Source organism: Chelonoidis abingdonii, chromosome 9 (genome assembly GCF_003597395.2).
Source record: "Chelonoidis abingdonii isolate Lonesome George chromosome 9, CheloAbing_2.0, whole genome shotgun sequence".
Classification (NCBI taxonomy): Eukaryota; Metazoa; Chordata; order Testudines; family Testudinidae; genus Chelonoidis; species Chelonoidis abingdonii.
The window spans coordinates 13822702-13894790 of record NC_133777.1 but is presented as its reverse complement, the minus strand read 5'-3'; positions in this window follow the sequence as shown (position 1 = coordinate 13894790).

Genomic DNA, 72089 nt, shown 5'->3' with positions numbered 1-72089 from the left:
TCCAGGTACAGAAGTTAAACTGACTCATCTGTAATTCTAGGGTTGTCCTTTCTGAGACCTGCACCTCTCTGTGAATGTAGCAGTACCCTTGGGGTTGGTAGATACTGATAGTACCAACCTTTGTCATTTTGACATAAGTCATGTGACGGGGCCAGGAGATAAGATCCAGATTCTCCAGCATTTTAGACCTTTAGTATGCTAACCAGTATCAATAGCAATATTTTAGGTTTGCAGATATATGCAGGTACCTCACAGATTTGCCCTCTCATCTAGGTGGAGCTGTGTGCTTTTCCTTTGAGTGGATTTTGCTGTTCGTTATCTATGCTGTTCTTAGAAAATGAGGATTTTTGAAGCTATTTGTGGTGAAAGATTTCTGTCACCAACTTCCACATGTCATTTCCCATGAAGGTTATAAAGAAGGCATGTAACCTGACCCAACACAATGTATGTGTCACATTGCCTGAGAAGAATTTGATCTCTGTGTGTCAAGTGTCAAAGGCAGCCATGTGCCAGCCAAGAATAGGCAGGTATTCTTCTCCTTTCCCCCTCATTTGTCACTGACTGAATTAAATTATGTTAATACGTGTTAATGTGCAGTAGGGTCATCCCTACAGCATCTTATAGACATCAACTTTTTCTGTAGGCATTTAACAACAAAATATGCACATGTAGTTATCAAAGGGGTATATGAATGCTACCATTATAAATCGTTGATTTAATATAGGTTAGACGTGACTAGCAAAGTAATAATGGAATTAAAATGCTACGTTATCCACGTCAGTGAATTCCATAAATGTCACTATTATTAATCATTTGTGTATATTAAGAGAGAAATTAATAGTCCCCCAACTGAGATCCAGGATTCGTTGTGTTGGGGCTGTACCAACACAAAGAAAGAGACAGTCCCTTCCCTGAAGAGCTTAACATGTAAATAAACAGGACAGATGAAAGGAGAAACAGTCATAAAAAGGTGAAGTGACTTGTCCAAGGTCAGACAGTGCATTCAATGGTAGAGTCAGGAATAGAACCAGCTTTTCTGGCTCCCAGTCCAGTGCCCTTCCCACTGGGCCAGGTATTATGTACTCAAAGTAGTGTACTGAAATATATCATTCCATTTGTTTGGCAATTCTGGCTACAGAGGTCAAAGGCAAAAAAACCAACCAACCAAACAAAAAAACAACATTGGAAGCACATCCAAGTAGTCTAGTATCAGCACCTTGTAGTTGATAGAGCCTGATCTTGAAGGGTTCTGAACATCTCCTGTGAGGCACTTAGGGTGAAATTTACACAGTACAAAGCCTGTACAAGTACCCAAGTCCTACTTCAATCCACCATATAGAGTTCAAGTGGTGCCTAGGCCATGTGCTGGCTCGCTGTGCCGGGGGGAATTTCACTCAGCGTGCCAAGTCTGGAGAGAAGCTGAACAGCGGTAAGAACCACTATGCTTTGTCTTTGCTACTGCTAGTGGACCTGCCTGGGCAACAATGGAAATTTTTAGGCAAAAAAAAGTTAGTGTAGGGATACTCAAAAGGGACCAAAGATGACTAACATTAGTTCATTTTTAAAGGTAAATGAATACGCATGGACTTTTTCTTTCAGTATCCCCCTGTTCTATTACCAAGGCATTTGCTTGAAATAAGGAACCCAGCTAAGCAAAAAGTATTGTTTGTCCCTAAGGAAGAGTTCACCAAGACTTTGGGATTGTGGCTGGGAAAAGTTTGCTGATCCTGTTACATCATGGAGTAAATCACTTTCTGGCTTTGCAGACAGCACAGGAAATGGGGATCCTGTCTGTGCTTGAAGTGTGCTGTGGCTTGCTTGAGCAGAGCCTTGGCAGTTCATAGCCCTGGCACCTCTGGGTTTGCCATGTCAGTTACGAAAATAAAAAAATAATAATAAAAAAGGTGCTGGGGGTCAAGCAAATTAAGCACTGGATTCTGCCACACATTTAAGAAACTTGATGACAGCTTGTAACTCTGTACCACTGGGAGGTTGTCATACAAAGGAGCTATTTCATTCCACAACGACACAGACTTTTGATGTTCGCAATTAGTTGAGCATGTCGCTTTGCTGATTCCTCCTGTTACCCTGTGTTCTCTTTGGAAACTTCCAGTGGAAGATTCAGGTGAAAGAGATTCTTTAGACTGAATACCCATTTGCTGAGCAGATCCCGGTATTGTACTTCGCCTGGCGGGAAAGAATGTTGTTTTAAAAACAAATCAAAAGTACCCGAAGCAATAACATTTAAAATGGCGTTAGATTAACTTTGAGGCTTGATGCTGGCAAGTGAAAGACCTACATTCTATTGCTATGCAACATGCCTCACTCCTCTGTATCGCAGGCCCGGGGAGCTATGCAGACCCAGAATGCTCAGTTCTTATCCTATCACTCCTCTGAGCTAGTTAGGAGGAAATACCACTTAGCCCTTTCTAGCTGAGGAAAGTGGATGTGAAGAAGTACAGTTTGCAAGGGGAGGGGGAAAGGGAAGTTCCTGCTTTTACATCTCAGGTGTTGGAAGTCTCTACTGAGGACAAAAAGAAGGCCATGTCCACACCACAGGTGCAACATGGAGCACAGATGTTTCCTATAGCAACAGAAGGGTTTTGTCCATCACTGGAGTTAATCCCTCTCTCTTAGCAGCTGTAGTTACGTTGATAGAAGAATCTAGCAGCTGCAGCTGCGCTGAGGGTAAGGTCAACAGAGCTGCAGCTGCTCAGAGCAGCACAATCTCCATCTGAAACCAGACAAAACCACTTCTGGTTTTGACTCACTATTGGACATGGGGAAAACCTTAGAAAAGCAGGACTGTCTGGTTTTAAACCAGACGAATGGCCCGCCTACATAGCTATGTTGACCTAACTTTTAAGTGTGGACTAGGCCTATGTATCAGCAGAACAGCTCCTTTAAGCACTAGCACAGTCCGATGGCTGGAGAGCACTTCATTACTGTATATTCAGTTCCACAACTCACTTGCTCCCAAATGTAAAAAAAAACCCCCAACCAATCAAACCAAACCAAACAAAAACACCCACCCCCAACCCTCAACAACAAACCATCCATGAGCAATGATGGGCTTTAGTAACTATTTTCAGTGCTTCAGTCCTGAGCTTTGCGTCTCACCAGTTCAATGTACTGTGCATGAACTTCAGGAATCACAACTGTCAGGTGATCAGCAGCCTTCCTGCTTTCAACACACCTTGCTGGGGAAGGCTGGGAGAAGGCTGTCTCCCTGGCCTGCTGGCCTTGGGGTGGAAGAATGAAAGAAGGGTGTGGTTGAGGGACTCGTGCCGTGAAGCCAGCATTTCAAGATGGTAGAGACTAGGCAATATTGTAAAGGTTCCCTAGGGAGAAAGACTGTAGTGTTAATGCTGCCTGTGCCCCCCTGCTGTGAGTCATTGTGAGTTCAAGTTCAAAGTAGTCTGTAGGAGAGAAAGTAGAATTGAAATAACGAGCTTGAAAAAAATCAGAGCATGGGGGAGGGAGGAGAAAAGATAACGAATTATACATTGAAAAGAGCGGAACAGTTTCACCCTAAAAGTATTCCTTAAACGAACTCCTGTGCTTTCATGCTATATGTCTTTGTCAGTCTTCCTTACACTCATCATCTTCTCCGTGTGAAAAGGGGAGCACCTGAAGAATAAAAGACAATATTATGCACATTCTAGTCTACACAGAACCAGCCAGTAGCTGGTACACTGCCAATTTACAAGCAGGATCATAAAGCGTACGGAAATCTTTTGAAACCATACATATCTAACTATAAGAGAGAGTGCTCTGTGCTACCCCAGGAGAAATACTGGCTTATAATTTCCTTTCTTTACACATGTAGGGCCTCCAAATTAAATTTTATTTGAATAGATGTAAATGTTTTTATGTTTCTGCCAGAGCCAATTATAGTACTATAGGGTATAGTACTGTTTGTTGCTAAGTTGTAGCCCTTCCTTTACCAGAAACAAAACTACATTGCATTGAAAGGGATGTTTGAAGCTACTGTTGTTCTAATTTCTTTTCCTTTTTAAACTGCTGCGTGAATTCACTGTTTGCGAAAGGCTGCCAGCCCTGAGACCTAAGTCCTTTATTTATCCACATAGAGTGACATTCAGAGGGCACCCAAAAGGCCCTAATCATCAATGACACTCTCTTCAGCCAAAATCCTTTCCCTATTTTCCAACCTATGATGGAGTGATGCAGCACTACATATGGGAAGGGAGTGGAAGAATCCCCCCTACAGAAGTAAAGGAACGTTAACTTCTGGGACCTACCGCGGGGTTGATAGGGGTGAGGGGAAGGAACAGAGGATCCTCTTTTTCTGGCCGGTCCTTACCCTGTGCCTGAATACTCCTTTCATGTCAGTCAGGGAGCTCACAGAAAACTGCATTGTACACGGTGAAGTGGATGAATAACCCTTGTCATGCTAATGGAACCCATCTGCTCATGTAGTTTGCCTGTAGGAGAAAGACTGTAATGGTGACTCGTTTGTGCAGGACAACTGCATGTGGTGCCATTTGCACCAATGCAACAATAATAGTATTTGCCCTTCCATGTGGGGCTCAAGTCGTTGGCAAAGGGAGACATTTTTGGCCAAGCAGTACAGCCTGGGCAGTGGGAATGGAAACTTTCCTCCATCCACTACCTAGTTACCTGCACTGTGACCTGGGGAGGCCACATTTAAGTACAGTCCAGCCTTTCTGCTCGTTCTTTTCCTGATTCTGCCTAGACAGTCCAGGGTGACAAGTGAGATGGATGTTTTTGTGATGTGAATGCCGATCCCTTAGGAGCTGGATGGGGAACATCAACCTGTTTCACATCAGAACAGCTGTGAAATGTTAATGACTTTTGGTCACTTCTGACTTTGGTTAGTTCCAGTCCCGAAATGAGTCACACATTCTACCTTCAAACAGAAGAAAAACTTGGAATTATGATGAGAGGGAGAAAGAGAGCTCTTGCAATGGGTACATGCTTATTTAGTGTGACGTTGGATTTAAATTTGGCTCCAGCTTACAGACAAATTACAGCTCGCTGTATGCCATTTGGCTTCTGTTCCTCCAGGTGGGGCACTGTTCTTGGAAGCTACCAATGGTTTGGCTTACTGGATACCAAAAGGTTATGACACTGAACAGTCAAATGCATGTTTTTTTTTCTCTTTTCCCTGGCATCATCTTTTGTTTGCTGAAAGAAAAGTCATTTTTCTACAAAAAGAAAAAGAAGAAAGTTGCACTTTCTTCCTTGCACTCATTTAAAAACATTGGATCAGATTCTGCCAGCATTATTCATTTTGCGTAATACTTTATAATGGAGTAAACTGTGACTCACCGTGAGTAAAACTGCTAGAATTTGGACCATTGTTTATTCCTGTACACAGTTCTATAGCAAAGTTATAGTGCACATTCTAAATTCCGCTAATGGCTTTAGATCAACAACTCAAATAAATAAATAAATGTAAAGTAGATTTATTTTAATTACATCAATTTATGTCCATTAAAGAGCCTCTTGTTGACTAACTCTGGTATTGAATTATTGTGTATTTCTTCCTAATGCGCTTAGACAATGTTTGTTTGATTTAATTGACGGAAAGGATGGTTTTATAGAAAGGCTGTAATTTAACTTTTAGTGGGGAAAATATACCAGCCCTGAATGTGTTGTTCATTTGTTGCAAAAGCGAAGCTGGAAAATTCATCAGCGCAAACAGGATATTTAATTTTAAGTTTCCCTCGTCAGAGTCTCGTAATTAGGTTTCTTTTGTTATTACTCTAGGGAATTGCAAAACTACAATGAAATGAATCCATATTGTAGATGAAATGTCATAACCTGTTTAATTTCTTCACTCTCCAGTTGCAGTTTTTATTGGCAACACGAATATCAATATCTCCAAACTGATTTTTTAATGGAGAGGTTTGCTTTGAAGCTTGCTTTGTTATTTCAACACGTTATGGTTTCAGAAATAAAAATCAGATCCACTCTCTTTTCCAGAGGGTCCCTTTAGGGACCCACAGTGGAAAGGCACCTCCAATTTAATTTTTTGGCTATTTTTGTCCCCTTTTTCCCCTGAGGCTACGGTAGGTAAAGGCCTTCTCATAACTTGACTACGTATCCTCACCCTGGCTATATGAACTGCATCTATAAGAAGAAAATTCTCCACTTGTATAATGTTGTAAAATAGCCTTTTCTCATTAGAACACACCAATGCCTTGGAAAACAAGGTGAAGTTCAAATGACACAATCAGGGCCAGACTGTACCTTTCATCACAGCCCAGAATTTCAGCACATGACAATACCCTCCGGGTTGGCTAAGGTGAGCTGAGGGGCAAAGCCTTGCCTCTGCTCACTTCCTTCCCCTCACTACCCACCTTCTCCAGTGTGGGGCCAGAAGCAGATGCACAGGATTTCTTTAACCCTGTGTACCTAGACTCAAGGGCAGGTAGCCTATGAATGGCTATAAATGGGAGGGGGTGAGGGAAGGGAAAGGGGTGTTTTCTTCATCTCCCTTCTGCTTCTGTGTGAATGCATAATCCAGGTCACAATCTAACCCTAAAAGAGCGGGGGCTGGGGGTGATGAGACATAGACTGTTTGGGTAAGAAAGAAAAATAACTTTGTTCTTCAACTAGCATCTTCTATGTTCTTTAGTTCCCAAATTGTGGGGTCTCTCGTCTCTCATTTTGGATACTTTTTAAGAATTTGCTCATCCTCACACATAGCAAACTTTTAAATCCAGAAGGAGTTTTGTAGGAACATTTAGGATACTATCACAGCATGAGTCAAGTCACTTGTCTAGCTGATACAAGGTCATATGGATTCATGGAATTTTTTTTTCTTCTTCTGAACAAAGGGAGTATGTAAATGTTAGGAAGCCATTTCCTAAGCAGACGATTTTATTATCCTTCTCAGATGCTTTCATGGGCAGAGATTCCATGTCTATGGCGAGTGTTCCTTGCTTGTTTAGAAAGCCGGCCATGAGTGAGGGACCAAGAGGTAGATCCTCTAAAGCAGGGGGCGGGCAAACTTTTTGGCCTAAGGGCCGCATCGGGTTTTGTAAATTGTATGGAGGGCCGGTTAGGGGCGGGGGTCATGACCTGGCCCCCACCTTCTATCTGTGCCCCCCCCGGACTCCTGCCCCATCCATCCCCCCCTCCTTCCTGACTGCCCCCTTGGACCCTGCCCCCATTCAACCCCCTGTCCGCCCCTGACCGCCTCAACCCCTATCTACACCCCTGCCCCCGACCACCAACCCAAACTCCCTTGCCCTCTATCCAACCCCTCCCGCTCCAGCTCCCTGCCCCTTTACCTCTCTGCCTGGAGCACTGGTGGCTGGCAGCACTACAGCCACACTGCCACCACCACCATGCAGCACAGAGACCGGGTCAGGCCAGGCTCTGCAGCTGCGCTGCCCTAGGAGCTCTCAGTCCTGCTACCCAGAACATTACACTGGTGGTGGTGAGAGCGAGCTGAGGCTGCGGGGGCGGAGGGACAGCTAGGAGGGGCCGGGAGCTAGCATCCCAGGCCAGGAGCTCAGGGGCTGGGCAGGATGGTCCTGTGGGCCGGATGTTGCCTGCAGGCCATATTTTGCCTACCTCTGCTCTAAAGTGTTAAGGCATCTGTCTCCCATGGAATCTCCTAAGTCCTTAGGGGATCTGGGCCCAGTAGAATATTTTGAGAAAGAACAGAATTCTTCCTTATATGCAACATATACGCACAGGAAAGCTGCTTAGAAAGACCAAATGAGTTTTATTTATCTAGACACTCAACCTGCCCCAAAGAAAGCAAATGCAAAGTTTCAGTTTCATAGGGCTTTCATACTATCACACTGTCTGGGAGGCCTGAAATAAGTACTCGTTGTAGTGGAACTGATGAAGCCAATTGCCATTTTTACAGCTCTTCATGTAAAATATGAGCATACATTTTTTTAAGTCTAAGCCTAAGACTTAAAGGGTACAGTTACTCATTTTTCACGTCTTAAATAGTATATCTCAATTCGGCAACATAAGTTCCACATCTGAATATGGCAAAGTCAGCATGTCAGCTCTCCCTACAAATGTCTGTTCACCAGGCAATAAACTTTAACTCACACCAGTAGGTTTGAGGCATCCTTTAAAACTATATAAATAAGAACATTGTTGCACAGGTGTAATACAGCTATACACAGTTATCCATCCATCTGTTACGGCATTGGAATGTGTACAATAGCTATTTATGTATTTGAAATATCTAGCAAAGGCAGGTAATGAGTAGAGAATCTTAAATATGTAAAGTATGTGGGTATTCAGTGTGGTATAGGTAACAGGTGTGTAAAAGGAGTTGGTACAAAGAGGTTAAATGTAGGGGAATTGAGTGCACAGGTATTTGGTGCAGAATTTTTATATCTAGGAAGGTGTGAATGTGTTAATTATTCAGTATTGGACACATCCTGGGGTCCTTACACATTTATACTCAATCCTTTCACAAGTACATTGTCTATTAAGTTTAAATTCCTTGAGCTTATTAGTGTTATGTAGGCTCTTTGTGTTGGGGTGTGTGGGTCCAGTCACAGGACTCAAGGCATTTGGGGACAGACTTTTAAAGGTATTCAGGAATCTATTGGGCCTAACTCTAATTGATTTCAATGGCATTAGATGTGTAGGCACTTTTGAAAATCCTACTAGGCGCCTATCTGAAACCATGGGAATCTAGGGCCAGATTTTTTAAAGCTATTTAGGCACCTAAGTGCAGCAACTCTCGTATCATCATGGCTTCTCTCCTGGATTTGTTTACTGCCTAAGCCAGAGGTTAGACTCATTTCTTGGAGTAGGATGAAGGCCATGAGCCGCCTGCCAAGAAGATCTTGAAAATTTAAATGGAGGCTCTGCAGTCTTCCTCTTAGGCTGCACCGTGCCATTAGAGCCCGCATGCACCCATGTGATGGGGCTGAGCACCAGAGGATCCCCACAGTGGTGGATCTTCTCACCACAACTCACTCTCACCTCGCCTCAACCCATTGGCCTTCTGTACAGCCCCCAAAAATCCCGCCAGAATTCCCAAGTAGTGTGGCTATGTGGCTACTTCAGTGAGGTATTGCACTGCTAGTGAACCTTATGGAGCTGTGGAGGTGAAGGCAGGGTTTGGCCCTGACCGGATAAAGAAAAGCAGTGACAGCTCCACTGTTCCTTTTGTGGAGGAGATGGCAGCAGGCTCCCAGGCGATGCTGATCTTACTAAATGTTAGCTGTGTTTTGAAAGATGCAGCTCCTTGCTACTTTGCCACTCTTCTTCTCATCTAGCATTAGTTTTAAATGCTCAGGAATAAACCTCTGTCTCAGCCACCTGCTCTTCCACAGCATAATATTTGCAAGAGCTAAAAATCCTCTCTATTCCAAAGTTTTGCTGATAATATTTCAGTGACAAGGCAAAACACATCCACTCTCCCTTTCTTTCCCCACAGTCCCTTCATCCTCCTTGTCCCAAGAAAGTAAGTAGCATGGAATGAACCCTTTGGATGCACTGCTACAAAACAGTCTGCGTTTATGTCTACACAGGAAAGGAAAACCCGCAGCAGGCCTGTGCCAGCTGACTTGGGCTCACAGGGCTCAGGCTGTGGGGCTGTTCCATAGTTGTGTAGACTTCTGGGCTTGAGTAAGAGTCTAGGGTCTCAGACCCTCAGGGTGGGACCGTTCCAGAGTTCAAGCTGTAGCTGGAGCCTGGAAGTCTACGCAGCAGTGGAAGTGCCCCACAGTCCAAGCCCCGTTTGAGTCGGCTGGCACGGACCAGCCATGGGTTTTTCTCTGCTGTGTAGTGACTAAGGCATTTTCTATGAGAATCACAGTACGTTCAGAATTTGGAGGTATGTGAGGGAGGGTAAGGCAAGTCTTACTCACTTAAACCCTCCTACACAGCTCCAGACAGACAGCTGTGCAGTCCTGCTGCACAAAACAAGTCCACTGTTCTGCATTGCCTGTGTCAGTTAAGAAGTTGTTTACTGTGGTTACAATTCCACTTCGACCACAAGGATGGTTTGTGTGGGATGCTTTCCTGGTAAAACTGCCTAATGCTGCTGAGAGCATTTCGTTCTACTGTTTTCATGCTGCCTTGATATTTTCAAGTGTGTTCGTACTGCTGCATCTTGATGTGTTGCTCGGCAGTGTTTTGTGACACTGCTTCTGTGCAGCTTTAATTCGACATCATCCTTCTCCTGAGCCAGATGCCGCACTCATTTACATTAACGTAAAGCCAGTGAAACTCATTTGCCGTCAGTGGATTCCTGATTTACCTTGCATAGCTTAGAGTAGAATGCTACATACACAGAAAGACGGCCTAGTGGTTAGGGTGGTAGCTTGGGACTCTGGAGGTCCATATTCAATTTCCTGCTCTCCCACTGACTTCCAGTGTGACCTCAAGTAAGTCACTTAGCTGATCTGTGTTTCACTTCCCAATCTGTCAAATGGCAATAACAGCACTCCTCACGGCTCAGATACTTTGAGCTACTCAGATAGTTAGTAATGAAGGGTGTACCTAACATGGATAGATAAGTTGCCTATAGGAATCCCATGGGAGAGCCCATATTGCTTTATTTTGATGATGTTGACCACTGCACAACTCCCTCCTATCAGCCATGTCGTGTAGTATAAAAAAAAAATCTTAACTACTTCCACTAAGCTAGATCATTAGATATTGAGTGTGTTTAATAAGTCTTGCACTTCATTTGGACAAATGTTAGTAGAGCTATAAATACAAGAGAGGTGGGTGTTTAGTTGTCATTTAGTTAAAATAGAACTTTAAAATGTTTTCCATAACTGTCTTAGTGAGCGTTAAGCATAATAGTAAATTACCTCTTGCTCCAGCAGCCTTAGATACAGAAACTGCAAACCATGCGCCTCCTGTTGGCTTCAGTGGGCTGTGGATCAGTCCGTATGTGCTTGTAACTGCACATGACTAGCATTCCAATACAGCAGTTCTGAATACCAGCTGAAGGGCAATGCCCACTTTGCTGTACGTTTACACAAGATAGGATCACAGCCATTGATCCCATCTGCCTGTCTGTTTTTATACCACACATCTTATTACCATGGTTTTTGAGTGCCTGAATCTAACAGACGGTATTTACAGTAAGGTTGCTATTTACTTACCTCCGAAGAGGAAGGTCAAGATGAGTTTGCTAAAATGGATAGAATACATGTACAGATTACCAGTAAAGTACCGCCACTACCAAAGCCGATGGGAAAATGGGGTTTTCTTCCATGGACCTGTTTGACAAATAAACCAAACCTTTTTGATTTTGAGGGGTTGAGTTTTTCAACAAAAAGTTGAAATATTTTGCAGAAAATTGACCCTTTCTGCCAAAATTCTTGTTTACTTGTAAACACAGTTAGCCGTCAAAAAATATTTTTGATGAAACACTTTTAACCAGATCTAACTCATAACACTCAGCACACCTGTTAAGTATAAAAGTAATATGTATAATCAGTTATGAATTCTTGACTTCATGGCAGAGCATCTCTCTTTTAAACGTTTTCTTTATTCATTTTTCATATTAATTGACTCTTAATGAGAAAGTCGTCTTTGTCAGTAATAATGATAACTGAGAATAGTGAGAAAGATTTTCCAGGAATATTCATTTAAAGTAAGAAATAAATTTCATTGTGACTGTTTTTTGTGATCCTTTCATGTTCATGTCTTCTGGACAGTATTTTTTGCCCTGCTTTGTCTGGATACAGTGAAAACACAAAAATAGCCTTTTTCACAGAGTCACCATGTTTTAACTTCAGGTCTCACACTGAGGTGTGATGGGCAACGATATGAAAAATAACATACAAAGGCTAATTATTTCTGGTGTGTGTGTGTGTGTGTAGATTTGGGATGATGAGGTGGTTCTTATTTTCTGCACATTATTTATCTGTTTATCTAATGGGATTTGTTTCAGAGCTCTAAACAGAGGGGCAGATCCTCAGCTGGCATAACTCCAGAGAACCTGGTGAGGTTTTAGCCCAGACAGCAGTAGAAATAATTGCCTAAAAATCTGTTAGGAAGGTCAACTTAGGAGACAAGGTTACATTTTAATTTACTTACTTGTGTAGCTTGTGGCAGGTTTTGCAACTGGAATTGCTAATGCAGTGAAAACATAGATATATGGAAAAGATACAAAGTTTCCCTAAGCATGGAAATGACTCCTGGTTGGGTTGTCATTAATGTATTTTATTCTCCCAGCTCCCTGGTGAGATGGGGAAGTGCTGTTCTCCCCATTTTACAGATAGGGAACTGAGGCAAAGGGCAGTCTAAGACCCAAATCTTTAAAAAGGTATTTAGACACTTAAAGATGCCAATAGGCACCTAGGGAAATTTTCAAAAGTGTCTAGGTACCTAACTTGATTGATTTCAATACAAAAATAATCTCACACACATTTTTTTGCAGAAATGGAGGTGTGGTCTAAATGGGAAAGGATTTATAGCAATGCCAAAGTACTGTGTATCCGACTTTGGGAAATCCAGGTAAATTAGTACAAACACCCGCCAGCAAGATGTCTCTGATGTGGGAAGCAACATTAACTTGTTTTGAACAAAAATCTACATTTCACTGCTGCAAAAAATAAATGTTCAGTGGCTAACTGAGCACATGGTAATGGGGGCTATTTGCAAATGTTGAGGTGTTTCATTGCCGACTACAAAAGGGTCAGGAATAACTATAATGATAATAACAAATAATATCTAGCTCTTACAGCTGACTTTTCCCTTTGCTCTGGCTGCCATTACAATGCTGCCATATGTGCACTGTTCCAGTGCTCAGTATCTGCCTCAACAGAGCATTGACAAAGTAGCTAAATCCTTTCCCAGAGTGTTTCTGGTAAACAGCAATGGGCAGGGCTAGAAACACCTTTCCCTCATGGCTCACTTTTTGTAGTGAATTTTAGTAGATCCCTTTCTGCACCTTCTTTTTACTCCAAAGGGGAGAAGGATAAGACACTTAGTTTATATGTGGTTGGAGGATTTTATTTTATTTTTTAACTTTTGGTGAAAGGAAAGTTACAATAAAATATTAACATGCTGCATCATATATTACTTATTATTTATACAGGATCAGATTAATTCTCAAAGAAACTGGCTATAGATTCTGCCTGCTGGCTGGGGAGCCATCCTCCTCTAACTACTGGTGACCAAATGTCTAAATACCTATCCTCTTTCTGGCACTTCCCTTGTGTATTTCTTGGGGGAATTTTTATTTATATTTTGGAGCAGCAGAGAGGATGCTTAGACTTTCTTGACCAAAGTTTGATGGTGTGTCTTAATGTTACATTTCAGCAAAGCTAAAGATAACCAGAACAGAAGGCTAAATAATAAACCATTTCTTGTAGAGTTACAGACTTTCATAAATATGCCAGCTAGCTTTGCTTTCATTTTTTTTCTCCAACTAGATAGTCCAGGATGTTGCAGAAATATGAGCATGCAGTAATAAATTGCTAGAGCTGTATATATATATATATCTAAATTTGTGCAGGAAAGGAAAACATTTACTCTACCCCTTTCACTTGTTTAATAATAACATTGAAATACCAGTATGCAACAATATAAATCCTCAAATACGTTGAAGTAAGATAGATTTTTAATGGTGTTAAATGAACCATTTAGCATGAAGGCCTCTAACCTTCAGTGGCATGCACTTAGAATGAAATTCTTCATTTGGATACAATAATAAAAAGAAGAAAAACAATATTACCTGTTTAAAGAGAGTATGAAAACCCAATTAACTTTTGAATTTTAATTTCCTTGAATGCATGGGTTTGTTGCTCTGTGAAAAGAATGAAAATGTAAATGGCATTTCTGTGTGTTATCTTCATAATCCAGAGGCTAGAATATCCTGTCATGCCTTATTTTGTCTAGTGATGATAAAACTAAACAGAGTTTTAACTAGATTTGCTGTAAATGGGCAAATAATCAAAAATGAACATCTTTATATTCTGATCTTTCATTAATTTATGTGTAAATGCTGTTCTAAAGAGATTAGCGTCTACAAAAGGAAATGAATTTTGCTTGGCATCTGACAGCAGTGAAAGACTATAACATGAATTACTCTGGGTGTAAGAAATGTATAGCGGTCACTCGTATGGGAACTATCACTTAAACAAATGAAAAATATTGAATATTTTAAGTCAAGGGGCCACACCATCAGCTAATGTAAATCAGCAGAGTTCCACTGACGTCCACCAAGGATCCGATCCTGTATGTGTCAGCTATGGGATATAGCGGTAGCTTACCAGTTTCTACATACTGGTCAGTTGTGACCAAAAGTCAGTGCCATCTGAAAACTATTTGGTAGCCCACATGAAATGGAGTAAGAGTGTCATTCTTTCTTTCAAAAAGTGTGATGTATATAAAAGGCTAATATAACTAAGGGCAATGGAATATAAGGAGAGCAGATTGGGGGTGGCAGACAGAGCTAGGTAAATTTAAGGTTGCTGAAATGAATTTGCTTTGCTGTGGTAGCCCTGGTACAGCCAGTGCATTGCAATAAATCTCAGTCCCCATTGCAATAGATGGAACTTTAAGGAATAGATTTTTTTTCAAAAGACCTCAGACACGCACAATGGGGCTGAACCTGTTGATTGTTGAGCAGGTTTCAAAAGCTGATGCTTATTTTAGGTGCCAGAGTTCTTTTAGACTGTTCCAGGAAAAAAGTAACAACACTTCATTTGATCTACCCAGCTGCTTGCAAGAAGTCGCAGTATCTGTTTGCCCACTAGTACAATCCAGTGATACTTTTGCTGGCCTTAATCTCACTACAAATTATACCACCTCCAGATTGCTGGAGTGCAACAGAATTGTTTGTGTTATTGGAAGGGTGTGGTGGTTTATGGAAAGGGCCTTGCTTCATCTGTAATTCTTCAGCACAGTAGAAAGTTAGAAATCGTAGATTCCATTTCTCTAAACACAATAAGGCCACATTTACCATTTTTATTGCCTTGCATGGCAATTAAAAGACACTAATATTAGTTTTAGGTGTAACCAAAACTAATCTTGTCTCTGTTTATTTGTCTCCATGATTATGTTCCTGTTATTTTTGAGCACTGTGGTGCTACCGCATATCTCCTGCTCAAAGTCTAGATGCCTGTAAAAGTAAAAATAATGAATTATGATTATATATTTAATATGAGAAAGCTAAAAATTTTCAGTGAAACAGGTTACAATTGTCACCTCAGAATCCCACCTCAGTTTCCCACAAATACATTTGTATGCAATCAGCACCATCTTAGAATTGGTTTATATGAAACCCAGCTAGTACAGTTGAAACCGACTGTCATAAACAGATAGTAGAAGTTCATAGAACAGAAGTACTTTATATCTCTTTTGACTATAAAGGGTTAACAAGTTCAGTAAGCCTGGCTGTCACCTGACCAGAGGACCAATCAGGGGACAGGATACTTTCAAATCTTGAGGGAGGAAGTTTCTGTGTGTGCTGTTAGTTTTTGGTGTGTTCTCTCTGGGTTCTGAGAGTGACCAGATGTGCAACCAGGTTTCTCTCCAAACTCTCCGAAAACTAATAACTTTTAAGTTTAAAATAGTGATACTAGGTAGATCAGGCGAGTTAGGCGTAATGTTGTTTTCTTTATTTGCAAATGTGCATTTGGCTGGAAGGAGTTAATTGTGCATTTGGCTGGAAGGAGTTCAAATTGATTTTGCTGAAAGGATTTTAATTTGTACTTGAATACTTAGGCTGGGAGGGTATTCCCAGTGCCTATAGCTAAAAAACCCTGTACCTAATCCATCTTAAATTTACAAAGATAATTTTACTGTTTTTCTCTCTTTAATTAAAAATTTCTTGTTTAAGAACCTGATTTTTTTTTTATCTGGTGTGAGACCCCAGGGACGGGGGTCTGGATTCACCAGGGAATTGGTGGGAGAAAGGAGGAAAGGGGGGGAGAAGGCTAATTTCTCTCTGTGTTAGGATTACTGTCTTCTTTAGGAAGAGTCTGGAGGGAGAGAGAGAAGGAGGGGGAGGTGAATTTTCTTCTCTGCTTAAGATTCAAGGAGTTTGAATCCAGTGATCTTCCAGGATAATCCAGGGAGGGAAGCCTGGGAGAGGCAATGGTGGGGAATGGGTTTACTTTCCTTGTGTTAAGATCCAGAGGATCTGGGTCTTGGGGTTCCCTGGGCAAGGTTTTGGGGGGACCAGAGTGTGCCAGGCACTAGAATTCCTGGTTGGTGGCAGCGCTACAAGTACTAAGCTGGTAACTGAGCTTAGAGGAATTCATGCTGGTACCCCATCTTTTGGACGTTAAGGTTCAGCGTGGGGAATTGTACCATGACACCGACATATTAATCTGAGTTATGCCTCTCCCAGAGTGGAAGAGTGCCTGTGTCTCAAGGCCGAGTTTCTTGTTTGCAAATTAACCATGAGTGTTTACATTTCTTCAATAAAATCTATCATGTAAGTAATAAAAATAAGGCATCAAAATGGCCACAAAAGCTGCTCTGCTGCAGATACCAACTTCCTGTTTTATTCACAATGCTTTTGGTTTCCACAAAACTTCTTGCAAATAAGAACCTCATAAGTAATCAAATGAAAGGGGGCTGTGAATATCACTGAAGCAAATCAGTGGCTTCTGTTGAATTTAAGGACTCAATCCTGCTCTCATTTTAGTCAGTGGCAAAACTCCCATTGAGTTCAAAGGGAGAAAGATGGATCAATACCGGTAATGCATGCTCATAACAAAAAAAATATATTCATAGCAGCTGACTTATTTGTGTTTGAATACTGGATAACAAACAGGTGCAGCAGCAATTTTTTATAAGTCCTACTGTAGTGAGGCGGCCTGGTTCCCAGGCGCCCCAGAGGACCAAAAGCCCAGCCGGAGGCTGGACTGAGCAGAGCTACGGGGCTCTGGGCCCACCCCGCAAAGGGTCAAGCGCTGACCCAGAAGTACAAAGGCGGGTCCTCCGAGCTCAGTAAGGCCCCAGTCGTCAGCCAGGCCAGACGTCCGCGACCGAGCTCCTACGGGGGAGGCCGCAGAATGCAGCGACTGATCCAGCCTCCCCCTCGCTCGCTACCCGGAGGAGGACTGGCCGAGCCTGCCCCGCTCCCGCTACCCGGAGGAGGACTGGCCGAGCCTGCCCCGCTCCCGCTACCTGGAGGAGGACTGGCCGAGCCTGCCCCGCTCCCGCTACCCGGAGGAGGACTGGCCGAGCCTGCCCCGCTCCCGCTCCCGCTACCCGGAGGAGGACTGGCCGAGCCTGCCCCGCTTCCGCTATCCGGAGGACTGGCCGAGCCTGCCCCGCTCCCGCTACCCGGAGAAGGACTGGCCGAGCCTGCCCCGCTCCCGCTCCCGCTACCCGGAGGAGGACTGGCCGAGCCTGCCCTGCTCCCGCTACCCGGAGGAGGACTGGCTGGGCCTGCCCCGCTCCTGCTACCCGGAGGAGAACTGGCCGGGCCTGCCCCGCTCCCGCTACCCGGAGGACTGGCCGAGCCTGCCCCGCTTCCACTATCCGGAGGAGGACTGGCCGTGCCTGCCCCGCTCCCGCTACCCAGAGGAGGACTGGCCGAGCCTGCCCCACTCCTGCTACCTGGAGGAGGACTGGCCGAGCCTTCCCTGCTCCCGCTACCCAGAGGAGGACTGGCCGAGCCAAACGGTGGCCGTCTACCCAGACAATCCGCTGAGCCCACCCATGGACACTTACCCTGAGGAACCGATGGTGGTTGACTCCTCTGCTGACACCACGATGACTCAGGTACTCAAGAAGGGGGAAGTAGCCCGGGGGCAGCTGACCCCAGTCTGGCTGCAGCACTGCCAAAACCTATGTCAGTGTGTTGCGGCCAGGATCCCCACTGATCCAGCAGCAGACTGCCTGCCACTGTTAGGGCCCCGGCCTGGGACGCAGTGGAGTGGGAGGGCCTGCGTCCCCCCCTGCCACCCTTCCAGGGGTGGCAGATTCCCCCTCTCCCTGGCCTGAGGAGGCCTTTAAACCTACTTGAACTGCTGCTCAGCTCTGCCTGAGGGTCTGAGCCCTGTAACTGCGTTTGTGCCCCGCCCTGAGCTAGGGCTTGGGCTTTATAGACTCACTTGAACTGCTGCTCAGCCCTGCCTGAGGGTCTGAGCCCTGTACCGGCGTTTGTTGCCCTGCCCTGAACTAGGGCTTGGGTTTTGTAGGACTTATAGACTGAACTACAAGTGGGGTGTGTAGTGAGGTGGCCTGGTTCCCAGCCACCGCGGAGGGCAAAGAGTGACCCCTCGCCTGTCAGGTGAACCCTTACACCTACCTGGACAGCGTAAATGATGACGAAGAGCACGATAGTAGAATAGCATCAGTTGATACAATCAACTCTTTTCAAACCATATGTGTTTGTAAAGATCTTGTTTAATTTCAGCGGAAGTGTCTTTGTGCTTAGTATTTTTAACAACTAAATCCCCAAACCTGCATATTAACAAGATGCGGTGTTATGGCTTCAAAGAGCTATTCTGATACATCATGACTTGAGTATCATTATTGCTACAGACAATCCAAGCATCTGTGCACTGCCACTGACATATCCTGTATACAAATGGCAATGTCTCATACCGTACACTCACTCTGAAATCCCAGTGGCTCTTACTATGGGAGAACTCTAATAGTTCATTGAAATTTCATTTAGTCTACAGGCCCCTCTGGAGCTATTATGAATACATTTAATGTCTCCACATCTGAAAAATGCAAAGGGCGATATACTGTATTGAGTTAATATATCATAATGACACCAAGTGAGCCTGTGCAGGCTATCATTCATCAAGGACAGATGGCGCACAATACATACTTGCACAGCACAGTATTTACAACTATGAGCTCATATGGGATTAGAGGGATGGACTTGATTCGTAACCATAGGGGAAAAGGAGAGAATTACTTCAGCTAAACACAGGGGGCAATCATACCACCATTCCCCCCCTGGGGTTCAGCTAGAGGGAAAGCAGCTTTAAATCCCCATTTAGGGATTCATAGACGCCTTGCTGGCAGAGTCTGCCCTTAAGATTTGCTGATACAGGCCAGCTCCTGAGTCCTAGGGGTCCTGACCCCTCTCCTTCCTTGTTGTCACCTGGCTCCCAGACCCTCCAGCACAGTAGGGATTGTAGTAGCTCGCACAGGCATATTCTGCTGCTAGGTGTGACTGGAAGAACCCAGGGAGAAGACCCAAGAGCTGAAAATGGCAGCAAGGCCAAGATGCAAGTTGTCAAATGAGGAACAATGGGAACCCAAACCAGAACCTCAAATCCCAACACCAATGGGATTTAGACATATTAAGATTTATATCTGGAATCACATTTTGTGGCTAAGAGACGATTTTATCTTTGCATTGCTTTAATTTAGTGTTCGCCGGGGGACCTGACAAATTTGTACTGCTTTTGATTGATGAAACTACTTTTTATGAAATAGTCTCATGCTTGTAAACAATAAAAGATTTGCTAATCTAGTTACTCTTTTTTTTTCTATTGCAGAATCCATGAGTACCCCAATTAGGGTCAATGTCTCATTAAGTCAGGCACGTTACTGTTCAAGCAAGGCTATGCCCTAACGACCATACAGATGAAAGTGCTGATTCTGCAACTGGCTGCATGTAGATGCAGCCCATTTAAATCTATTTAAGAAAGGCTTAATTTCAAAATTCCCTGTATCTCTGCTGGGTTTCCTTCTAGCACAGCTGTACATTCATTTCATTCCTTGGCTCCAAGTGCTGAAACATGGTTTCCATAACACTGCATTTTGACTTCTGTGGCCAGCCACAAATAAGCCAACCAGCTCAAATTTTGCATTTCAGATTTCAAATGCCAACCCACAGAGTAAATCAAAATAGTGGAAAATTGCACTGAATAATTTGGAAATAGTGAATAAATTCAAGTAAACTGCAATCTGTTCACAGATATTCCAAAAGGAGGGCAGGAGGAAGGAGAGAGAGAAATTAATTGGATAAATTATTTGTTACAGGTTACTCACTCAGCTATAATCACAGCACTCCTTTTGATAAGAAATATAAATGTAACTGTTATTGATATAGCTACTCTTCAAAGGCAAAAATGGAGCAATTTTACATTGGAGCCAGATCCTTGGAGTTATTAACAGCAGCTTAGGATCTAGTCCTGTGATTTCCCTATTTATACATGGGAAAAGTGTGATTAGGGGAAGACTATATGAGTCCAATAGAAATGAAGTATACGCCTTTCACACAATTTGTTCATTTAATTGTTGGTTGTTTTATTGTAGCTTGGTTGTAAGCTGTACATGTAACTCTGGAATTTACAATTTAGTTTAATCCAAACATATAACTATTACATTTAAAAAAGAATTCAATATTAATTTAATGACATTTCTTGGACCAGGGGCTCTCGAGGCTGGGACAAGTTGCCCTGCAAGATTTATGCTCATCTGTCTCAGAGCTCAGTATAAGGCTGGCTAGATCAAAGCTCACAAAATTCTATCTTTCTTAAAAACTTCATTTTTCCTTACTAAGGATCATGAAGACAGGCTTAGAAAGCCAGGCTGCCCATATAAGTTGTGCTCACAGAAGTGAAGTATGGACTCTTATCTTCAAGCGTACCTTGCTGCAATAACTAATGCTTAGGTTTGACCAAAGATATTGCAGTAGATAGTCTTGACATTAAGAAGGGGGAAAATAATCACAAATGAAAGAAAATATGTATAAAGAAACTGGAAACAAAGTGAAACAGAAAAAAGACTGTTACGAGAAAGATGAGAAGCTACAGCATTTTGAAGAGGGCCACAACCTAATTAAGTAAGTTAGCTGTTTTTCAAGTGTTAGAAAGGAATAAGGATTTTGGCTGGAAACCATGTGATGTTCAAAGGGTTTGGAAGGTTACTGGACCACAATTTTGCTGAATTTTGCTCTGAGATTTTGGTTTTGGATCTGCAAATCTAAATATAGCTTGTGGGATGTCAGTCTACCTTAAGAGCTTGATCAGTTTAAGAATGGGTGATATGATGAGGTTGGCTGCAATAGCTGGCTACTGTACTTGATGACCTAGGAACTAACTTCCAGTCCTACATTCCTAGGAGAATCACCAATATCAGCCATAAAAGTTCCAAATAAATCTTTGTGCAATAAAATGGCCTAGTCTAATGAGCATCATTTACTAAAAAGACCTAGCCAATTCAAATAGCCTCACTATCTAAAAGCATAGAGATCACTCACCCACACACCCACTCCAAACTTTTATCTTGGTTTTTTTCTTTCAGTCTTCGACACAATGTGGACTGTGTAAATTCAGCTTTATGTGGTTCCAATACCAGAATTGTTAGAGTAGGTTCACAATCCTGAAATAGGCATAGTGGCAGTTTAAAGGCTGCACCAGTACTCCACAGAGCTGATGTTAATGTAGTTTCTATTTTTGTGATATTGAGATGTATCTATTCGCGAAAAGGTTCCCATGGAATTGGAGGGAGAAGCTTTGTTAGTTGTGATCAATAGCTCTGCAAGTGGGGAAGTTGCCATCTTACTTCAAGTTTAATTGTTAGGGACCTGATGCAAAACCCACTGAAGTTAATAGGAGACTTTCTATTGGATTCAGTGGGCTTTTGATCAGATCATAAAAGTAGGGGTATTTTTAAGAGTTTACAATTCTTCATGTGACGTGCAAGGCTCAGCCCAATGAATGTCTAGAAAGGTGGTTATGCCAGAGTTTTTAAAGAGAGAAAAGAAGCCATTAATTTCTTTAATTATGGGACTGAACATTAGTGAGTGTTGATTCATGTATTCATAAATTTTAGGACCAAAAAATGATATAATAACCTGTTGTCCACCTGCACAACAGGCCAAAAAGTACCTCATCCAATAATTTCTGATCAAGCCCATAACTTCTTTTTGAGCTATCTTTTAGAAACATATCCTGTCTCGCCTTAAAGCCTGCAAAATGATGGAAAAACTACCATATTCCTAGGTAAATTGTTCCAATGCTTAATTACTCTCGCTGTTAAAAATGTGCATTTTATTTCATCTGAATTGCCTAGATTCAGCTTGGAACCATTGCATCTCTTTATGTCTTTTCCTGCTAGATTAAAGAATCCTTCACTATCAGAAATCTCTCCCCCATGTAGGTTCTTGAACACTGATCAAATCTCTTCCTAATCTTCTTTTCCAATCAGCTAAATAGATGGAGGGTGTTTTTGTGTTTTCCAGATCTCTAATATGGTACTCATCAACATTACCCTTCTTGTAGCTCTTTTCTCAACTGTTTCCAAATTTTCAACACCCTTTTTGAAGTGTGGACACCAGATTGTGCTCTGTTAACATGAAGACTGGCTAGAATGAGTGGAAGGGTCACTGAAATATTATGGGTTCAACAGAGGCTGCAGGAATCTAACAAAAAATATAAAAAGAATTGGTTAGTCTGAGTATCTGTGCATAACAACTAAGTCACAGAAAATCCATTCCAAGAGCTGAAAAGTTGCAAATAGGACATGGATGCTTCTTGATGGTCACATATGCTTTAAGTCAGTTAAATGTAAGCAGGTTGTATGGATGTAACTGAGATCAGAATGTGGCCTTTTATGCAGGCTTGCAGTCCTAACTATTAGAGGCTATCCTTGGGTCTTTCCTGGATGTATAACAAATGAGAGTTATTTTTTTATTTCTGTAAACAATTCAAATATTGCAAATTGAGTAATTATCCTTAGTGGGTTTTGTTTGTTTGTTTGTGTATTTGTTTCTTGTAGGATTCAAAGCTTAAAAGAACAACCTGTTTTTCTTTAACTTACATGTGGCTGGTTCCTAATGTGTTCAATTTAAACAGTACTGAGCTATTACTGGAGTCATTCTGGAGAACAAAGAAGATGGCTAGACATTTATTTTACCTCGTGGGATAGTTCATCTTTTAACTAGAGACAATTTGAAAAGAACAATGCACTATGCCAATATCTAAGTCACTCACAAAAATCAAATCTAGTCTCTCAGTAGGGAAATAAAAGGCTATGCTACTTACATTTTCATCAGGTAGCAATTCTGTAGCTAATTTTGTAGTAATTGATATGCTACTATATTGCTTATTATGAGTGTCATGCCATTAAGTATTAGGGCCCTAAGCCAGGACACAAGCAGTAATTTGCCACTGAGCTAACAGGACAGCCAACAGCCAACAGACGTCATATTTGGCACAGACAAGTCTTAGGACAGGGATATTCCACTGGGGATCTTAGTACAGTTAGAAATCTAATGTGCCAGGCTGCCAGCTGTCATAGGTATGTAGACTTCAATGAAGCTATGCTGATTTATACTAGCTAAAGAGCTGATCTTCTAATACACCCAAAAAAAATCTTCTTAAGAACAAATCTTGTGGTGGAGAAATATCATAAAGACCTGACATTTGAAATCAACACATGATCTGAACAATCCAAAGTGGTACTTTGGATTAAGGGGGTTAGAAATCAATATACCATCTATATGGAAATGTAATAGCCTTTCAATAAATGGGTACATTCATGAGTTGGATGACTATTATTCCAAGAGAAAAATCTAAAATTTAGGCAGTGTTTTTGTTTATTTCTTTGTGTACTTATAATTGGAACAGAGATATTGTAGAATGGTCTGTAAGAGGACGGTATAAAGGTTTCATTGGCAGGACAAGTTTGCGTGTTTCTCAGGCCCCTGCAAGCCCATCTGATTAATTCTCTCCAAAGTAGGACCAGATCATCCGATGTGATACAGTGATATAGCTCTATTGATGACACCAGTATGCAACAGATGAGGGGCTAGCTCCAGATCATTACATCCCCCCACACTCCATGGGCTTATCAAGATGGTACGGAAAGGCAGCCCGACCTGGGGCGGGGGCATAGGGAAGGCAGGGATTCCTGGAGGGGTAGCCCCAGCTAGGAAGGGAGAGTAGGCAGTTGCTGCAGCTGGATGGCTCTGAAGAAACCATGGGGCACAGGCAAGAAGGCAAGAGAGGAGAGGAAACACCTGTTCCACTCCCCATAGTCTCTCTTCAGGGAAGTGTGCTGGTGATGTGTTAAAATTAAGCATGATTTTCTGGATTAAGGTCTTGTGGTGTACCAATCATATAGCCTCTAGCCATTGAGCTGCATTTAAAGCACACCAGTACGCACATTGGCTACAATGAGACTACTTGTGCTTAAATGTAAGCACCTACTTTGCTTTACTGAGTCAAAGCCTAAATGCCATAACTGGGTAGAGTGATGGCTATGGTAGCTTCCAACAGCTTTGGCTGGCTAACTAGCCTGGGACACTCTTAGGAACCAGGAGATATCTCCATGAGGCAGTATGCAGCAGTTTGCTTACTTACTCCTTGTAAGAGCAGTATGAAGGGTGAAGAGCAAACATGCATGTAAACCCAGTTCCTCTATGGGTCCCCTCCAATATGGAGCTGTCAAGCACTGCTAGTTAGCAGGAGGTCAGAGCCCAATCTGCTTACTGCCATGAGTATTGATCCCTTAATATTCCTTTCATTGGCAAGCACTGTCACCATTATCTACTCCTTCAGGACAGTTTACCGTATATTTGTACTGGTCTGTCTGTCTGCTTAGGGCTGCTAGAAGGTATTTCACTCATTTATTTCTTCTTCTTGTGTGGGGAGCGAAGACTATTTGCAGTTAGAGAACCTTGTTACTCCTTATAAAATACACTAGCTGGACAGCCCTGACTCCATGACTAGGGAAATGTGCTACTGTTGAACTAATCCCTGAACATTAACAAGATGGCTTCATAGTGACGTTCCTATAGCAGTTACAGGTCAGGCGTGCTGTTGTTAAAATAGGAATGGAAACAACACTGGGCCATATCTTGAGGTCCTTACTCAAGCAAAGAAAAAAATGAAGTCAAGGTGGGGCTGCTATAGCAATGGCTAAGGATTGCTTAAAACTTCATTCCTGGAACCACTACTGGAATCTGTCTAAGTGGCCCCTTAGCCCTTCTGATCCCCCTGTAGGATCAGTGTAAGGAAAGACTCAGGATCTGGTTAACTAGAAAGAAGATCTCAAACCATATGAGCAATTTCATGCAATACTGACGTCACATGTACTCTCCCATCCTATCACAGAAAGCAGGTGCTTCTCTGGATGACTCTCTGTGACCTTACATTATTGTCAAATTTCTTTGTCATCTTATAAATAAGTTCATATATATATAAAATATATATCACCATATAGATAGATACAAAAATGTAAGTACAAGGAGAAACAGGCTGAGGTTGGGATTAGAATGAAGGAAATCCCAAAGCAATTACATTGCAGGTATCACACTAATACAATTATTTAAACAGCTCATCAACAAACTGTTGATAAAATAGATAATTAATGGAGATTGACCTGAAAGCTGATTTTAAATTATCCTGTCAGGGGCATATAACTAAAATAGTTGTCTGATGTGACCCACCCTCCATTAAAAAGCAAACTTAATCTTGAAAAAAATTATACATTCAGTACATGGTGATTAAAATAAATACATATTCCCTGAAACTCTGACAATGATGTGAGGCTGTGTATAAAAAAAATGGAACTGAATTAGCGCTACACGGCAAACTGTGGTGTTGTCTGTCATTTTAATAAATCACACCCAGGAGGTGTTGAAATAGAAAATACAACAAAGCTTTAAATCTACATCAACCTCAGACCAGAGAATCATAAAAATAAAAAATCAAGTGCAGAAAGATGGGAGATGATATGTAGTTGATCTGATTACTAGAAATGTTGTCATCTGAGGCATCTAAGTGCTGCAGTAATACACGAGGGACCCGTTGCGATAGGCACTCCACAAGCACATAGCAGGACATGGTCACTTTTTGAAAATCCCACGAGGCCCTTATCTGCCTCTGTAAGTGCCTTTGGAAATCTGGCCCTTAGTCTCTCTCTCTGCTGCAGTTCCTAAGCCTCTTCCTGTATGCTACATGCCTTCCACCCTTTGGGGGGCTTGTTTATTTCAAGGAGAACCTCTTCAGGGCAGGGACTAAGTGATTTCAATGGGACTTAGGTGCCTAAGCTGCTTTTAATATCTTTTGAGAACTGGTCCTAAGTTCCTTGGCCAGGGTCACACAGGAAGCCTGAAGCAGAACTGGAAATTAAATTCAGAACTCCAGGGTTCCACAAAACCAACCTTACTCACTATTGTTGGCTTACATATAGTTTTACACACCTTTGGTGATATTAAATTACTTATTATTTGTGTCACCATAGCACCTAGGATTCCTAATCATGGACCAGGTCCCCATTGTATTTCATGCAGTGCAAACACAGAACAAAAAGCTAGTTCCTGTCCTAAATTCATTTCTTTATTACTAGTAATTCTTGTTCCTTAACTATCTCCTTTATCTACGTACCTACTTACTTACAGGACTTCTAGCCCTGTAGTATGTGAATGGCTCACAAAAAAATGACTTTGTCTTCATGGTACCCCTGTGAGATAGGGAAGTGTCTTAGTATCTGCACCATGACATGTCACATCTAACCTAGATTTTAAAGGTCAGATTCTTAACTGATGTAAATTCTCTTAGTTCCTCTGTCTCCAGGAGAGATATTACAATTTGAGCTCAGCTGAGTATCTGCCCTCTAAGTTTCTCAGGGTAGGACCTAGGTTTTATTTCCCATTTACACCTCTGGCATTCTGAGCAAATGTCATATAATAAAAATAACTGAAATGAATGCATACAACCCCCCATACATAAGTATCTGTATATATATATATAATTCCCCTCTCACCCCTATGGGTGGTAAGTGTCTTCCTCAACCTCGGGTCCTCTACCAGAGGCCTGGGAGTTTGAGGGTTCTGCACAGTATCTTAGCTGTTCCTAGCACTGCACTCTTCTGGACAGAGAGCTCTGATGTTGTTCCTGGGATCTGTTGGAGCCACTCACCCAGCTTAGGAGTCATAGCCCCGAGTGCTCCTACCACCACTGGGACCACTTTGGCCTTCACTTTCCACATCCTCTCTAGTTCCTCTTTCAGGCCCTGGTACTTCTCCAGCTTCTCATATTCCTTCTTCCTGATGTTGCTGTCACTTGGCACTGCTATATCTATCACCACCGCTGTCTTCTGGTCCTTGTCTATTACCACGATGTCTGGTTGATTGGCCAGTACCTGCCTGTCCGTCTGGATCTGGAAGTCCCACAGAATCTTAGCCCTGCTATGTATGTATAATGCTGCTTATATATACAGATATGTATGTATAATGCTGCTTATATATACAGATATGTATGTATAATGCTGCTTATATATACAGATATGTATGTATAATGCTGCTTACAATATTTAGTGCAGTTGGTTGCTGGGATTGATGGGAGCAAAGGAGATTTTTAACAGGGCCACCCGGGGCGGGGGGAGCAAGTGAGGCAGTTTGCTCCAGGCCCCGGGCCCCACAGGGGCTCCGCGAGCTGCTCTGGGTTTTCGGCAGCACTTCGGCGGCGGGTGCCGCCCGGTGAGTACAAGCGCTGCAAGCAGTGGAAAAAAAAACAAAACTCAAAGCCACGATCGGTGGCACTTAGGCTGCTCTACCGCCGCCATTTCATTCTTTGGCGGCAATTCGGCGGCGGGTCCTTCCCTCCGAGCGGGACCCACTGCCGAAGACCTGGCCCTGCCCCAGGTCCCCTGAATCCTCTGGGCAGCCCTGATTTTTAAAGATGATACTGAAATAAGATAAAAGATTAAAACTTTAAATTACAAATTGGTGTTCTCCTGTCTCAGGAATGAGAGCTGGCCCACGTACATGACACTAAAGTGCTTTCCCTCCCCACCAGTAGCACTTCTCTGAATCTGTCACTTCTCAGGAGGCTCCTTCTCGGGCAGTCTGCATTTTAAATTCAAGTAGTTATGACAGTTTTCATAGCAGAAAGGGACACGTTAGTGGAGGCAGCACATGCAGAGTTTTGGTCATGCTAACTACTGAACAGCTATAATCAAGTTCCCTGGGAAATAGCTAAATGGCTCAGGGTTTTATACTGAACATCTGTAGAGAAAGGAAAGTCATGGCAGACTAGAACAACTGACAAGCTTTGTGTGCCTAAGGTAATGAGTTCTACAATATTACAGGTTGCTATAATTATTCCTGGCTTTACAACAATCTCGCATTACAGGCCCACATTGGCCTTAATTATTCAAGTCCTTGTCAGGAACTCAGCTCGAAATACAACATTCACCTTGTTTTCACTGCTAAAAAAGGTGTATTATTTACTTCGGGGTAACAACGTGCTTTATCGTGAGGTAGTTTTACTATGCGGTGAACTATACCCCCACCCCAGGCTGCCCTCACCTAGTTTAACCGCACAGTAAAACTGAAATGCCTTGTCTCCACTATGGTTTTAACCTCATGTTAGCTCACGTGTTCTAGTTACTCCAAGGTTAAAAAATAACAACCTATTTTAGCAGTGAAAACAAGGTCATTATTGCGCTACACTGACAGCCTGCGAGGAGGTTATGTATGAACACATGTGAGGTTGTATGTTCACTGCCTCTCAGTGCAAAGCCTCAAGTTCCTGGCAGGCCTTCTCCCTTACTTGCAAAAGCCTATGGTTAAAAAAAAAGGCAGAGAACTGGTATGTTTGATAAAGTGTGTCTAAATTGTTTTAGCCTACAGCAGCTATAAACTGTGTTTAAAACCAAGTCAGGAGCGATGGTTCCCATACATAGGGGATAATTGTCCTGCTGCATTCACCTGGTAGATCAGACTAGTTATGTTTTTAAATATACGCAACAATAGCATGAAAGAAGAAAAATAGTTTCCATAGAAGAGCAAGGTGTGGGCACGTGCTCTATATAGGTTGAAGCAGCTCTAAGAAGAAAATGGCTGCCGCCTCTGCTCAGAGGCAGAATTAATAAACATTAAAAGCTTCTTTGGAGTGGTGACATAGTCTAAAGTCTGCTTCTAGTGCTTCATCTATTATTACTAGGGTCTGCTCCCAAAAGACTCTGCTTTCAGAAAACTAGTTGAGTTGTACATTTGACTCAGTATGCTCTGTTTCCACTCAGCTCAAATCACAACAGTGCATCATCACTTTCATGGGAATTAAAATGGTATTCCACATGGAGAGCTCTCAGCTGGACCTGGATTTATCCTGCTAGAGCCCTCATGAGGACTGTTAACTAAAAGATAGCTCCCTTACCCTGAGGCAATTGGATGGAATTCCCAAGAAGGAAGTGTTACAATAGTTCATATCCAGAGCCCAGTTTTCACATTAATGGGACATCAAAGTCCCTCATTAGGAGACTTAAACTAGCACTTTGGCCATTGACTTCTATGGAAGCCAGAGCAGGCACATTATCTTATAGCACAGTAAATGCCCATTTTATGGGCCTAACACTTATTGACATCAACCTGGAAAAGATCAGACAGCATTTTAAGGCTTAATTCTCCATGCTGGTACATGCATTACAGGGCTCTGTAATTTTTGGATTCAGTGAAGTTACACGGTCATACAACTAATATGAGAATCAAGGACCAGAGTGGAGAATCAAGCCGTTAGCATCTAAAAATGGCGATATGAATATTGTTGTTAAAGAATCCATTTTTGATAATTGCCCTGCAGTAGGTATATACATCTTCACATGCACAAATGTTTTCACATTCTATGTTTGAAATGACTTGGACCTGGGGAATTTCAGAACTTTTGGTTTGAAACGTGTTCTTGGCTATATCTAAAATACACTACTACATTGAATGCTGCATTGGATCTATCCTCTGATTAACCTATCAGTCTCTATTACTTATGTCAAGGTTCCTTCCCCACTCTGAACTTTAGGGTACAGGTGTGGGGACCTGCATGGGCACTTCTAAGCTTAATTACTAGCTTAGATCTGGTATTGCTGTCACCACGCCCAAGTACTACCTTTTTCCCTGGGTGGTTTTGAGGGACTTCACCAATTCCCTGGTGAACACAGATCCAAACCCCTTGGATCTTAAAACAAGGAAAAATTAACCATCCCCCTTCCTTTCTCCCACCAACTCCTGGTGGATCCAGATCCAACCCCCTTGGATCTAAAAAACAAGGAAAAAATCAGTCAGGTATTAAGAAAAAGGCTTTTAATTAAAGAAAAGAAAGGTAAAAGAAAACCCTCTGGGAGAGATTAGCATACCAGCTACTCTCACAGACAACAGATTCAAAACACAGAGGATGTTCCCCTGGGAAAAAATCGTAATACACACACAAGAATACCTAAATTTGATAATTCCCTTAATAGTACCAGGACAAGTTACGAAGAAAATAAACATAAACCTATTTATCCCTTTCTAAAACTTACTACTCTGATAAGAGGCTGGTTCCTTGATCTTTTTCACTCTGGCTGAAATTGAAACTCCAAATAAAGGAAAACTTCCCTCCTTCCTTTTGAAACATGTTGTTCCCCCATTGGTTCCTCTGGTCAGGTGTCAGCTAGGCTAGGTGAACTTCTTAACCCTTTACAGGTAAAAGAGGCATTAACCCTTAACTTTCTGTTTATGACAACTTAACTGCTGGGAAACAAGATATTTGCCTCATGTTGGGATTTACCTTGAATGAGCAGAAGCTCAAAGGGAAAAATGCCTCCTCACTGCCCTGTGTGTAGGTTAAAAACTTGTTTTGACTTGAAGTTTTTGAAAAATATAGTGACTTGAATAATATGGGAGCTCCCTAGTGGTTAAAATAGAAAGCATTTGAAACATGAAAAGTTAAAGCCTTGTTCAAAAGAAAGCAGTCCTGGTTAATTATTTAAAGCAGCTGAAGCCTCATCAAAAATTTAACCAAGGTTTATTTCCCAGTGATTGTTCAAGCACAATGATGTGCAACAAGGTAGGATTTACCTAAGCTAAAATTAAATCTTCAAGTTATCCAATAGCTCATGGTAGTTCAATAGGAACATCCCCAAATGCCCGTTCAGTTTGAGGTTACTCACCCAAAATTGTTGGTGGGCAGATCAGCCAAATGACAGGGGCTAGAAGGAGTTAAAAACCAAGCACATAAGTAAAAAATACATTCCAGCATGGGTCACTTGCAGCAAAATATAGTCATGGTTTCATTCCTGTGTGCAGGCCGCTCCAAGGGAAAGGCTGACATGTGAGGGAGCACCCAACACCACCAAAGGGGTTCTGTGGCGGCAAGCTGTGGGGCTGGCAGGGCTTGTGGAAATGACCTCTTCCAGCTGCCCACTGTTTCAAAGTGTCAGGATCTATGCCCTCCCCTTCTGCCTCTGGGCCTGCATAGCCCATGGGAATACAGTAACTTCCCCTCCTGGTCACAGGTGGGGAGACAGATGTTATGGACCCAGAACAGGAATGCATCTGGGAGTGGGCAGGAAGAGCTCCTCCCTCCCATATCTCTGAGCTGTATTGTGGAGATCCTCTCCTCCTCTTACCTGGTACTTGGCAAAGGAAACTTACATTGAAAGGCCTCTCTTGGCTCCTTTTAAGTTTAGGATTAGGACGGAAATGATCTTTGGGCCACATACCCCCTTTCTCCTTTCCTTTGGCTGACTTTCAGACTCGGTCATTGGGAGTCAGATAGTTTGGGTTGTGGGTCCTTAACAATTCTCCCCTGACTGACATTTTGTTAGCCAAAGGGAGCCCACCTGCATGCCTGGATCCTCAGCAAGCCCTACTCAGAGGCTTAGTAACTGTAAACAGCTATCAGGCCTGATTCTGATCTCACTCTCATTATCACTACTGTAAATCAAGAATTACTTGGGCAGCTTAAACTTTCTTAATCTCATTCTCATGAACTGAAATTGGCCTGGAGTGTCCCCCTTTACTTTGAAGTCTATGGCATTCATGATTTTCCTTGATCACGGCTATGAAATTATCAAAATATAGTTTTCCTCGTGAATTTCTCTTTCTGTCTTTCTCTCTCACACACACACATTCTGTCATTAGAATTCTTTGAGAACTTATTGTTAGGCTAAAAAGAAACACATGAAATGGTACAAAATGATCTTATTCTTCTGACAATCTTGAAATTCTAATGAGGGGGAAAAAAACCAATATCCCATTATCATTTATTCATCTCTCTGACAATGTGCGCAAATTAACTCGAGAAACCGTGCAGAAAACAGATTTACCAGTAAGCTTGGCAGACATTTAGGAAGCTGTTAATGAAACAGGGACACATAGAACATTACAATTCCTCTGGCATCATGCTGAGGAAGGAAGTTTTAGCTTGTAGCACCCAGCAGCAAAGATTCGAGTGAGGTAAAAGGTCCTTACAGAAACAAGTCTTTCCTCTCGCCACCTTTCATGAGCAGAGAAATTGATTGGAGAAGCAGATGTGGCATCAGAGCATCCTCCTTCAGTTCTGGAACCCAGCAAAATCCACTCTCATTAGATGGCTGAGCCTCAGCAGTTTGGAGGGAGAAACCAGCTCCCTTCTGCTGCATGCTTTATGCTGGTCCCATTGATTTCTGATCTGATACATGAACAGGTTACTGCTCCAAACGTTAGCATCCATACATTTCTGTGCACAGGTGAGGGGAGGCAGCTGTGGGCAACATGGCTCCTTCAGCAGTAAGACCTCACCCCTGCAACAGAAGGATGAGGAAGAAACTCTGAAGCAAAACTCTTGGTGTTCCTCCCACTCAAACGGGCCATGAAGCTGACTCAGTTCTCTTATTGGCATAGACAATGGTTGAACAATTGCCTGATGGCGGGTGACTGAACGACTTAAGGGATTGGTATTGGGACATAAAACCATCAGCTTAGCCCATCCTTTTAATTCTGATCCATTTCTTGATCAAAAATGGTTAAACTTATGTGTCTGATAACTGTTCAACTGTTTGAATGAAACCAGTGGGTGGTCTCATGTTGGTTTTTAGGGTCCACATCCTAAAAATCACTATAACTGATAACCTAACTTTGTTGCAGGGTAAAGCAGATATTGTTGCCATCCTTTCATCTGTGAGGGATAGTGGGAATTGCAGCCTATGGGTATATGGTTTGCAATGTCTCATGTGACTGAATAGTCCAAGTCAAGATTTTGTAAAACAGATATCGTATTGTGCTGTGCCTGTACTGGTGATAAACAGAGGGACTTCAGTTTTCAATATAGTCTATAGGCACTAAATTTACTTTAAAAACCTTCTGACTCAAAACATTCATTTTGACACCTTCCTGACAGAAGGCACTTTTGAGTATGCAGGTAATTGATTGGCTGTTCCATTTTTTTTTTAAAGTCTTGCATTTACAATCTTAAAGATATTATTGTATTGTATTGTATAATATGGCCTTACTAGTGAATAACTAATGATCCACTGATTAAAAATATGTCTCAAAGTCACTCTGATATTGACATCTTTATTTAGGGCCCATCAATAGATTACCAAGGAATAGAGGAAAGGAAACATTTTTTGAGACAGATAATGAGAGAAAACAGTAGCATGTACTCTAAAAAAATGTAGCTCATAAACTAATCTTGATAGTAAAGAATAGGCAAGATTTTAGGGAAATCTCTGAGAAAAGAGAAACAAAAAAACCAAGCTACTTAAGTGGCAGGTAAGAAATGAAATCATGCAAATGAAGCATTACTGTGTATTGATTCATTTACATTGGGCTCAATTCATGATATAATGGAGCATGACTGATATTACCTGACATGATATGGTCCACTGTTACATATATTGTAGTAGTATCTGCAGAAACATTTGAAGAATACAATTTTCTCAGATTCATTTTAAGGATCAGTAACTTCAAACAAGTTGAGCTGTTACAGCATATTTTAAAGGCTTATCTGCAATAAGGCATGGATCATGATATAATCTGCATCAGAAAGTGTAAGATTCAGGGCACTGATTAGACGAGGGAGGTGGGCTAGATCGGAACACAGAAGAAAAGGCAGAGACGAGAGACTCATTAGAAAGAGCATACTCTGGATGAATTGCAAATACAAATTTAGAGTTGGTCTCACAATAAAAAAAGACATCTCAGGAACACAACCCAAGCTGCAATGTGAAATTATTCTTTTCATCTTCTGTTGTCATTATTTTTATTATGCTTGTGCTGAATACAGCTCACCTGTGTCTCTCTATGCCTTTTAGATATACCAATTCACAAATGGGACTGGGAATCCAGTGGAAGTAGTAGAATATGTCGCTTGAGACAGGATTCTTGCTGAAATGGAGATCAACAAAATGTCTGTGTCCTGTTCTCATGGGAAAAATAAATGGCTAGATGTTGCTTGGTGTTGGGGCAGCTTTGTTTTGCTCTGGCTTTCTGGGACAAAGCTCCTTTAAGGGTAGTTTGCATAGTGTATGGAATCTGATGTTCACTATATGTGCTCAAGAAAATAAAGTATACATCTTCAGTCAGATGGGTCCTGGATCCTCGTCCATTTTTAATAAGTTATTGTCTCATGATATTTATAAAACCATGAAATTATACCACAGTTTTGGCTCTATACTACTACTCTAAAAACAGAAGCATTTTTTAAAATGTTGAAATTCCAGTGATATAAGGATGTAAATGAAGTGAAACTGAGTAACAAATTCAGTCATTCATCTCTTCCCTCAGTTTTTACACTACGGAATTATTTATTTGCTTTTTAATGAGTAAGACAAACAGATGACACTAAGCTGGGGGGAAGAGGTAGATGTGCTGGAGGGCAGGGATAGGGTCCAGAGTGACCTAGACAAATTGGAGGATTGAGCCAAAAGAAATCTGATGAAGTTCAACAAGGACAAGTGCAGAGTCCTGCACTTAAGAAGGAATAATCCCATGCACCGTTACAGGCTGGGGACTGACTGCGTAAGCAGCAGTTCTGCAGAAAACGACCTGCGGGAGAGGGAAGGCACCACATTACCCTACCATAGGGCTAGTCACAGATATCTCGTGTTGTGATGTGATGGCCAGGAAAAGTGATGAGATACTATTGTTAATGTATGTATGTGAGAGGGAGAAGAGATGGAGGAGACTGTGCATGGGCAGATACAATACAGTCCTCGTTTGTTGCAGCATTCTTGTCTCGTTTGCCAGTCCCATACAATTCTCTACTAATCTGAACTCCCCTGTAATATGAAGCAAAATGCAGTGGTAAGACAAGATTTTGTTTTTGTATCAGTGGACAACTGGAAATTGTTAAGGATATTTTCAAGCATTCTGCAATTTGAAGGGATTCCAAAAAAGGCTAGCCTGCACACCATATAAGAATAATGTATAGGTTTTAATTTAAAAGATTTTGGTCCTTCAGTGCAAGTTCAATCTTACCGCGCTAATACCAGTCCCTGATTTTCCCTTCCTGTTACATATAGCAGGACTTCTGTGGATGAAAACCAAGACTAGTTTCCATCCTTTTATGACCTCTCACAGACATACACATACATATTATATCCCACGGTTAATTGCCTTTCAAAACTGTCTTATCTTAGCCCAAACTTGTCACTGGTTTATCTCAGCTGAGGATAAATGCATACCTAATCTTATTGCTGGATATACTCAGAGCAGGCAATCTCACTAATAGCCACCCTTAAGGGATTTTTAACCATGGATCAGTTTCATAATTGGACCATAGCTACATAATATATAAATGCATCCAATAAGTGGCATGACTGTTCTCAGCTGCTTTGTCTTGCAGTAGGACATCAACAAGAAAAAAAACAAAACAAAACCTCTACTCTTTAACCTAGAGAACCTTTCCCTGAAGCTTGTTAAGTTTTCAAATCACACTGCACACTTGCAAGTTTGATTTTTCAGATTCAGGACTGCTACTGTATATTTGAGTTCAGTCATTTCCAGCACGAATAGTCACTAAGGATATTTTTCAGTGACCTGGGTGAGCATAGGCTATATATGCTCTTTGTTTTATCCCAAGTCCTCTAAAAAGGAAAAGCCCTAGCTTGTTAGCTGCACGTCATTTTCAAAACCAGCAGGAGTTATACATCTTTAGAGAAGTAAATTATGCTAATTTATTCAGTGACTGCAAAATCGCCCACTAAAAGTGTAATAGCTTAAAGGCTTCCTAATCAACTTTGCTTCATCATTAAATAATTACGCTTGGTGTATCTGAAATACAGTTGTGTCACATCTCATATATAGACCATCTAGTGAATATGAATCATTACTGGAGCTGCATGAACCATTCATAATTAAACCTGAACCAAGCCAAACTTGCCTTGTTTGGTGTTATGTAAACCTTTCAGTGAAACTGGGCCACGTTTCCAACAAACTTGGACCTAATTATACCCAAACATTGGCAAAACACAATTGTACTGAATGAATAGACCCCAAACAAAGCAAAACTCAGCAATTTTGGCAGATTTTCCCTTGGATATTTTGGGATCATTAGCGCTCCAAACTCAAAGAGTCAATTTACCCCTTTGCAAAGGGCCAAAACAAGGCATCACTTATGTCCTGAAAATAGGGTTTAAATGGGATTGAATTAATACATAGACCTTGCCACACCCTTAGTTCTGTTAGGGACTATCAAGCCACACAATCCAGATCTAGTTGAAATCACTGTGTGTGGCTCTGGTCCCTACTAGCAGTCATGTAAAAATCTGTAGAGAAAGGGGACCAAAAGGCAACCAGCAGGTCTAATGAGCAAGACGATGAAGACAAAAATCTCATAGTGCTAAGCAAACACGTAACTATTCCGGGTGAGTATCAACAGAGTCCACTCCATATCCTCTGCACAGGCACAAGGTTGGCAACGGTCTTCACAAACAACCATCCAACTCATTCAAATTCCACCTCCCATAATAAAGCTCCAAACAGGAAGAAAAATAGGGAAGTTTGCATGGGCACACTTAAGTCCCACTTAGTAAGTCCCACTTAGTATGGGGGCCATAGATGGGCTCCCAATACAGGGATGAGTTTCACCTTTATGTGCACCAGCTGGGCCAGATGTGCAATAAACAGTACTTTTAAGCCAGAAAGGACCATTATGATCTTCTAATCTGACCTCCTGCGCAACACAGACAAAAGAAACTCACCTAACAGTTTCTTCATTAAGCCCAGGATTTCTGTTTGAACTATGGCATATCTTTTAGAAAGGCATCCAGTCTTGATTTAAAGTCTGAAAGTGACAGTGAATCTACCACATCCCTAGATAAGTTGGTTAAATGACCCTCACTGTTAAAAATGTGCACAATATTTCTAGTCTGACACCATTTGCTTTTCCACAAATAGTGCTTCACTTTGGTACCATGCTGCACTCCAACTATCTGCAATCAAAGTCTAATACATTTGATCTATTAATTCCTTCAGCAACCACAGCAATTGTTTTTATTGTTGGTCTTGCTGCAAATAGAGTGTAAGCGTGTGAGCCTGTGTATGGGGAGGGAGAGGCGGGGAGAGTGTCAAATAATATAGAGGGGTTTTGGATGATGCCATTCAGTTGCTCCATTTACATAATTCCATTAAGCATGAAATGATATTTATAACCCTATTAGACAAGTTTATGATACCATTTGAGATCATAAACCCAGACAGAATTAAAGCAATTATTAATTATAACACACACAACGTAGAATACATTAATAATTTATGCTTTATGGTGTTGCACTCCAGAATTCAAAGCACCAGTTTAAGGTGCAATTATTTTTAAAAAGAAATATATCACTAAGTCTTCTTTTTAATTTGAACCATATCAAAGAAAACTCTGGGATCAACAAAGAGAAGAGCCAGTTGCCACACACTACTCTGAAGGCAAAATCCTACAGAGAGAGCGTTTTAAAAAAAGTGTCTAAAAATATGTAGGCCTACATTTTCAAAAGCATCCAAGTGATTTAGGAGCCTAAATCTCACTGGAAGTCAATGAATTTAGGCTCCTATATCACTTATGAAAAAGCCCCATAGGACCGGAACAAAGCGTGAAACTTTTTATTAGGGAATGATTCCCCTTTGTGGCTTGACCCTGCAGCAGCATTATAGTGTATTGCAGGGGGGTTAAGACTATTGCAATGAAAGGCAAGTTTAATGCAAGTGACTATCTATTGGTGCCAATACATTTACTGCTAATTACACTCCCGCGCACTGAGTGACAGTAAATCTCCAGGCCCCTGAATGTCTGGTCTCTTCATGACAAATATGTAGAATGAAAAAGGAATGGGGGCAGAATGGACAGAACACGGGAGTTTGCATGCATGAAAGTCAAGTGAATGCAAACATGGAAGCTGATGGATGGAGGCCATTTTTGGCCCAGGTTGGAGTGGTATCTTCAGACTAATTGTCACTGCCCTATTCAAGCTCTCCTTCCTGGACATTCATCAGGCTTCTGGGTTTGGGTACTCTGAGCTGAACCTGTGTGCCTTTTAAGCTTCCTGAGTCTAAGCAGAGTCAAGGCACTGCCCCTGGCTTGGGGTCTAGAGACTCTCTCTTGGGGTGCAGGGCCTCTATCTAGCACCCACTCCTGAGAACTGAGACTCCACAGTCCAGCTACCTAAGCCCTGTGATTAGTACCAACACCCTGTAGTTTACACTCACTTTTCTCAGAGTTCCAACCTTGTGAGCACTCTGGTTTACCATTTAACTTTTCAGGACATGTAGTAGGTGAAGCACAACACCCACAGAAGCTTTGTGAAGGTTTCTAAACACAATTACTCTGTACTGTAGATAGCACAGGATATTTACAAAGCCAGATACACATAATGAAACACCTGCATGCATTTCCCTGGCTCAATTTCCTCATCATTGTGAAGGATTCATTCGGCTTAGGTCAGAGTCCTTTGTGGTGTCCTAGATTCCCCTCTAGGGTGACCAGATAGCAACTGTGAAAAAAACAGGATGAGGTGGGGTGTAATAGGCACCTATATAAGAAAAAGTCCCCAAAAATGGGATTGTCCCTATAAAAATGGGACATCTGGTCACCCTATTCCCCTTCTGCAACTCATAGCTTCTCCTCTGAATCATGGAGTTGTTTTCTCTGACCCTGTCAGTCAGTGTCCTTCTGCTCTCTCTCTAAACTGGCCGGTAAGCGTCCCAGCACCTTTGCCAAGTAACCCTCTGATCAGACTCATCAGGTGTTCAAAGTCCCTCACCAGGTGATCCTTTGCTTAATTTCCTCCCCCACACCCGGTGTTTAGATTTAAAAAACTGGTGTGGGCCTGAGTGGTAGCCATCTCTTTGTCCAAGGGTGCTCCAGCTGAATGGATCATTGTCAAAGTTTAACGACCCTCATTGTAAGCTCGGTGGCAAGTGCAAGAATTTCTCTTGTTACCGCTTGTGGAGTTCTGCTCTAGGTGGGGGGCAAAAGACAGCAGAGCATGCAAACTAGCCCCACATTCAGAATGGACTCAACAGTCAGTCACAGAGAGTCCTCAGTACCTTTAGAATTCATGAACTGCACATAGACAACTTCTCCCTAATCATCACATTGATCACACCCTGAGGAGGGGTGGGAGCATATACCTGATTATTCCCATCCCTCCCACCATGCACAAGTTCTGAACTAAATTGGTGTGAGGAATGTAGCTCTCCACACTAGTTTACCACCTGATCCTGTGATTCTTATACATACAAAAACCCGTTGGACTTCAATGGGATTTATCCACATATTTTAAAACCTGTGAGAGATGGCTGGTAGGTCTATCAACTTTTGTAAGTGAAACACAAATCTTTGAACTTGCATCTCAGGAGGTAAAATGCTCTTCAGTTCGCCTTCGAGATGTATTTCGTTATCCCTTTCAAGCTCACATACGTATTCTGTTAATTATTAGGAATCTTTGGCAGTTTAAAATAAAGCTTTTCACCTTTAAATTCTATTTAAAAGCTTCAGGTAACAAGAACAGGTTCCTTGCTGGCATTTATCTTATCATCTTTCCCTGGCACCCTTGACAAGAAATATTTTGAAACACGGTGCTTTTCATCTTTAAATGTCATGAATCCTGTCAACCAATCTTTCTATTTCCCCCTCCCCACTTTGGTTTCTCCCATTGTATTTTCTTTTTGTCCTAAATGGAACTGACACAAGGCTTAATTCACTGAAATAGCAGATTGTGAAATTAGACAAATACTTTGACTTTCCACCTGGCTTTCATGGTAGCTAAACCTCTGTAGACTCCATTCACCTCTAATTACATGTCCATCGAAATCATGCAGAGAAGGAACAGTGTAGGTCATTAGCCCTTCTAAATGAATGTACAACTGAGTAGCTAACAAAGGGATTAACACTTGACAGTGAAAGCTCCACGTACTGAAGGAGTGAGTCATTGTGTAGCTGCCTATTACACAGAAATAATTGCCATCCAATGCCGAGAGAAACTGTTATCTTCAGGTTGTGTTTACTGTACAGAAATGCACAACACTTAGTACCCGGTTTAATATGTATTTGTACAAAATAGGTGAGACGGCCCAGTAGTCTGCAGAGAATTATTGACAGTGGAGAGAGCAAGCAATGGGAGCCAGTTTCGAATGTGGAAGAGATTCGCTATGCAAATAGGAAACCAGCTCTATTACATTTGCATAACAGGTGCTGATCCAAAGCCCAGTGTAGTCAACAGGAGTCTTTCCATTGAGTTTGGCATTTCAAGTTTTAAAAATGACATTAGCACCCCATAGCAATGGAGCACCAAATCAGGGCAAAAGTGAGTCTAGTGAGTTTATACTGTAGAATATCAAACAAAGAAATTGTGAAGAAATGGTACAACTATACTTTTTTTTCCCATTCAAAATGCTCTTTGCATTTATTTTATTTTCTATGCTTCCATTACAAAGGACCCTTTAGTAAATAAATCTGTGCCTCTACAGCTGCCAATATAAATATTACATTGCTCCTTTTAAGAGATGTGTCCTTACTCATTGAAGCTTAAGCACAAAGCAGATTATTATTCAGTGAGCAAAAACAAAGAGAACCTATGGAAGACTTCAAAAAAATAGAAGTCCTTGGATACACTACAGCGAACCTGAACAGAATTTGGTGAGCTAAATAGCGTCATGTTTGTTAGCATTCTTGGTTCAACTGAATCACATAGTTATTAGATGCTATAAATTACTATATCCCATGTCTTCATAGTTATTATCATTATTTATTATTTGTATGACTATAGCACCTCAAAGTCCTAGTCTGGGAGCAGGACCCAGTTGAGATAGGCCCTGTACAAACATAGTATATTGTTGTAGTTGTGTTCACCACAGACTGATACATGTTAGCAAAAGTCATTCAGAACAATCTACATAGGAATGGCCACTATGCGACTGTTAGGTTATTGCAAAGATTCTGAGTGAGATTCTCCACTGATGCAAATTCCCATAGCTCCATTAAAGTCAAGGGAGCGATGATGCTTTACACCCGCTGAAGATCTGGCTCACTGAATTGAAGAAGGCAAGGAAGATCTAACTGTTGAATCTAACCGGAGCACTAGAACATGCATTTGGAACTGAAGTGGTGCATAGGCTTTTTGTTGGGCAGGGATTAATTTTGTCTTTATACAGCACTTTACTTTACCAGTGTGCTGTGCAAAGACATGGGGCTTATTTAAGCTGCCCTGCAGTTTGGACGATGGGAATGTGAATAGCAGTGCATACCAAAGTCCTGTGCTGTAACTCTCCCATGGAGATGCTGCAGATGCAAATGAAAAATTCCGTGTTTCAAGAGGATTACATTAATGAATCTTTTATTTCGCACTTGCAGATTCACATGGGGGAGTTATAGCTCAGTACTTTGGTGTGCACTGCTAGTCACGTATCTGTCATCTGAGCTGCGTGGCAGTGTACACATTGCCATTGATTTGGTCATGTGAAGAACTTGCTCCCATTCAAGGCCTCAGTCATTATTGCATACCCAAAGGCACTCATTATTAATTATTATTTCTATTATCATAACACCTAGGAGGCCTAATCCTGGACCAGAGCCCTATTGTGTTAGGTACAATACAGAGAGACAACTCCTGTCCCAATGGGCCCTACATTTACAATCCATTTTCTCAGTTAATTTAAAGTGAGAGTGAAGGAGGTGACAATGAATAGTCAATTAGAACTGAGTGTGCAAAGATCAGGATGCTAATCTGCGTGAACATCCCTTATTAAATTAAACTTTTGAACTGTTTGCTCACCTGGGTAGAATATATGGGGAGAGGCACATTGACCTTGTCAAGAGTGTGGGTGGGTGTGTGCATGCGCGCGCGTTCTTTTTCCTATTAAATGAGTTCAATTGAGCTATTTTACCCTGATGGAAACTCCCACTTAACATAAATGTAGACGAACTCTAATTTCATTTCCCAATTTTTTGAGACGTTAGATTATAGCCTGGGCTTTTTAAAGAGAGGCAAATAGCATGCAGACATGGCCTTCACATAAGTAAAAGGTTGTTATGAAGAGGATGGTGATCAGTTGTTTTCCACATCGACTGAGGGTAGGACCAAAAGTAATCAGCTTAGTCTGGAGAAGATTTAGGTTAGCTATTAGGAAAAACTTTCTAACTATAAGGTTAATTAAGCCCTGGAACAGGTTACCCAGCGAGATAAGGGAAATCCCTGGCACTGGAGGTTTTTAAGAAAAGGTTGGATGAACGTCTGTCAGGGATTGACTTGCTATACTTAATCCTACCTCAGCACAGGGGTGGAGATGGAGGGAGGAGAGGGAATGGATGACCTCGTGATGTCCCTTCCAGCCCTACAGTTCTATGATTCTGTGATAAGAAGAACCAATGGAGGAAAAACACAAGCAGTAGGGTGGGTGTTGTATAAAAGGAACAGAATGTATAAATCCAAACATCACATGCACAACTGAGCAAGAATTCACATTGTATCAAGTTCATCTTCTAACATATATTTATTAGAAATAGGTGGAAACAACTATTTTTCAGTGATGGAGCACTGGCATCGTAACGCTGTTTTCCTCCAGCACAATATATGAGTGCTAAAACCTTCTGAACGTGAGCAATATTTCCAAACGCTCACTGAGAAATGGTATCTGAGCAGAGTTGTCATGTAGTCCTTTAAACTTATCTACTGCATGTATCCTCTTTTGTCAATTTCTGCCTCTTTACTGAACTTTCAATTTTTTCATGACATGCCCTATAGGGATGCACACTCAGTTAAACTGAAAACAAGTGGCCTTATGTTCCCCTATCAATATTTTATTTTAATTCTTTACAATGCAGCATTGCCAGAAGAATGGATTAGATCAGTGCTTCTCAAAGTTGGGCAGCTGCTTGTTCAGGGAAAGCCCTGGCGATCTGAGCTGGATTGTTTACCTGCCATGTCCGCAGGTTCGGCCGATCATGGCTTCCACTGGCTGCGGTTCGCCACTCCCCACAGCCATCGTTGGCATGGAGCAGCGAACCACGGCCAGTGGGAGCTGCGATCGGTCGAACCTGCAGATGTGGCAGGAAAACAAACCAGCCTGGACCATCAGGCACTTTCCCTGAACAAGTGGCAGACTGGCTTTGAGAAGAACTGGATTAGATGACCTCTTAATGTCAAATGTCTAATGTATGATTAGATGGTAGATTGTCTATTCAAGCAGAGCAGAGTATACTATATGCACAATTTGTACTAGACACATGACTTCCGATAAGTTCAGATCTGCAACTCTTCCTCACACAAGTAGGTCTCATTGACTGTAATGGGACTATTCAGACGTGCAAATTCTACTCATGAGCAGAGGCTGCAGAATGAGGTCTCAGATGATCCAATGTGCATTCCACAGCCTGCTATTCCTTTCACTATGTCCCTTGTTCGATTCAGTGACATCTGGTTAGTATATTTGCCCGATTTTCTGGTATTCAGCATCACTGTGAGCAATAAAACCTCTTTGGTCGGTACACAGACCCTATTCCACTGATGTTAAAACCAGGCAATTATGTACCCATAGTCATTATGGCTGTTTTTACTGTTACTGTTCAGAAATCATCTAGAAAGAGTCAACGTTTGTATTTATTCATTCACAGAGTTACCATTTTTGCAACCTTGGAAACAATGTTTAGCTCTGTAAACTGAGAAAATAAAATATCCTAATTAATTTTCTGCATCACTGAAACGGAGCTTCTGTCAAATGGGGAAAGCACACGTCTGTGCCGACAGCCTACAAATAGATAAATATCTTTTGGTTAGTAATCATATCTAGATAGAGAAGTGACCTTTTTCAAAGAATATGATCCTAGAGCCAAGCCTCCAGCACTATTTAGAAACAAAAGGTAAGAAAACATAGCGGCAGCGATGAAAATGCTGATTATAAAAGGGTTTTGGATAAGATAAGCAAATAGGCTTGTAATTGCCAGCAAATCTTGCTGTGTGTTCACCTCCATTGGAAACACTCTGGCGAGAGGAATGGATCTGTTATAATCCCCAACCAGTCCCTCATCGCCGACACCACAATTTGTCCCCCTAGTTTTGATCTGCCCTGTCGCCAGTGGTCCTTGTTGAACAGGTTCCGGACTGGGCAAGGTTTCTGTGCAGCCAACAGGTGTCGGTGGGACCTTCGCGACAGCCCTTTCTGCAGCTGCAGCGCGATGCAGATGATGATGCACATGGTCGATGAATGCCTGCTGACTAGGTTAAGCGGTGGCCTAGAGGAACTGCATCACACCACTGAAGTTGCCATCGCTTGGCTAGACGACTATGCACACGCTAAATAAAAACCTCCATCCTGTGCCTACCATATATTTTACTTTTGAAAAAAAGCCCTAGTTCTGTTGTTCTTCTTCGGGTTACAATATTCTGGATGGCAGACAACTAGTTCCTTGCCTTTTTTTTATTGAAACTCTAATGATTAGTTCCCAAAGATAAGAGGACAGTCTATTCTTTTCTTCATAACACAGCCTTTCTTGAATATAAAGCGATCTGATTTATTTGGTCTAGAGTGGTTTCCATGGGGCTGGCCATTAATTAATCCCTACAGGGACTTCTGTGTCTCTCGGAACTGAACCTACAAATCCATCACAGGGCTGAAAAAGATCACAGTCAGAAGTGTGCTCCCAATGGAGAAGTCTTGCAGATTAAATAATAAGGCAGTCAGTCTCAAGTTAAAGTTTGCAATTGATTTACTAACAGTAGCTGCAGAAAGTAGAGGCACTCATGGTGCAGTTGCTATTTCTCAGTGGAACCTTGTTGCAGGAATACATGGACTTGCTTGTAATAATAACAACAGTACTTTGAATTACAAGAGCAGCTTTTTTCTGAGCATCAGAAAATAGTTTAAACAGCTATTAATTAATTAAACATCAGTACATCCCTTTTCTAGGTAAAGGAAGGGATGGATCATTATTTCCACTTTACAGAGAGGAATCCTGATACAAAAGTAGATCCAAACTAGAAAATCACACTTTGTTTCAAAAATGTCAAAATGAAACATTTTGACAATTTCAAAACTTTTTTTTCAAACATTGTTGGAATCAGGAGATTTGTTGAAACCAAGCTTTTCCCAGGAGTAGTTACAGTTTTGACAATGGACATTTTTCCTCATGAAAAAATGTTTTGTCGGAAGATTCCTGACCAGCTCTACTGGAGAGTTCTTATAGTTCTAGTTATTTTGTCAACTTCAGTCTAGATCTGCAGTGTGCAGAGTAAGCAGCACCCACCCAATAAGGTAACAAAGTAGCTGTGATAGAGCCAGATCAGAAGGCCACTTATTCTTAAACAATAATTCATCACATTCAGAAATCTAAGGTAAAGTATTTAGAAGTTCGCTCCTCCCAAGCAGATGCTTGACATTTTGGCTCCCTGCTGCATCAGCATGAAGTATATTTAGCACAGAAGCTCCATGAATGTTCTAAATTCTTTATTTAACTGGATCTCATGCACAAATCCTATAAAACATGGTCAGTCCACAAAACAAACTAGGAAAACTGATGTGGTAAGACATTGTGAGCATGGCAAAGAAACAAACTAAACAGAATTGGGGCTCATCTAATAATAAAAAAGAGGGAAATTTACAAAAAGAATGTAATTAAAACATAGCTTTTCTATGCGTTACCTCTAACGGTGGAAAAGGATAGATATATGGGAAAAGATATTGTATTAGTAGTGTATTAGCTGCATATATGTATCATCACTGGCATATTCTAAAATATCAGAGGGGAAGCCATGTTAGTCTGGATCTGTAAAAGCAGCAAAGAGTCCTGTGGTACCTTATAGACTAACAGACGTATTAGAGCATGAGCTTTCGTGGGTGAATACCCACTTTGTCGGATGCACGACATTCACCCACGAAAGCTCATGCTCCAATACGTCTGTTAGTCTATAAGGTGCCACAGGACTCTTTGCTGCTTTTATATTCTAAAATATAATTTTATATTCAATCATGTCCACAATAAAGATGTTATATTAAATCAAACAAGAGAACAATAATGACGTATAATGAGAGGACAGTTCATTAACAATACTAGATGGGTCTGGCAAATTGGATAGGACTATGGGTTGTTGGTGCCTGGCAAAATGGTTGTGTATCCCAAGCTTTTGCATCTTTTGCCTCAGTAATGATGGTGGCAAATTCACAAACCAACTATTGGTGTCACGGGTTTGCAGCGATTGACAGCAGAGCCATCTGGTGCATCTGCATTTGTTTGATGGGCTGATTCAAGTGCTCTCTAGAATGAGTTGGGTCTGGTCCTCTATAAACATTGATTCTCTTATTGTGGCATTCCATCACAGACTATTTTATCTTGGTGAGAGCTGCATGCACATTTGAGTCCAAGCAGTGCATCTACAAATAGCCAGACTATTACACAAGGTCTGTGGCCTTGCTTATCAAAACAGAACTGCTGGGGTATCGGACTTCTTGTTGGGCTACAGTGATTGTTGAGGGAAAAGGCTTTATGCTGTATGTGGTTGCAGAATCCATTATGCAACAGACAGGACTTGTGCTTGGTTGCAATGCACATTAGGAACAGACCATATCGCAGATTGTTTACAGATAGAAGTTGAACATGTTCTCTGACATGAATGGATAGTCCAGGCTTGGCAGGAATGATGCTTTTAACAAGATAGCTTTGTTATACAATACACAATACTATGAAAAACTAACACATTAACAGTTGCTTTGCCAAAACTAGTTAAGCCAACAAACTCCAGAGTGTGCTGCTCACTTGGTTTCCATAAAGTGCTTTTCATTTACCCCCTTTGTTTTCCATTTCAAATGAAAGCCAATTAGAAGTTGCAACTCTGTGTTACTTGAGATCCCTGCTTAAAACTTGACAAGCATAAGAACTGAGCAGACCTCGTACCTACAAACCTATGACAAGCTCCAATGCAACATGTTTTCAGATTCCTTGTTAGGAATTTGTTCCTTTTTCTTCATCATTGGGTGTTTTAGAAATACATTTGTTGGGAGTTTGTTGTAAGCTGAAAGTTAGTTTATCAGCATGCCAGGTGTCTATTTAGTTGTGCTGGTTGACACCAGGATGAAATTTTTGTGAATTTTTTTTCTTTTTCAGCAAAATTCAGATTCTCAATTACAGATTTCACCAAAATTTTGAAATTTTCTGACCAACTCTGAAAGGCAGTACTTGAAATTCATTCTTTCAAATCTACAAGCAATTGTGCATGATTGACAACTAATTTCTACAAGCTACTTGATTCCAGAGAATCTAAGCCAAATCCTGCAAGACTTACTTTCTGGGGCAAAACTCAATTCTAGTCTGAGTTGTAACTCTACTCAGACCTGGTCTACATATACAAGTTTTGCCACTACTATGCCAGCTAGGAGTGTGAAAAAATTACATTCCTAACTGACATAGCTGTGCAAGCAAAAGCCCTAATGTAGACATAATTATACCAGCAAAATATCCTATAGCTTATTTTGTTCAGGAAATTGGCATATGCTACAATGGCAAAAGAATTCTTGTTGGTATAAGCTACATCTCCACTATACCAGCAAATTCTCCTAGTGAAGATGCAACTTATGCCATCAGGAGTACTAGCAAGTGGGTGGAGGAAGAGATAGCTCAGTGGTTTGAGCATTGGCTTACTAAACCCAAAGTTGTGAGCTCAATCCTTGAGGGGGCCATTTGGGGATTGGTCCTGCTTTGAGCAGGGGGTTGGACTAGATGATCTCTTGAGGTCCCTTCCAGCCCTAATGATCTATGATACTTTTTGCCATTGTAGTGTTATAGCTATACTGACAAACCCTTTCTAGTATAGACAAAGTCTTATACCAGGGTGAAATGCTACCTATCAACTTTAATGATGATTTAGCTAGAGTAAGGACTTCAGAATGTGGCCTTCTGGAATGTATCCAGAGATGTCTACATAGCAGATGGGACCCTGCTTCCCAGCACAGGTAAGCAGGTGCTCAAACTAGTGAGCTAAAAATAGCAGCGTGTCTGTGGCAGCATAGGTGGAGGCTCAGTCTAACCAGCTGAGTATGCACCCAGAGGAGCAGGTAGGTTTGTACTCAGGTGGGTAGCCCATGCTACTATTTTTTGCAAGCTAGCTTAAGCAGAACTAGCTCATATCTGTCTGGGCATGTTGGGAAGCATGGTCCCATCTGCTATGTAGACATTCCTTAATTGAAGTCTTGAGCCCTTCTTAAGATTTCACAGTATGGTTACTAAGACTAAAATAGGGTTACTAAGTGGTTTATAGGCCTTGTGGTAGTCTCCTGCACGGGGGAGGAGTTTCAACTGTTTGAAGTACGGTGCCGATCTGTGTTGAATGCTAATAACAACATACTACTATTTTAACCTAATTATCACCCAAAGTACGATTATATTGAAAGGTGCTAATGGATGTCACCAATGTCTTTGACCCAAAGACAATTACAGACCTCATGAAAGCCAATGGGTGTGCCAAGCACACTCTTTCAGGCTCAACAGAAGGAGTAGTTAGACCATTTCATGCAATAAAGACATCTGCAAACAAAGGAAGCTATAGTCCATGGTTGGTCAGATCTAATCCACATGGACTGAAGGGTTTTTCTGGTGGCAATTGCAGGGGCTAGGATATTGGCTTTCAGGCTGTAGGGGTTAAAGATAGAAAGGCAGCAGGACAGACTACTCAGTGAGACCACAGTGGAAACAGAGAGACATCTCCTTAGGTGCGGCGCTTCCTGAAGGGGCAGACTTGGGGATTTCTGAGCAAGGAAATTGCCAGCTGTTGTTTGTTTCTGCTCTGTTCAGGCCATGTCTTTGTGTACAGTTTTTGTAAATAAACAAGATGACACCAAAGAATATCCCTGATTGGTCTAATTGCTTTCTCCTCCTAATGGAAACAGCCCTGCAAGGCCCGAATAGTGGCTAACTGCTCAGGCCAAAGGGGTGACAGTACTGTCCTGTAGATCAGGAAATTTGTTAAGGTGAATAATTAGAGTACTTAGAAAATAAAATGATCATGAATGACAGCAACCCTCAGCCAAATTAACCTTAGTGCAATACAGGATAAGAGGTTCTGAACTGTCAGCAGAAAGTCATTACATTCAAATGCCATTTCCTAAGCTGGAAGGAAAGACGTCAAGTGAGAATGAGGGGCCTAATTTTGGCTTCCATGCCAGTATAAATCAGGAGTAATCTGGATGAAGCCAAATGGCATGCCCCTGGTAGAAATGAGATCAGAATCAGGCCTCTGATGTGTTACATCCACAGAGGGCTAAATTCTGACACACTGTATTATATTGAGTAATAACTGATTTCACAGGACACCTGCAAGAGTAAAGTACTACGCAGCGTAAGCCTATGAGAATCTAGGTCTTAAGTAAATAAACATACAAAATCCAATATCCAGCAGCAGCACCAGCAAAATGTATTATATTATCAGTATGCAATAGAAATATGTGCGAGTGCCTGTTCTCTCAGCAACAGTGAGTATGTCCAATGCTCTACAGTTTAGGTAAATCTTCAGTTCTAGAGGTAGCATCCATTTAATTCAGGATTTGGAAAGACTGGTGTTTGAAATTAGTAAACAGTTCATTTATATCACTGGACTGTAACTTGTTGACTGCTTTGCAAATAATCCCTCCTTCGAAACCACTGACTATAAAGCACTTTAAGATATTGACATTTTGACATGACTATAAAAGTCAATGTATATCATTAAAGGACTTAGCAACATGTTTCATCCACATAAGTGTAACAACCCCCTGCATCCGTAACAATTACAAGAACAATTTTCAGTTATGTTACCCTGTACAAAGGAGAGCAGTATTGATTCAGCCCCAGGTTTCATTTATAAACTGTATTTATACTATAACTCTCATGAAGGGCTTTTCAGTGGAAGTGGGGGAGTTATTCATAGCAGTTAATCAGCTACAGTGCATGGAATATTTTCCTGGTAGGAAAAGGACAGCTCTCAAACCCTTGTAAAACACAGTCCAGGAGTCTATATGCTACTCTGTATTAATAGAAGCAGTGGGGAGCAGAAACTGTCAGAACAGGGTTATTAATAAATAATAAATAATAATAATAATAATAATGTCTGTTATTTGTACTGCTTGGAGGCCTCAATCAGGATCAGGGCCCTGTTGGCACTGAACAAAGATCTAATGAGAGACAATCCCTGCCCTGAAGAGTTCACAGCCAAAAAGACTAACAAATGAAGAATTATTATCTTCCATTTATAAGCAGGGAGCTGAGGCACAGAGAGATTGAGTGACTTGCCCAGAGTCCCAGAGGACATTTGTGGTAGAGCTGGGAAAAGAATTGCCATCTTCTCAGGCACAGTCCAATGTCTTAACCACAGACTATCCTTTCTTTCAGGGCTGAGCCTGCAAAAAAGGGGAGCGATGACTCTACAAGGTGGCGCTCCTTTCCCTCTCCCAGCACCAAAGTCCTGCAGAAGCTGCTTCACTCCGAGCCCAGAGGGATGGGAACAAGTATGCTGATGATGTGAGGGGGCAGGCAATTGATGCAGTCTGCAGCATGCTGCTGTCTGCATAGAAACCCATGCAGAAACTCCTGCTGCTTCAAGCAGCGTTAACTCATATTTTGTGCCTGCACCTTACCATCAATGGGCCTGGTTGTACACTTAAAGTTAGGCATGTGCTTAATTACCTAGCTGAGTAGAGGACTCCGAGAGCTTGTCTACTTTGGGAGCTCAGTTTGCGCTGAGTTGATGCGCACTAGTTGGTGCCCGATATGTAAGCCACACTAACAGTATGTGGACAGGACATCCCTGCCTTCTTCTAAGTCACATAATTGTGTATACACGATGGGAGCTTGGTACGCACTACCATACGGCATATCAGGCAGGTATCCTGTGGTCCTATACTTCGCTGCTGAGCTGTGTGCACCCTGAGATTATTCCCGCTGTACACTGTGGGACTGGCTTTATTCAAAAAGGCAAAGGCAGCCCAGCCAGATCTGCTGGGAGTTAATCACTGAGATGGTTGCTCGCCACCAAAAGTGCTACAAGCGTGGGAGGGAGTTATGAGGTGTACCAGGAGAAATGACTGTGTTGCTATACTGCAGAATCTCCAGACTAAAACTGAGCAATTTCTCAGTCTTAGATTCAGCTTTATCTCCCCTGGAGACATGTTGAAAGTGCAGAGAAAAATAGATTGGGCTCTACACTGATTGTTTGAAATCTTAACCACTCCTGGTATTTTTCTATGGAATTTGTAAGTCTGTGAAAAGCCATTAAGAACTATACAGCTTTGCTAGCCCTAACCTAATCATCTTTTCCTGTATGAATATCTGTCACAGGGTTTATATCCCTCAGCGGGGAGCAGTAGCCCTACTATCTTGATGGACACACAATATCTATGCCTAGGTACACCTCATGTAAACTGTGAATATTAACCAACATTTTTTCCTGTCAGAGCCAGCTCAAAAAGCTTGAATTTTGCACAAATCAATAAATATCATTATTTGAATCTGCTGCATGAGGTGAGGGGCAGAGGGAAGGTGTTGATCACCAAGCAGGAGTGATGTGGAAAGGGAGAAGAGAATTAGTAGATGGATATGTGCCTTCAGTGGCATAGCTCTGTAAACAGCCAGTGGTTGTGGCCTCAGCTTGAGAGAAACCAATTGCTCATCTAATTCTTGACTAGGGGGCAGGGAGAGCAGAATGAAAGAGGACGCTGGGGGAGGAATGGCTGGTAGGTGACAGGGGCATAGCTCCTAGCTCATATTCACCCAAAATGGCAGTGGTTCTGAGGCACCCGTAAAAGACATTAGCCCAACAGTATAGCATAATAATAAATGGTAATGATAGAAAGATACTTTGTGTGCTGAGGTTCCCTCAGTAGGATCTGTAGAATCTTCCTCCTGTGTCACAGGCTGGGTTTAGGCTTTGGGATCAGGATGGCTCCCTACAAGGGCACTGGGATCTGTAGTGGTGTGCTGGCTGAAAATCCTGACTAGCTTCTCAAAAAATGGACAGATTGAACCAGCAGTGCTGGATCCTCTTTTGTATCTGCTGCATCTTTGTAGATTTTCCTGAGCTGTTTGGTTTCTATACAGCACTGAGACGTGTTCCAGTCATGACCCATTTCGGCCATCTGCTTTTAGATCTCCTAGAATAGTTTCTTATTGTGGTGGCTGGCCTCACGAGCTACCTGCACCGTCGCTTCTCCCCAGAGGGTGAGGAAACCAGGACCTCAGCATGGCTCCAAGGGACTGCTTGAGGCTTCTGGAGCAGTATCAGTAATGGGAGTAAAGCAGTGATGCTGATGTAGTCAAACCCAGGAGCAAATGGGCAAATTCTGGCCCTGGACCAACTTTTAATCAGGAAAGGGGACACTGGGTCAATTTGACCCCAGAGCAGCAAAACAGGCAAATATAGACACGTTGTTCACTGGTGCCTGCAAAGCCAGAGTAGTGTGCAGAAGCATTAGAACCACACAAACAATAGTCCACACTCACTCCATTTGCATCAAACTTAGCACACTTCAGAAAAGGACTCCAGACTTCGTCCCAAACAGGGAGTTAATTTTCATGAACCTTCCTGAAAGTGGGTTACAGCACTGAGTAAAAAGGCAAATTACAGACATTTTTTAATTTTCATTTATACTCCAAACACCATTTTGCTTTGTTCTACTGTTGAATATGACTAAAGGGCTTACAGAATTTTGTGTGTTTTCACAATGCTTAGCAAAATGGGCCACAGATCATGTACCCCTAGGCACTACTACTATGATAATAATAAATAATATTAAATTTCAGGCTTTATAGGTTTAGAAAAGGACTGAAGAGTTAGGCCCCTTTCAGTAACCCCGATTTGGATCTACAGAAAAATAAAAATATTTTCTCCTTGAATAAATCCATCCCCCCACCAAACTGATCAAAATCCACAAGCATTAGCATAACCATTACAGAGTTAAAAAGCAATTAAGCTGTGGCAACAACTCAGGCAGGGAGGAGTCTATAATTAATTGAACACGAATCTTGCACATGGTTTTATGACTCGTGAAACATTCAGTTCTATTTTAAATGTTAGTCATGTTTAACAAGGCTTTCCTGGATTATATTGATTGAAAAGGCAGGGGAAGGGTAATGGAGTGAGTGAAATCTGAGGTTAAAACTTACATCTGTTGAAGACTAGAGGATTCCTGTGGCTGAGGAATTGCTGCAGGAAAAATCTTCTCACAGCATCTGTTATGTCAGAAAACAATTTTTTTTCTCATGTGCATTCCACTTTATTTACGCTGTTGTTGAAAACAAACTGGGCTTCCACAGTAATTAGCTGACAAAACACTGGCACACAGGAAGACATTGTGGTTTCCTTCCCCAGACCAGAAGATGAGCTCTGTGTAACTCCAAAGCTTGTATCTTCCACCAACGAAACTTGGTCCAATAAAAGCTATTACCTGACTCATCCTCATAGCCTTGGACCAACATAGCTACAATAATATGGCAAACAGCCTTTAAGGCAAACAAAAAGCCATGAAATATGTACAATAAACACTCCAGCTCCGTGTTATTTGTGCAAAATCTTTCCTGGAAACAGTTACACCTAAATCACTGGGAAGTAGCCTGCCATAGCCCCTAAAGAGCTGCACCAGGGGATAAGGAGAAGTAAAGCCCCACCTTAAGCCCATAGTTTGCCAAAATAAGTGTTGCTTATATTGTGGTTATGGCCAGAAGAAAAAGAGCGGGGGGGGGTGTTTGCCCAATAACTATCCTGTGAGCAAGTCAGTGGGGAGGGGCTGGAAAGGCGGAGGCAGTTGGTGGAGCCCTGGCTTCTCCATTCCCCAGTCACTAGAGCTGAGGGAAGGTTCTTTTGGCCATTTTTTCCACAAAAAAAAAAATAAAAAAAAGCAGATTTGGGCCAATTGCAACATTTAGTGAATGTGTCAAATTCGCTGAATTGTTTTGGTTTAAAAAAAAAATCCCAAACAAAATCCTGAAAAAAAATCAAAATGAGTAATTTTGACATGTTTTGAAATGAAATGTTCTGATTTTTCTATTTGAAACATTTTTTTTATTTTGAGATTTGCTCCAGCTTCATGAAAAAACAAGTTAAAAACAGAAATGCAGAAACAAAACGTTTTTGCATTGAGCAAATGTCATCATTGACCTTTTACTTTTTGAGCCAACAAAACTCAAAATGTTTTTTGTTTTGGGGAGACCAGAAACTATTTTATTCGTCTGAATTTTCAAACAATCAGTGAACCCAAAAGTCAATTATTTGCATAGCTTTGCTAGTCACCAACTACAGCAAATGGTCGGGTGCAGCAAGGGAGGAAAGGGGGCGTATATTATGCCAGCAAAAAAGAGTGAAGTCCTTTGCTTTCTACCCAGACAATGGACGACGTCTAACTCTGAGGCTATGGCTGCACTAGAGGGTAGTAGCCGCTCTACTACTAGAAAGCTCTTCCATCAACTTAATTTGTCTCCCTCCAATGAGCGGTGGTAGCTATGTTGGTGGGAAAAGTCGATATAGTGCTGTTTACACCGGTGTTTAGGTCGGTGTAATTTATGTTGCTCAGGAGGGTGGCTTATTCACATCCCTGAGCGACATAAATTATATTGACCTAAGCTGTGTGGAGCCGTAGCCTGTCATAGGTCCTTCCAGGACCCTCCCTGGGGCAGCACAGCTATGCACTGCCCTTGCTGACAACCAAGCGCAAAGAACTATAATCTAATCTGGGAGGGACTGAAAGTTGGACTGAAAGCTCCCATTTCTTTGGATATCACTGGTTGCCATTAGCCAAAGCAGCATTTGTCCCACTAACAGTGGTGCGGCAGTACAGTATAGTTGTATCTTTATGCACAAAATGATGTCACTTTCAGTAACCGCATGAGTGGTCTGTTAAGCGGCTATTCTTCTGTTAAAAGGGGATTCGGGGCTTCTGATCCTCAAACTCTTAAAGGGTCCCACAACCTTTTGAACACAGGACAGTTGGCAGCCTTGCAGAAAAACAAATGTTAATCTTGTTTGAAAGACCGAACTTTACAACTAGGGTTGTTTTCCCTTTCCAGCTGTGTTCTACAGCAAAGCAAAACTAAAGCACAGGGATAATCTGGGAACTTTGAGATTGGGATGTTTTTATTGTCACCAGCTTTGCCCAGCAGAGGGGACAAACAGTTGAACACCAAAAGCACGAGCAAAAGTCTTTCATGCAAACACATAGTCTTGCAAATGAAACATCTAGGGCCAAAGCCGGCATTCTTTACTTAGATCCTGATCCCGTGACATGTTGGAAGCCCTCTGCACCCATCAATTTCCAGTAAGAGTTTAGAAGGCAGGATTTGGCCAAAAGTTAACATTAACTCTCTGTTTTGTTTCATGAGCAGTTTATATTGACATAGTAGTTTAAATGAATAGTTGGAGCCATTTCACCCTATCTATTTGTACAGCACCTAGCGCAATAGGGCTCTGATGTTGACTGGGACCTCTGGGCACTACTGCAAAATGAATCATGAAAGGAGTCTGGGATTTTTAAAGTATTTTAAGAGTGCCTAAATCCCCATGAAGCACTCTTATGTTCCTTTGAAAGCCAGAGCCCACTTAAATAAGTAAATAATATTTTCTTACTAGAAAATCTACCTGTGTATTGTACACAAAACACTCATGAAACTACATTGTATGTACAAGGATTAATGTGTGTTGGTCCCTGTACCCTTACTGTTGTCTACAGCACCTTGTTCTTTTCACAAGCTGTTGTTAAATTTACTAAAGTAGTAGTATGCCTTCTGTTGGCATCACTCACTTTTTGCTAGGTTAGCGCATCAAAATGAAATCAGCGAATGCTTACTGGAAGAAGATAAATGTTTGCATTATGCATAAAAAGAAATCAACGTTCTGCTTGAATTTCCTTTTATTTTTTTTTGATGAATATAAAAACACGCTTTCAAGGTCTGTTTACAAATAGATCCAAATGACAGTCTGCAATGTGCTTCCAGATTGGGTCTGTCATGAGTAAAGGAAGAGCCAATGGATTCAGTCCTGCAGTTCTAATACTCTAATTATTAATAGAGAGGGACCTCCTCAAAGAGGTTACGAATATGGAGTATTCTGGGAAAAGCCAGACAAGAGAGAAAGTCTGCTGGGGACTCAGCAAGGTAAATCTTAGGGTGTTGCCAGTCTGTTATTCCCTCGATGGGGAGAGGTTTCTAATGTCAAACTGGGGGAGATGGTGTGTGGCTTAGGAACTGGAACATAAAAGCCTCGGGATCTGTGAGAAACGCAGTCTGCAATCTGATGGCTGGCATGCATATTGCCAGCCATTCCAAGGTGCTCCTTGGTCCTCTCTATCCACTGACAATAATGCCATCCAAGTCAGAGAGTAAAGAGTAGTGTTGGCAATCTGCTTTAGTCTTTCCCCTGACAACGCAGTGGAATGCTGCTATGGTGCTCCCCACCCAATGTCTGCGTGGCAAAATAGCAATGGAATGAACATAAGGAAAGAAAAGGTTAGGCTGAATATCAGGAAAATCTGAACAGGGAGATCCATTAGACTATTGAATGACAGTCTGCGCTCTCAAGTCATTTAAAATGTGATTGGACAAAGCACTCAGGAATCATATGGTAGGGAACACTTCTGCATTGTCTAGGGACTGGATGACAATAGGTACCAACTGAAGCTTTTTTATCTCTGATTTTGGCAGCATTGATCACGGTGACTGATGAATTCCTCAGGACAATGGACATCGTCGCTAGCAGACTTAGATCCAACTGTGGCCTTCAATAATTTTCATCTTGAGGTGCTGCTGTTTTGACAGAGTTCTGCCCAGAGTGTGTGGAATTCCTTTAAGATGCCAATGCTTGTTCCTCACAGAGAATTTGTATGGTGCTTTCTGCTCACCAAAGACCCATTGGTGCAGTCACAGACGTCACCCTTCTTCATTAAACATTATTGAGGACTGACATCACAGACCACCTATACTTTCATGCCCTCTCACAGTGTCTGCACGCAGTGTGTACAAACTACTAATCGGTGTGTGAAGGCTTGCAGGAAGCCTTGGTACCTCAGTCTCCAAGTGTATACAGCCAGCTCTAAAATTTGCTCTCACAAGAAGTCTACCATAGCCCAAAGCCAACAACCTGTTTTGCAGGAGATGTAATGCCTATCTTTTTGTGCAAGCTGATTAAATGTAACTCCTTCAACCCCTCACCCCACCATACAGCAAACAATCTCTTGGAGGGTAATTTGTAAATTCTGAGCCCCTCCCTGATGGAAACGCGCTCCACTTGTTGGTACTACGTGTTGTAAACGGCACTCAGACCATAACTGATGAGTAATGCTACATGCCTGGGTAAGTTATTGGCAGCAGAGATTAAATCTGGAGCCTCTGGTTCTAAAAGCATGAGCCTCTCTCGCTTTAGCTAAAACACCCAGCTCCAGTAACTCAAAGGTTATATGGACTCATGAACCTATTTGTGTGCTGCTCCAGCTACTAAAGAGGGACAAGGATCGATCCTTGTCCCTCTTTAGTAGCTGGAGCAGCACACAAATAGGTCAGATTTAAGTTTGGTCAGATTTAATCAATGTAGGCAATGATAACCATATTCAATCAGTCTGTCATCTCTGTATATTCTTCTAGCAATACAGTGGCACGCAGGCTTGCACACATACACACACAAATATACATCTGGTCACCCGGTTTCACATTCCACATTAGTGGGGAAGAGTGAGAACTGCACGTGATTGGAGAAAATTAAATCTTTTGACACGTGCACTGCTTTCTCCTTGTGGAGGCCACATGCCTTTATTTCATTTCTCTCACCTCACAGCCTGATCTCAAAGTCAGCACTGCATTTCCAAGAATATCCTCCAGTCAGTGAGCAAACACACGTGAGGCTTAAACCCAGATCAGCTGTGTCCTGGGAATAAAACGGTGGGGCTCATTATAACAGCAGTACGTGTGTCATCGATCTATCCAACTGCACCACCAGATGAGTATGCGCTGTGTTTTTCTGTGTGTTCAAATAATCAGCGATAGCAGTTGTGTTTTGTTTTTGGGTTTGCACCGTATGTCTCACTCTCATCCCATATGTTACAATGATGTTACTGAAGATTATTTGCATAGGCGCCCTGACTAAACAGCACAGTAGGCACTTCGGAAGCTCAGCTCTGTGATTTAGTATTACAGTATGAGGCAGAATTTTGAGGCTTTATCTGTAGGGGCACTCAAGAGTTTTTTGTCTGACTTTTGACAGCAGAAAGGAGCGCCAGATGCATGTGGCCACCTTTAAAAATTTGCCAGTTAGCTAAATGAATAACTTCCCCTTTGTTTGCTTCTTCACTGGAGGTTTTCAAAAGAAGGCTGAAGAGCCATCTGTCTTGGATGATTTAGACACAGCAAATCCAGCATCTTGACAGGGGATTAGACTAGATGACCCTTGTGGTCCCATCTAACTGTATAATTCTATGATTTGCAGTGCTTTCCCATACCCACTCAAGGGATATACCGGGACTGCTGCAAATATTGAGGTAAACGTGTCAATTTTGTCTTCAATAATCAAATAAGATTTTAAGGATGATGATGGTTGCATTTCTCATCACTCAGTTTTTATCTTCACAGAAGAAGCTATAGAATCCACATCAACCATTTCCAGTACAATGTGGTGCTCCCTGGCTGATTACCTCAGCATTTCAGATGTCATGTAATCTGGGTTGAGATGAACCCCCAAAGGAATTTTTATAGCCACAAATTCAAAACTCGCTTGTTTCTCTTAGGAAGCAGATTAATCCAGCCAGATGCAGGACACTGTGTGTTACAGTGGCACTCGTTGGTAGAAGAGTAACATATAAATCAAAGTAAAAAGCAGAAAACTGGGACCCCACCTACATAGCTGACAATTCTAACAAGTAGGCCAACCCATGTTCTGAGTGGAAGACGTAAGCCATCTTTCATTAAGTAACAGTCATGGAGGTCAATTCCAATTACTGGTAGCGAATACTTTTCAGCAGTCCCATATCCAACTCAAGATGACACTACTACAACAATGATTCAGAGGAATAAAGGGGGAACCAAAACATTGTTTGGTTCATGAAAGAAAGCAAACTATGCACATAAATGGCACCTGAGTTTGCCAAAGATGTGATTGTTCTTACCGGCTTCATCTGTCTTTGTTGTTTGTCTCCCCTACTTTTCATTCTGAAATTATTCACTCGCAGTCACAGTCCTCCTGCAGCCACTAATATTGTTGTTGGAGTTTGAGATGGAGAGTTCACTTAACTGCACTTTGAATGATGTGTCTGTTTTTTGATTAAATGTTTTGTTGTCTGAAGAAGAAAAGGAGAACAATGCACTATGAAAAAGTGCAAAAGAATCAGATGCTGTACTGCTTTGTCATAAGATAACACAGAGGTAAGGAATGAAAGTGAAGAGAAATGAGTCATAGGAAATGAGCAAAAGATGACACTTAGATCCTTGTATGTCAGAAATGCCATACAGGTCCAGAATAGTGCCATCTTTCAACCATGACATCAGCCTGTACTGTTTCTAAGCACTGTTTCACTAGGCCCATCAACTGAGCTCCCTGTGTTTCACAGTCACCTGTCAGACAAACTTTAAAAATAAAGCTCTAATGAAATCAATTTGCTGGGCTTCTTGCCTTTTTTGTTTCATATGCTGCTCTTTCAAGAGCTGCCACATCATTTCATTTGATGCACCAGCCTTGTGTCCTGGGAGGTGTACATGATTTTTAATGTGCTGGAACAGTAGAAGTTTTGGTATATGGGAACTGGATGTTTCCCTTAATAGCTGTAATAAATACATAAAGATAAAGAACTTGTGGGAAGGAAAATCCCTGCAGCCTCTGACATACTATGTGACTTGTATCTTCCATACTGATTGCCTGCTTATACATATCTATTCCCATCTAAAGTTTGAATAAATGTGTTGTCTGCCCTGGATTTCTGGGTTCTGGTTGGGATCAGAAGCTAAAGTGCTGTAAACAGTGATGACCTTTAAAAAGAAGCCAGTTTCTGAACATGCCTGGGACTTAACTTTACCTTAGTATTTTTAGTATTTAAGGTATTATCCACAAGGAGCATAGGGAAGTTTACATACGAGTACAAACCTCATCTAGTCATCGAAGGCAAAATGCCTGCATAGTTAAGGATGACCACTGCGGCACAGCATCCTGCCCATCCAAAGGCAGAAAGTACAGGTGATCTTGTGATATTTCCAGACAAATTTTGCATTTTATTATTTGTAAAAATCTCAATATGTATCAAAACTGAGGATAACAACATATAATATTTTCCAGCATGTTGAAGAAAGTGTTTGTATTTGTTTAAGCCGTTTAAAATGTTGGAATCCAGTATTAGATATAGTGTCACACTATATCTACCTGCCTACCTATACGGCACCCATCACTGTGGTATCAGTGCTGTCAAAATTATGGAAGGCAAAATTCATCCCAATTCAATTGTGTATTTGATAAATAACTTGTTTGATTGAGTCCTTTGAATGCTTTTTAACAACTCTGGTCCCTTGCTTGCTTCTTAACCTTTTCTGTACATTTGGCAGTAGTACTGCCATATGCCACCAGAGTCTATTTAGTATTTAAAAACAATCCAGCCCTAATCCACAGCTTGAAAAGGTGTTGTCATTTCAGCTTTTCCACGGCCATATGTGGACCAGAGCATGAGAAGAAATGGGGGAAAGAGAGCTTGACTGAGAATTGCAACTTTAAAAATTAAACCATCAAACATGATAAAAATATAGATTCAAGTGCCAACAATAAGAACAGATATGCACCTTAATTCTTTTAGCCTACTTTCTCTCATGGCGATTCTTTTTCATGAGGTATTCATAGACTCCACATATCATTTATGGAATACGTCTGAGTTACACAGACAAGAATAAGCAAGTGGATGCAGGTGTCATGCATGGAGAAATGCCTTTCTGAAGGCAAATACATATGCAAACAGTCTCCTTTTTTGATCTTTCTGAGGTAAAATGTAGAATAATTGTTCACTGGGAATCAAAAGTATGCCTGATAATGGCCTGTTACAGCAATGAATGGTAGCTAATGACATGACAACATGTTTTTGCCACCAACTGTCCTCCTGTGATGGTCTTCTTGATCTTTCCAGTAATTCAGCTTCACATCTGAAACAGAGTATAGCAAACAAAATGTGATAGGTCAAAATGAGCTCTGAGGCTCTGATCCTAGGCTGTGCTGGGGCTGCCTTTCTGATGCACCACTGACACAAAGTGGAATTTCCTAAACAACACACACATACCACCACTACCACATGCTAGAAATGAATTCAAAACACTTCCAGATGGATGGCCAGTACATGGATCATCACTCATGCTTCGGACTTTTTAAGAAATAGTGAAATACAATGTACAGTTCAGACAGGGCATATTGTACATGAAAGAGACAAAACTCTTACTGCGATGCTATGAGATGTGATTACATCAGTAGATAGATGACACACAGTGCCACACACCTCGTCTTTGTCAGATCTGAATGGTGTGGGCTCTTTGTTTTCAAAGTGCCAGGCAGAGATATAGTGTTAGAGGAGGATGAAGTTCAGTCTGGTCAAGAGAGAGCTGTCAGAGATTCATAGACTCTAGGACTGGAAGGGACCTCGAGAGGTCATCGAGTCCAGTCCCCTGCCCTCATGACCAAATACTGTCTAGACCATCCCTGATTGACATATATCTAACCTACTCTTAAATATCTCCAGAGATGGAGATTCCACAACCTCCCTGGGCAGTGTATTCCAGTGTTTAACCACTCTGGCAGCTAGGAACTTTTTCCTAATGTCCAACCTAAACCTCCCTTGCTGCAGTTTAAGCCCATTGCTACTTGTTCTATCCTTAGAGGCTAAGGTGAACAAGTTTTCTCCCTCCTCCTTATGACACCCTTTTAGATACCTGAAAACTGCTATCATGTCCCCTCTCAGTCTTCTCTTTTCCAAACTAAACAAACCCAATTCTTTCAGCCTTCCTTCATAGGTCATGTTCTCTAGACCTTTAATCATTCTTGTTGCTCTTCTCTGGACCCTCTTCAATTTCTCCACATCATTCTTGAAAGGCAGTGCCCCATAACTGGACACAATACTCCAGCTGAGGCCTAGCCAGTGATAGGGAAGGTAATCATCCGGAGAAGATTTATACAGGGTTTGTATTGAGGGCGTGTGCCCGTCCTTTGTGAAGGAAGTCCAGCCTCTCCTTCTACTTCTGCAGTCCCAGTTAGTCCTGGATTCCCTAGAAGCACTGGGATAGAGAAAGTCCAAATAATGCAAAGAATTATTGGGCATGTCTATTTGAAAGCACATTTCAATTTCAGCATATTTCTCTTTATCCTAGATGCTAATGTGGCCCTCATTATATCTAAGTGCCTCACAATCTTTAATGTGTTTATCCTCGCACAACACCCCTGTGAGGTAGGAAAATGCTATTCCGCCCATTTTACAGATGGAGAACTTAACTGCAGAAAGACTAAGTGACTTGCCCAAGGTTACACACAGTATCTGTGATAGAGCAGGAAGTTGCAGTCACATCTCTTGAGTCTCAGGCTAGTGCTGTAACCCCTAATCCTTCCTCTCTATATGATCAGTTTTATGTTCTGTATCTAGCCTAGCAGGAGTATAGAACTATATCAAAATCTCAAGATAATAACCCAAGTTCTTCAAAAATGCTCTTAAGGGATGAAAGCAATTAAAGATGCTCCACCCTGCAATTACCCCATTAGTCACTGGTGCTCTAAATGGTTTGTCTTTCACATCATTCCAGGAAGTTGTACCTTAATTAAAAACAAAACACAAAAAAGCAATGCTTCTAGTAGTTAGATGAGAGCATAAGCACCAATAGCCACCCCAGCACAGTAAGAAATGCTGCACTCTACGCAGGATACAACAACAATAGAACTGAAAAGAGAAGCTGCACTGAAAGTGTAAGTGGATAGTTATCACCAGATCTAAGCATCTCATTGTTTAGGAGTGCTGAACAATCCACAGAAGATTCAGAGGTTTATTTGCCTTTGGATAAATATCCAGATGTTTCAGTGCGTAGCCAAACTATGTCTGAATTTCTTGGACCAAATTCAGTCCTGGAGTAAGTGAGTGGAAGCTTCCAGCGAAGTTTGCAATTGGGGCACCCACTGATGCCACAGATGAATTTGACTCCTTGTGTCTGTGGAAGGGGTCTACAAAGAAGAATAGGCTTTTTTTCTTCTTCTTCCCTGCAAGATTTTTAGCACTTCTACTTTTGAGTTGAAGAACAGACTGAAAATAGTTTTGGATGAGCAAATCTGAATACCTCTAGTCTCTGAACTCGTGTCTATGGTTTTCCCTGGCTATTTTAATGCTGTAGACAATATGAGACCGGTTCATTTGCACAAGGAATTGAAATGTTTGCAGTAGACAAGGAGTGGGGTTAGGCAAGGTGGAATGGATAGATCGGGTTTCTCAGTACCTCAGAAACAAATTAAAAAAAACCCAAATACTTGAAGCATCCATTAATACCTGACTCTGTACACTTCCTAGCTGTAAAAGCCCTCTGATTCACTGGTTATGACCATTAGGATCATCCAATCTGATGCCTTGCACACCACAGACCATAGAATTTCACCTGCATTAACCCCATCACTTGGGGCTGCACTAGAGTCTATCTTTTCCATCTTGTAAAGAGCGGTGTGATCCTCTGGATGAATGCTGACACCTAAATATAAAGACAATATTATAATTATTATGGATGTTACATTGACTTTGTGCAAGCTGACCAATAGCTTTTCGGGAATCTTCACTGTAACTTTATGTTTCCCGGAGACAAGAGTTGATTAGCTAGTTGCTGTAGACTTCCCAAACAAACAAGGCTGGAGGCTCCAGCATCTTCTCAGCTTTCTTCTACATCTTCCACAGCATGTCATAGTCTCATTTAAATAATAATAAAAAACAAGTCAAGGGCCTTTGTTAGCATAATAAGACTTTAAAATGAGAATTCCTGGTTTTCATGGGCATAGGCAAGACTCAGTGTTTGGATGTAATCCAAACAGTGCTGCATTCCCTACATTTCTGAAGACGACAGCAATATGTTACCTTTTGGGGCCTTTTTTATATGTCCTCATAGAGAAGTTGAAATTACTGTATGAGACGAATTCTTTGCTTTTGACCATAGTTTTCTTTTGCCATCTTGAGCTAAATAGTTTGACTTGGAAAAGAAAGGACATTGCAATGAGTATGTGGCTAATAGTATTTGACAGAGGTTAGGCAGCTGGTGTACTGAAGCTACTGCCTATCTCATTCTTTCACAATGCACTCTCCCTGCGTCCACGTCTGTCTCTCTGTAGCCACTTGTTGTCTCATCTTATCCCGAGACTGTAAGATTTGCGGGGACCATTTTTGTTCTGTGTTTATACAGCACAGAACACACTGGGGTCCTGACCCATGACTGGACCTTCCAGGCATTACTGCAGTAAAATTAAATAATTAATAATAATAATTGGAAACCGCTGAACAAGATTTGGCCCACACCCTCAAAGCCAGAGTGAGCATTTTCCTGGGATGTCGGGGAGATGGAGGTGTGGGAGGGTCAAGAAAGTTTTGCCCAAGAAAAGAAATATCACATGCTGACACCTGGAATGTTCAACGTATCAATAGATGATTTGGGAAAAAAGTGATAAACAGTGAGGTGGCAAAATTTGCAGACAATACAAATTACTCAAAATAGTTAAGTCCAAAGCAGACTGTGAAGAGTTACAAAGGAACTTCACAAAAACCACCTGACAGGGCAACAAAATGGCAGATGAAATTCAGCATTGATAAATGCAAAGTAATGCACATTGGAAAACATAATCCCAACTATGAATACAAAATTATGGGATCGAAATTAGCTGTTACCACTCAAGAAAGATCTTGGAGTCACTGTGGATAGTTCTCTGAAAACATCTGCTCAATCTGCAGTTGCAGTCAAAAAAACTAACAGAATGTTAGATAACTATTAGAAAGGGGATAGGTAATAAGAGAAAATATCATAATACCTATGTATAAATCCATGGTATGCCCACACCTGGAATACTGCATGCAGTTCTGGTCACCCCATCTCAAAAATGATATATTAGAATTGGGAAAGGTACAGAGAAAGGCAACAAAAGTGATTAAAGATTTGGAAAAGCTTCCATAGGAGGAGAGATTAAAAAGACTGGGACTTTTCAGGTTGAAAAGAAATGGCAAAGAGAGGATATGATAGAGGTCTATAAAATTGTGAACGGTGTGGAGAAAGTGAATAAGGATGTGTTTATCCCTTCATATAACACAACACCCAATGAAATTAATAGGGAGCAGGTTTAAAACAAACGAAAGGAAGTACTTTTTCACACAACACAGAGTCAACCTGTGGAACTCATTGCCAGGGGATGTCATGAAGGTCACAACTATAACTGGGTCCAAAGAAGAATTATATAAGTTCCTGGATAATAGGTCCATCAATGACTATTAGCCAACATGGTCATGGATGCAACTGCATACTCTGCATATCTGTAGCTTCTGACTGCCAGAAGCTGGGACTGGATGACAAGGTATAGATCTGTTATATCCTTGGAGGCAGTCGGTTTAGGAAGAAATCACTTGAGGCCAGACAGCAGACAGCTAACAAAACTACCATTTATTTACACACACACAAGCTCACCTAACCGGCCGAAACAGGCTAGGCTATCTAGGCTATCCCCTAATAATCTAACTCAGTTGCCATGGGAACAAAAACCATGACAACCAAATACACAACAAGATCACTTGATGATTAGCAGTTCTGTTCATTCCCTCTGAAGCACCTGGCATTGGCAGTGGCATTGGCCACTGTCAGAAGACAGGATACTGGGCTAGATGGACCATTGGTATGACCTAGTATGGCTGTTCTTATGAGTATAAAAGAGGTTTTGCTGTCTAGCAAATCTACTTCCCTCAAACCTTAAATAAATAACTGGATGGAGTGAGGGAGGCCAAACACAGGTAAAGGAAATAATAGTGGTATTTCTGTGCTGTTTAACTTGGTTTCCATGAAATGTTGGACTAAGTGTCAGGTAAAATTGTACAGTGATTCCAGATACTTAAACATTGTCCATGTGAGGACAAAGCTACACTGGTTTAGAAAACACTTTTATGAAACATTTTAGCTGTATCGGTGAAACTATTTTCAGAGTTTAGAGAGTACCCACATTACTGTCTGTGACATTATTGACATAATCTGGGACCATATAGAACATAGTTGTAACCAAACTCCTGTAGTGGCACCAAATCTTATGTAAAGGGGGTCATATAAGGTGTCTAAGACCACATTATGGGTTGCTGGTTAAAATTATGCTGTCTATATGTATGTATCATTTTGAAGTTGAAGTTATGAATATCGGCTCTGTACTGTCTGTATTTCAAACTTGTGCTGTGGTTCTGGGTGACATCCTAGACAAGTTGGTATTAGCTCTGCCTAGCCTGTTTGATGGCCCATTAAGGACCATCAGCTATACAACTGACCCATTGAGAGCAGGCAGATATGTCTTGTAACTCAGCAAAGTATGCAGGGACTTGCCCATGTGACTCCAGACTCCATTTTGCTGTAATTTTCCACAGTAAGAACGAAGAGGTGTTCTTACACCTGGAAAAGACTATAAAAGGCTGATGCCTCATTTCCATCTGGTCTTCATTCCTGCTTCTTACCTCTGGAGGGACTTTGCTACAAATGGAAGCTCTACACAAAGGACTGAGGACCCATCCTAGTGGGGGATGTACTCCAGAGACTTGATTTGAACTTGCAGTTTATTCTGTCACTGCTACAAGCCTGAACCAAGAACTTTGCCATTACTGTATGTAATGATTCCATTTAACCAATTCTAGCTCTCATCTATATCTTTTTCCTTTTATGAATAACCCTCTAGATTTTAGATTCTAAAGGATTGGCAACAGCATGATTTGTGGGTAAGATCTGATTTGTATATTGACCTGGGTCTGGGGCTTGCTTCTTTGGGATCAAGAGAACCTTTTTTCTTTTACTGGAGCATTGGTTTTCATAACCATTTGTCCCCATAACGAGTGTCACTGGTGGTGATACTGGGAAACTGGAGTCTCTAAGGGAATAGCCTGTGTAACTTGTGGTTAGCTAGTGGGGTGACACCAAAGTCCTCTTTGGCTGGCTGGTTGGGTTTGCCTCAGAGGTGGAAAAACCCCAGCCTTGGGCTGTAATTGCCCTGTTTGAAGCAATTTGTCCTGGATTGGCACTCTTATTTGAGTCCCACCAGAACTGCATTGTTACAGTGCCCCACTAACAAGGTTAGAGAAAAGAACCCACGTTATTTAAAATCGTATTAAAAATCTTCCCCTTAGGAGGTTGTGATCGGAGATGTTTACAAGTGGCATGAGGTAGCTATCAACAACACTATTCATTCAGACTTTAAACCCAGATTGAGGAAGTTAAGCCAATTTAAAAGTAGCCTCATTTTAACACTACTTATATTTTTAAAAGATATCACTGGTCCCAGCAGTTTCTCAGAGCTGCAGAATCTTTCAAACTGGAAGAAACGTGTGGCATGCAGAGCATTTTAGAAAGCCAAGCTAGTCACAGGTGGTGGGGATCAGGGAAGCAGCAACCTATAACAGCATGTTAAAAATGTAGCCTGAAATCTTGGCCCCACTGAAGTCAGAGGCAAAACGCTCATTGATTTCAGCAGGGACAGGATTTCACAAGGATTCCTTGTGACAAGTTAGGGTAGTGATGATATACTGGAATGCAGTGGGCTGTATCTAGCACCTCCCTTAGTATTCTGAGTTTACCAAGGTGCTCCAAAAGCTGCCTTTCCCCCAAATTAACAATCACGATGCTATAACCACCAGTGCATGCATAGCTATTAGAAGGGTTGATAGTGCCCTTAGCCTATGCAAAAATGGGGAGTAAACTACACACTTGCATAGTCACATGAATCCTGCCCAGCTCATAGCTCCAGCTATGCAAGGAAGAGCAAGAATGGCAGACATGATCCTCTCATGAGTAAGCAGGTGGGGAGAGTTGGGGGTGAAGTATGCTGCACCCTGTAAAAAGCTGTAGTGACTTATGCTCCTCTCCCGTAACAAGAGGGGAACTATGGAGTAAAACTGTGCCTCACAGGGGTCTCTCTCCTCCTAAAGAAAGCTGTGGTATGGTTCAGTTTAACCTTTGCGCAGGTCTGTGCCTAGAGGCATAATCTAGCCCATAAACAATATCCTTGGGTGAAAATGAAGGGGAAAATGGGGAGGGGTTGTTATTGACCAAGGTTCTTGTGGGCTTATGAGAACTATTGCGAGTATACTGGGATATCTTGAGGCATTTTGAACAAGAGAAGCAGGCTTGTTACACACACACAAGCATGAGAAAGTGAGAAAAAAAAAAAAGGTAAAAATTGAACTAAGCCTGTTATGTTGGCCAGGAGGCAGAACAATGAGTCTAGGGCATGCACAAAATCTGCATAATAGAACTGCTAGTGAAGAATTTGTCACTAACGCTAGTTGGCTGATCACTAGCTGCTCCACATTTCAAACAGAAAACTGGAGCTTCAGGGCAAATCCCTGCTGGCTTGAATGGTACTACAAGTATGGTATCAGCTGAAGATCTTACCCAATGTATGTAACCCAAAGAGGACGTTCTTCATAATAAAAGGCTAAAGACTGCTCTATTTCGAGCCTATCAGTTAGCGGAAGCAAATGAAGAATCAGCAACGACAGCATTGCTAATACTATCAACCTTGCTGGCAGCCCAGACTCTAGGCATTTCTGTCAAAATAGATTTCATTTGTGTCTCAAACAACGGGGGGGTGGGGGAAGGATATTTGTATGATAACTGTCTAAGTGCATGGAAGACTGATTAGCATGTTAAGAATTGAGGAACTGGCTGAAGCCAGCTTTGGAGTGCTTAATGTGCAGTGTTTGCTCAATGTGGATATTTCATGCGGCTGGTGGCATGTTTATTTGCAAAACCACACACAGAAATGCATGAGAAGATGAGATCCTCACTTTTTCCAAGTAACTCTGGAACAAATGCTGGATTGCACTTTTCCACCCCGACCTACGTTTCAGAGGATGATGGTGATTTGAAAGGAAAAGAAAAGAAAAAGTAAGGCAGACCATGTAAACAGCTTGAGCACATGCCACCCCAGCTTGGTATTCTCACCCCAAATGTATATTGACACACTGCAAAGAGCAGCTGCACAGTGTACACTCTGCTACAGTGATCTTTTAATTGTCTTGCCACTGGCTGGAATCACACACACCCATCACAACTCAAATGCAAATCCTTCCCTGGCTAAGGGCCTGATTCTTCTCCCATTGACTACTCTGGGGGTTTTGCTATAAACTTTAAAGAGAGCAGAGCTGGAATGCACAGACACAGTAATGCATGTATAAATCTACCCCACCCTGTATTGTGTGTGAGAGACACAGACATTTGGATTAATGATTTACAGCATATGTGCAAAAGTTATAAAACAAACTTGTGAGTGGTAAAAAGAGGGTGCACCACAAGTGGCTTGGCACTGGTGTGTAATTTCCCATAAGCGTAAATAATGCTTCTACGCTCTCCTTCACACCTGGTTTATATAAATTACATTGAACTCTGGCCTTTTTTTCAGTTCCTCTTCAAATCAAAATTCAGAGTTGCATGTTTCTCCTGCTGCAGTCAGGATATCAGTAACACCTACAGCACAGGGAAGTGCCTCATTGCCCACTATGTTGTGCAAAGAATACAAACAAAAAAGGGAGATCTGTTTTTCTTGCTTTGATATTTACTTTCAACATTAGCCATTACATGCCCTCTGCATCCCTCTCCTAAGAGGATTGTCTTCATGTATGGTATGCAGGGCTGGCACAACCCATTAGGCAACCTAGGCGGTCGTCTAGGGCACTAACATTTGGGGGGCAGTGACCACGGTGGCCGGATCTTTGGCCACCCCGGTAGTCGTCGGTATTTTGGGGGTGGGACCTCCCGCTGCCTCTGTCGGGGGCGGGACCTTCTGCCACCTAGGGCGCCAAAAAAGCTGGTGGTTCCCCGATGGTATGTTCCACAAGGTGTTACTTGACCTTCCTGATGGTTTTTCCTAGCATTGGAAAAGGATGAAATTTTATGGCCAGATTAAAAAATAACAGGGAAGCCAAAGCTGCTGTGCTGATTTACTAAGGATCTGGCTTTCATTGCCTTTATATTCAGGTCTTTGGCCCTGGACATGTTTTAGTTTCAACAGATTCAACAGTTCAAAACTAACACAAGCCAAGCAGCCTGACTTTGAAATGACAGCCAGTCAGGAAGCGGCATTTAGAAACTTCTAAGAGATAACATAACACTTTTTGATAGTTGCTATTTGGGGGAAGAAAAATAAGTTTCTAGCCATTCAGATGGGAGATATATCTGATACTTTGAATTCTGAAGAGATAAAAGCTCTAACTAATTACTGCTGTTTTTTGTTTCTTTGAAGAATTGGGTTCTCTCTCTTCTGAAAGTAAAATTCTGTTTTTGCTTGTTAGATGTATAATTTAATTTGTTTAGGTCTTTTTATCTTTTTTTAACATGTTGTACTAATATTATCTGGACTATTTTTTCTTCCTGCTTCTTCTCCCCTAAGATACGAACTTTGGCTTCACTTTAGATTTTTTTTTTCTCCCAACAACAAAACACATTTGAGTGAATAAGTGTGCACTCATTTTTTTAATCTCAATTTTTTTGTCTCTTAAAAGCTTCATTTCCTTGTCAACAGATTTTTACTGTGTCTTTTGAATGTGAATGTAAGTGGTTTTGGTTATTGTGATGGGCTGTATAAATCCTTCACTGGACAGGAGTGGGTTAAGGAGCACTGTCTATTGTTATTAAATAATTATTGCCTGACCCCACCCCACAACTTCCCACAACTGTGAACATTTAAATTGATAAAAATTTTAAAAATGCTTAGAATCCATAATTTTGCATACATTTGAAAAATTAAATAAATAAAAATGGAAAACAAATTTAAATAAACATCGATATTATTAAATTATTAAAAAACAAAACTGAATGCTGCCAAACCTCAGTGTAACTTGTTAAAGTCACATGGACTGCAAAATTCTTGTTCCATACTCCAGAGTCATTTAAGCAATCTCATGGACTTGTGCTCCTAAGTCACGTAGGCACCCCTTGCCCCAAATTAAAATACAGATCAGCAAGATGTTTATAACCACCCTGCTTATGCCTGAGATCTATTTCTATTTTTTCCTGTTTCAGCGGAAAAAGAAAGCATCATGCATCACACTAGATCAGTGACAATGTCATATGGCACTTAGTTATGCAGCAGGAGGGAGCTCTCCCAGCTCCAATGTTTGCTAATTCCAGCAATAGGTTACATATTGTGATAACTGGAACCTATTAAATGGGTATTTTTCTTAGACTAACAACTTTAGGAAATTATTGTTTGGATATAAATATTTTGTGTTATGTATGCCAAATAGTTCTGTCATTGTGTGTCTCATACTGCATGTATTGTTATGTGCTTTTAAAATTTTATGGAAAAAGAAAGGAGGCATGATGGGAAAGAATCCTGAGTTAATTCTTGGCTCAGACACTGTCTCTGCAGCTGTGGACAAGTTACAAACTTTCTGCCTTAATTTCCCTATATATATAAAATGGGACTGTCAATGAATACTTACTCATGTGGCCTAACAAATAGAACTCTGGGCTGTGAGTCAGGAGACTTAGCATCAGTTTACAACTCTGCTGCTGCCTGCTGAGTGAACTTGGGTGAATCACCTTGCCTCCTTGTGACTCAGTTTCCCCATCTGTTAAATGGAGATTATGATAGTGATCTCCTTTGTAAGAAGCTTTGAAATCTACTGATAAAAGTGCTATATAAAAGCTAGGTATTTATTATTAGCATCATCATCCCACAGAGAATTTGTGGGAATTATTTTATGAATGAATGTTTGTAAAACACCTTGCAGAAGTAAAATATTGTGAATGTTATTGTTGCTTCTACTGTGAATAATAGTGGTCAGATTGCATTTC